The following is a 55,166-nucleotide window of genomic DNA, read 5'->3' on the forward strand; positions in this document are numbered from 1 at the left end:
TCAGCTGCCCTGAGTGTCCACTCCAAAATGTACACTATTTTACATATACACTACCGTTCAAAAGTTTGGGGTCACATACATTTCCTTGTTTTTCTTGAAAACATACATGAAATGAGTTTCAATAGGAAATATAGCAAAATGAATAGGAAATATCGTCATCAAAACGCTTTTTAATGATTTTTAATTTAAATAATAATTGTGTCTGTTAAACTTTGCTTTTATCGGTTCTGTTTTCATGGATAAGAAGGACTTTTCTAAGTGATCCCATTACTTGTTATAAAGTAGCTGTTTATGTATTAAAGTTCAATAGCATAGTGGCATGGCTGTGGACACATTTGTCAACTATTTCATCGCCATCCTGCCCCCGGTGTCCTCTTTTTTGAAAACCAAAATATGGTCACCCTCCTTAACCACTCCAGAGAAAAATAATGGGCAATGTTTTTGGGAAATCCCACGAGCTTCCCATTGACTTCTATGGGGTAAGGGCTTTCTTTGGTCTGCGTAAATCCTCTCTGATTATTTGGATGGCTCCGTTTCCTGCTCACCCCCAAAAATAAACAGTCTGACCCGTTACTATGGTATGTCACATACCGGAAAAACAGCTGGATATGTTAATGTGGTTGAAAGGAAAGATAGAAGGCGAAGTGCGAAACTTTCATTCAAATTCAGGGAAAATATCCAATAAGCTTCCAGGTACTTTAACATAATGGCATGGTTTGAATGAAAGACTATACAGTGCAAACGTTTCATCTCAATGGGAAAAAGAGGGATGAAAAAGGACAATAACAAAAGAACAACAGGGGGGATTGCAAACATTTTGACACAAGCTCTATACAGGATCAGGAGGGACATGTCCGAGTATTAATATTTCAAAAGCGACAAGAGCAGAAGCGGGCCAATAAATGGGTGGGATGACAATAAATAACAAAAAAAACGTGAGAGGATCAGAAGTTATACGCAATACTGTGATTGCATCAGCACCAATAATAATAAAACGAAATAAGAACAATGACATAAATACTACGCAGACTGCACATACACTCCACAACAGTCAATCCATGGCAAATAGTGCGGTAGACATAGATTGCACTGCCAAGAAACTGCCACCACAAAAAAACTCAACACACGAACGCACAAACACACAGGTACAGACACACACACAGACATACACATGTATGCACACACACACATACACGTACACACACACACACAGACACATATTCGCACACACACACACACACACACACACAAACACACGCGCGCGCACACACACACACACACACACACACACACACACACACACACACACACACACACACACACACACAAGCACTGCCAAAACCTAATCAACTCCCAATTCGAACTGTCGTTTAGGGATTTAATATAACTAAAAATATATTAATATATCAGGTGCAAATCAGAGCTGTCTCTTTTTTAAACGGGGCACACTGGCTCTGGAGCGCGCTGCCGCCTAATCTCTTCCTCGCCTCGTCTCCTCCGCATGGCGGCGAACAGCACGAGATGGAGTCACTTAAAGACTGGCCCGGCCCGTATGAGGTCTGGGACAGAGTGCTTCATTTCCTGCAGGACCCTCCAAACTGCCTAAACACACAAGCTCAGGCTCAAACCTCTCTCCCTCCCCTGCTCTCATTTTGATATTTGTACATCTTTGCTGCAGCCAAGACCTTACCAGTATACCAGCAAATGAGGCCTGAGTCTCCTGTAAAAAAAGAAAAAAAGAAAAAGGAAAAACATGAAATTTGAAGTTTTCTCCACAAATATATAACATGTCTGAGTAAATGAAGCACAGCTTTATGAAACATTTTGAAGAACTAAATAAACAAATGTTGTAAAATAAAAAAAAAACGCCTTAAAAAGTAGGAAGTTATTAAAACGTTTTAATACTAGTTTTCCACATAGGTGAAAGTGCGAAAGTATACTACTCAGTCTTTCTTTCTCTCTCTCTCAGACAAACACACACACACACACACACACACACACACACACACACACACACACACACACACACACACACACACACACACACACACACACACACACACACACACACACACACACACACACACACACACACACACACACACACACACACACACACACACACACACAGGTTGCTCCAGATGTGATCATCTGACAGGCTGTCCCTCCTCTTGTGAGGAGAGGAAACCTTGTCATGGTTTGCTCACCTCATTGCCAACCATTTCCAGACAGCATGAAGACTGGGCCTGTTCAAACTGGCCAATTTTCCAGCTTAAGGCAAATTCAGTGATCCCATGGAGTAACAACAAAGTGATGGGTGCAAGAAATTAATGGCCCACCCTATAAGAATTCAAAATGACCTACTTTACCTACACAGCCAGTCTTTCACAATCTGCCTCTACTTGATATATTTACTATATACTTATCATTCGTGAGTCATGTAAAGTATGCTTGGACCACAACAGAGTTTGCTTGTTGGAGGTAATAGTGATGAGTATATCATGGGTATGTGATTATAGATCTCTAAGGCTTCAAGTAGACCAAGGCAGGGGCCAAGTGAGTCTACCATCACAGGTTTGAAGGTGGCTGTGCCACCTACTTTCCACGTCACCACTGCAATGTTTAACCATGAGAGCAGGCCCTTTGGCTCATAAAAACAAAGACATGCCTCATTTCTCTTGATATACCTAATAATCATGCTCACATAAATGTCAGTGATGTCTGATACAGTGTCTCTTGCACATCAATTATGGTCCTTTGTTTAATTATTCTGAGCACTAAGAAGGAACACAGGTTTTGCAGGCTACTTTAAAAAAAAAAAAAAATGCTTGAAATCCTGGAACATTCCAAAAAAACAAAATCTTATGATGAAATCACAAAATGTCAGCATATGGAAACACCAGATGGATGAGACTTTTGAAACTCTCAAAGTTTAAGTTAGTATGGGTCTAAATTGTGAAATATTCTGCCTCTGGTCAAAATGTGTCATGTACATTTTTATAGAACAAGAGCCCTTCTAAGTGCATGTCCTCCGTGAGATACTGGTGGACAAAGCCAAACATGACTTAGACATTAAAAGAGTGCACTCCGAGATTTAAAACAGCAGTGGTTGTTTTATTGTTTCTGCTGGATAGTATATGACTGCTGCAGCCCATAACGGTAAATTAGGGTGCCGCTGGACTGTGGGGGAGGAGGGGTTTAAGTTAAGCCTGTATGCTAGCTGGGATTTGAGCCTGTCTGGGACAGGTCCAGTGTGAGTGTGTGTGTGCGTGTGTCTGAGCGACTATCTACACACCACAGCTTTTAGCCTACTTATTTCCCTGACTGCTGACTTTTCAGCATAAGGTGATTGCCCAGGATGCATAGCTGAATTATATTTTCACAATGGTTAATGGTGGAAGAAGAAGGAAGAGAGAAACAGAAAGAGGGAGAGAATGAAAAAAGTTGAATAGAAAAGTGGGAGCAGTGTGAAAAGCAGTTGAATGGTGTGGTTTCAAAACACCTCCACCGCACCATGTTTCCACAATCACTTCCAGCTGTTACACAGCCACTAATGGCAGCCAGTGAATGTGTTTGTGTGCGTGTGTGTGTATGTGTGTATATGTGTGTGTGTGTTTGTGTTAACATGGGCAAAATCTCACCCTTAGACTATTACTGCACTGCAATAAAGCTTTAAATGTGAAAGCCACAGAGGTTGCTGTCGAAGGATCATGGCGATAAACCAATGTCCTCATCTGTTCAAGCTGGCTTTCCAGGACAAAGTTGTAGGCCAAAAATTACCTAACTACAAAATGACATTTGTTTTAAGTCTACTCTCTGCTATTTTACCATGTAGTCTACAACATCCGCAAATACACACTGTTTGTTTATACTAAATGCACATTGACTCAGTCCTCGTGCAACCGAATCCCAGAAATACTTAACAGTGTCCATTTGTTGTGAAAATGTTTCAGACATATATTTGACTATGGTGTGTGGTTTGTATGGTGTATGGTTTGTGTGATCATACCATCTCACTAATGCCTGTGTCCCATGCTCTCTGCGCAAAAGATGCTGTGACAACTGCACTTCTGAGAGAAGCATCTCAGATCCAGCCTAGGCTGATAAATCAGGGGCTTGTGTCCCTGAAGTGAAGTAAATCCTGAGGGAATGCCCTCCCCTGTGGGCCCTGTAAGAGCACTTGAGCTCTTGTTTTACGTCTGTTTGTTTAAACGCCGTCTTATCTCGCACAGACACTCTCGGCGAGTCTCTATCAGTGGCATCATCAGCCTGCGACAGCTCTGGTCGATAACCTCTGACTTCTGAGTCCGTGGAGGTAAGAGGGCCTCACAGTGGGAGGAGAGATGTATGACCCCAAAACACATACATACATGAATGTATATATACACATACACACACACACACACACACACACACACACACACACACACACACACACACACACACATACAAACACACAGACATACAAGCATACACACACAGGCAGCCATACATGGACACACACACACACAGTACACACTCATATAAGCCCACACTCATTCATACATACACACACACACCCAGGCACATGTGAAGCCCCATAGCCATGACAAATTGCAAATATTAGGCCAAAGAAGACAAAAAACCTATGTCAACACAGCAGTGGGTGGCCACAATTAAAATTTCATTCAGTTTTCATGATTACTTACAATCTATAATGGCAGTGATCAATCAGACACTTTTGCCCACATCTACAGTATAATCACATACACATATTCTGTACACAAACACATGTGAGACGCAGTCTTAGTACATCTGGAATTACTGCAGAAATGAGAGATGTGGGGGTGGGGGGGGGGTGGGGTGAGAGCGTGAGTGAGTGAGTGAATTAATGCGAGTCAGGGACTGAGGTGAGTTATGGGCTGTAATCCTGTTCAAAATGGACTGAACGGAACAGTAGAGAGACAGCACCTCCAAGTGGAAGCTGTGGAGAAATTCAATTAAGAAATGTAACAGGCCTGCCAAGAGACACTTCCTCGCTCGTGCTGGGAGATTGCATAAAGAGAGACAGATGAAAAGAAGGACGGAGTTAAATTCAGGAAGTATAGAGACTTGTTGATAGTTGCTGAGAGCATTCGACCCCCGAGTGCCTCATGAGGTCCCCTGCTGCGGTCACAAACATGCCATCATCTACTGGCACTCATTTCACTCATGCGCTCACACACATGCTCGCCTCTGTCCTCGTCTGTTGGCTGCTTCAGCAGGAGGCTAGGATGATGAGGGACTGGCCCCTGTCAGGAAGACGTCTGGGAGACGAAGAGAGGTGCAGTGTGACACACCAAGCTGAATTCTAGCTTTAACACAACTGATGTTTAGGTAAACAGCACCCTCTTGAGGTAAACAGGAGTTGCAATGATTGATTCTGTTTACTGAGTATGGATGAGTTGGTTTTAGATGCGTCTTAAACCTATTCATCTCTCTGTCACGTACACAAACACAAAAATGCACACATTTTGAATCTATTAGCTGTAGGAGAACTTACACTAACTTTGGGGGAAAATACACAGATACATGTAGTTACACTTTTGCTTTGAGATCTCATAAGCATACATACACACACACACACACACACACACACACACACACACACACACACACACACACACACACACACACATACAGAAACATATACAAAAGTGCACACACAGGACAGACAACCAGTGATCAGTCAGTCAGGTCATTAATAACACATAATTTCATGTGACCTTGCTGTTATCGGTTTCTATTTAAACAAACGCAGCTCTATGAAATTTAAGATGGTACGTAATTAGCCTGTATTGTTTGTCTAAGCCTTATATATACAGTTTATAAATCCATCTTATGGGGCATTGCAAGTTAGAATGTCTAAATAGGCTATTTTTCTAAATTAAAAGGTACATTCTGACTCTCATTTACAAATGGAGCAGGTCCGGCTTTTCATACAATTCATTATAAACTGATTTCTGAAATAGAGAAGTAGAGAGTTCTTGGACGGTGATCTTGATTTGCCAGGAAATATTGCCTCCTTCGACAGAGGAAAAATATACACACTTTCGGTAGAAATCAGAGACAAGACACACACTTTCATACTCAAACACACACACTTTTGGATATACGTACAATCGAGTCCACTGCCCTGATTGGTGCTGGCAGGAAATGACACGCCTGGGCATCTCAGCATGGTGCTGACAAGACCAGAATGATCAGGCCAGAAACAACAGAAGCACACAGACCTCTATGTGTGTGTGTGTGTGTGTGTGTGTGTGTGCTGCAGAGAGAGACAGAAGAATCCTTAAGTGTGTGTGAGAGAGTGTATGTGTCATTGTTAAGTGAGAGAAGGCTTTGAGTGTGGGTGTACCCACACTAATTTTATGGGGAACACAATTCTGTAAGCAACAACAGTAACTGGGCCTCGTTTCCCGATAACGACGTATCTTAACGGCCTACGTGGATTTTGGCGACATCGTAGACTCAATAACACTTTCTACTTACGAGCGTTTCCCGAACATCATCTTAAAGTCAGGTGCACGAGCGCAACGTGCACGAGTTCTTAAGTATCTCTTAGGAGCTGTTTACGTCACGTTAACCTGTTTACGTTAATTGCTGTGAAATTAGCTAGCCTTTGCGTGCATCGAACGTGCACTGTGCACTGAATTCGGGGCGGGGATAGTAACGCCATCTCCAGCAGAGAATTTAAACTGTGTTCCCATTGTAAGGACATTTATTACGATCTGTCTGAGAGTGGGCTGTCAAAGCTAGCATCATCGAAGTCATACAGTACAGTAGGCTACATACATTCAATAAAATTAACCTACATTTGAGTCCAACTGCATGACCATTCTTACCCTACACTTACCCTTACAAGAAGTGATCCTATTTCAACCATAACTTAATTTTAAATAATTTCTTTCTTTATGACATTTAGTTTATAGTTTAGACAGCAACGTTGACATCTATATTCAACTGCATCCACTACATAATCTCAAACTTTATTTGTTGGTAACTCTCCAAAAAGGCTACCATTAACACATTTCTTAATGAAAAGGAAACATGCATCACAATAATACTTCAGTGTAACCTGTACCTATGTGGAGTGCAAATATGTCTTGCCATTACACTACCCAACAGCTCTACGTCTGCTAACACTACAGAATGCATAATTCCCACAGGCACTGCACTAGTTTTGTATAGCCTAATCTCTTTTCAAATACTCAATATTCTTTATTTCTATTTTGATGGGAATAGGCAGGTGAAACAATGACATTCTCATGATGTGCTATACACAGAAACATCGTTTGGATTTCTTCTATAATAGGCCGAACGACGCCCCTGGTGGATTGCATCGCTAAGTGTAAAGTTACTTCTGGTCCTGACCACACGTAGAATTCTTCTCAACGAAAGATAAACTTAAGCTAAGTGCCGCGTCGGGAAACCGGTCTGCAACGTAGGATTCCTCTTACGAACGATTTCAAGTCCTTTTTAGGCTAAGTGCGCGTTCGGGAAACGAGGCCCTGAATCACAGTGATAGGATAACTAATATGAGTACATTTCCAATTGTGTATGAAGTCAGGGTTAATGGAAAACACAGCATTTTGATAGCAGAAAATAATGCACGCCAATGTGGTAATGCTGCCCTGGTGAGAAGCTCAAATCTATATACAGTACCTCAAAGCTGTATAACATGCACATTAATAAGCCATTGCTGTCATTTGGTAGTCAATCATTCTGTCTACAAACGTTTGCTACAGTAGGATCGTGGAATTAGATCATCTCCTCTGACCAAATTACTTCTACTGAAAGTGCAGCCTGCTTTTAGTTGGTTGATAACCACAACATAGTGTTTCATATCCCTATGCCTCAAGTAGTTGGGCATATGTCATAGGTTCGGTTCCCAGAGGACACACCCGCTAATACAAATGTTCCCTATCTCTACTCTGCCAGAAATCAACCAAATAAATAATTGGGAATATTGAGCATAATCAGCTCAGTGCAGCTCCCCTGTGCTAGACAGCAATGGTGTTTATTATTCCCAACTGATTGAGCACTTGTTAATCTTAGACAGAAGGGGTATAAATACATTAGGTCTCTCAGAGTGTTGGATCCGGTTAAGAATCATACGATGATCCTTCCCGGCAAAAAGGCAAGTCAAATAAAAGGTATAATGAAAGGAAAAGAATAGAAAAGCAAAAAAGAATTCTGGCCTTGAGAATCCTCTGACAGCGTAATGAAAGAAAGATATTTTCGGGCCAAGTGTTTCAAAAATGGCCTTGTGCAAATGCCTCGTTCTCTCCCTCACTCTGACAGTGCAGTCCCTCTTGCCCCCGCTGAAACCCAAAGTGCTGACAGCTTGTTTTCTTTGTGGCGGTATTCAGTCAAGATTCCCTTTCTGCTGCCGTACTCTGCAGTGCTGATCGGTGCACAAACCTGACAATCTGACAGTGAGTTCTGTCCAGGCCATCCCTCAGCCTTACCCCGTGAGTGTGTGGACTGTTCTTCCACAGCTCGGCACCATACTCTGAGGAGAGGCCTGTGGAGAAAGGAGTGAGACAAAATGAAGGTGCTCAAAGAGATATTCGTGGGGTGTGTTTTGCTTTCAGAGATTTTCTCTTCAGATATCGTTTTAGCCTCTCATGAGCATCAGAAGTCATCTTTAACATGCCCACCAATCCATCATCACCATCTTATCATCTTTACTCTCTGTGGTCCAGTCCTGTATGCCTACTGGCTTTGACTGGATTTTGGGTGGCAGCTGCAGGCTCTCTGGATCAGATATGTAACCTTCTGAATGCCTTTGTTCTTCATCTTAACTACAATCCCCCTCTTCTCTCCTTTCTCTCAACTGTCCCCCTCACATTTCACCGTCCTCTCCTGTGGTGAGCGACTCTGGAGTGTAAGAGAAGGCGTTTTGTTCCTCGAGCACGGATAACAGACTCTGGGTAACTGAACACATTTCTCCTTGAAGTCTGAGCAGTGAGGTCTGAACACTGCTACTGAAAATTGGAGATCAAAGTTTACTGTGGATGGTAGCATCAGGACAACCAACATCCCATGCATCCTGAAGTCGGTATAAATGGCTGGGAACTGGCGTGAGGAATAGATTAAAACACTGTATATAGTCACCTTTGAGACACTCCAACAATGGCAATTCAGAACTTCAAATTACTAAAATCTGTATACTCAAGATTTTTCAAGAAACATGAACAGTGGAATTAAGTTTCTGCTTACTGCCAAAAGCCGGTACTCATAAACCTGCAGGTATTGTCCAATAGATGCCCCCCCCCCCCCCTTTAAAGATGTATAATTAGGGTGTCCAAAAGGATACAAGTAAAAAGGCATGCTGTGATCCAGTGGAACTGAGCACCCTGAAAAAGCTCTTCCTTTCTTTTTTATCTGGGTGTGTGTGTGTGTGATACGAGAACACACACACACACAGTATTAGCCTCCTACTTCAGATGGATTAGGGACTAATGAGCACCAGCAGCACAGACCACACACACACACACAGCCAAAGACTCAAGGAAATACAAAGATGAAACACACACACAAAGAATGCATGCATGTTTGCATAGTTTTTTCCAATACAGGATTACGAGTCTAATCATTTGAAAACAACAGTGGGGAAACTGGGTATTTTGTTACTACCCGGTGTTGCAGCTCATTAATTCACAAATACATCCCTGCCTTACCAGCAAAACAGAGTCATTCTTTCCCTGATTTTTACTACTGCTACATATTACAATGCTGCATAGGTAATTTACCCCACAGACATGAGTCTTACATAAGGCAAGATCATTTAGGATTGTTAATGAACAAAACTTAATTTTATTCTTCTTCATTCTGGTAAAAATGATGCCTTCCACCATTCCATAGTACAAATTATGTTGTGAAAAGCATATGGCGAGTGCATTAAGGTATATTTCAAACAGGTTTTTTTGGCATTTTGCAATGTAATTTCCTTATTTACCATTGTCAACTATATATTTTTTGGAGGCGGGGGGGGGAGATGAGAAATTGTCAAAAGCAAACATCTTAATCTGAGTGCAAAATCATATACTTCAAGTTTGAAATGATAGCCTTGCGAGAGACCTTAAGTAAATCGACTGGTATGCACAATGTGTAAGCAAATCTGTCAAAAAATGTAAACACAGGAAAAGTCTCCACAAAACCTGTACTAATGGTGTATATCTCCTTTCTTGATTAGTGGCTTTCCAGAAGATGAATAAGCATCAGTTAAAGTAGCTCTTTCTATATATCATATTACATCACCTTTTAAAACAACAATGCTTAGGCTAAATGTTTAGAATCTTAATTGTTTAAGAGAAAAGACGCCAGCAGTTGGCCAAACATCTCCCCTCCAGCCCGTAGCGCTGAAATGCGTCAGCTCCTGCAGTGAAGCAAAACCTACAGCATTTTCAACACTCAGCCCCACTATTCTTGGGTCTAGACAGTTCTTTCTTACACAGAGCCTAATCCTGATAAATGTGCCATCTAGGAGACTTCTGCCTAGGAAGTGGTGTATGTACTGTATGTACATATGTGTCAGAGAGAGAGAGAGAGAGAGAGAGAAGGAAGTGTGTATTTGTAGAGAATATGTTTTAGTTTTGAGAACCATTTTTTTTTTTGTTACTCCTTCCTACTCATTTCCCTTTTTCAAAAATCTGAGTGCTTGGCAGCATTGGGCATCATTGTATCCTGATAACCATCCCCAATTAAGAGGGAAAACATTTAATGAACATACGGGGACGAATCCAGGTGTTCACATAACTTCACAACTTGTGTACTGTGAGTTTCCCAGGTTTTATAACATAACATCTGACATGGTGTCAAGGGTATGTGTGAGAATCTACCCTAGAGGATGGATGCGCAAACAAGTGACCAGATCGGCTAATCAGTATTGTTTAGACATGTTGCATACCAAAGGATATGTTTCTAAAGGACTTTATAAATCTCCACATTTATATATTATAGCGGCAACTGTATGCATCAATCTCATAGTAAGGCTGACTATGGGTGGAAGAGGAGAATTCATGTCTAAAAACATACCTGAAAACTACTTGCAGGATAGAACACCCTCCCCTTTTAAAGATCAAGAGTACTGGACATAACAAAGGACTAAGAAAGTGTCCAAGTCAAGCGCACCCTTTAGATTTATTTTATTCCTCAACCTTAGCTTTACACACGCACACAACCAAAAACTGAGTCATTTTGTTAACATTCATTATTTTTGATTGGTGCCTGACATTCAAGAATGAATCATAAATCATTGATGAATTCTGTCAATATGCAGGATCAATAAATGTAAAAGAAGCCGGAGGGGCTATGACTTTTTTCCTTTTCCATGTTGGCATGCAGCTGTAACACTAAGTATCATTATGTGCTGCAAAACATAAACATACATTCAAATGGATAGGCAATGCTGATGTTGGTACTCTGAGAATGTATGGAATGCATGCATTAGTCCATCTTTATGTCTGCACGACAAGGTGTGCGATAGGTGTGTGTAAGGAAAACAGCAGTGAATATAAAAGCTCAGCACGAAGGGACTGGCTGTGTTATTTTCATTCTTTGCCAGAATCCACAGTAGCCTACAAACCTCAGCAACATGCTTAGCTGTGCTGACGGCCAGCTAATCTCTGCCGGTATGTTTCCACTTCCCACTTAATATCTTCCTTGTGCACTGAAAGCCTTGCAACGGAAGGCACAAAGAGATGCGTTCCTTCACCTACTTTAATTCCCAAGTGTGCCACATACTTGAGGTGTACAATAAAAGCTTTAAACATTTTTCACTCTTTTTTTCTCTCTCATTCCAGAAAAAAAATTGAGAGAGTTAGGGTTTCATGATATTCCTCTAGCGTCACCTGGCCTTGACCCAATGGCACATACATTTACAATGACGTTGTGATTAAGCCACACAGCTCTGCTAATCTGATAATAACGTAATAACAGCAGCAGCTAGGAGGTCTAATTTAAAGAAAATGTTTATCCAGACTGGCCACTGTAAGGGGTAATGTAACTCCCTGAGTAATCTCCTGTAGCCTTTTTCAGAGTGAGATTTTCAAGTGGTAGTCATTAACATCCCGTGTGCAAGGCGTCGGCAGGTCAGGGTAGAGCACAATGAGCTTGAAAGCCAGGGAGCAGGCTAGGGTCAGGCGAGGCCGAGAGATGAGGGTTTGCGATTTTATCCAAGCCAGTAAGGTCAGTAAAACAGTTGAGGTTCATAAGTGCACAGCTCACTGGGTCTACTTCAGCTACGAGCACAGAGGGTAATGAAATCCATTCCAACATATGTTACATATTTTTAAAGTAACTCTTTGTTATTATTCTTTATGTAACTTTTATGTATGATAATGTGAGTCATACGAAACAAGGCAGAGATTTGTAAATTTGCATTTATATACTTGTTTATTACAGGGCTCTGTGGTACACACAGTTCTGAACATGTGATTGAGGCTTAACTGCTGAACTGAATAAATGAATGCATTACATGCATTTTTTTTTCTGTCTGGTAGATAGCCCTGAAGTGTAACGTACATCCAGCTGGTCATGACCCAAAGTGATACAAGAGGCTTCTGCTTCATGTCTGGGTCCTGATCATTCCATTTAAGTTTAATAATGACCTGCTGGCACTACATACAGTACTGTGCAAAAGTTTTAGGCAGGTGTGAAAAAATGCTGTAAACTAAGAATGCTTTCAAAAATGGAAGTGTTAACAGTTTATTTTCATCAATTCTTCATAAATTAACAAAATGCAGTGAAGGAACAGAAGAAAATTCTAAATTAAATCAATACTTGGTGTGACCACCCTTTGCCTTCAAAATAGCATCAATTCTTCCAGATACACTTGCGCAGTTTTTGAAGGAACTCGGCTGGTAAATTGTTCCAAAAATCTTGGAGAACTAACCACAGATCTTCTGTGGATGTAGGCTTCCTAAAATTCTTCTGTCTCTTCATGTAAACCCAGACAGACTCGATGATGTAGAGATCAGGGCTCTGTGGGGGTCATACCATCACTTGCAGGACTTTCTGTTCTTCTTTAAGCTGAAGATAGTTGTTAATGACATTGGCTGTATGTTTGGGGTTATGTTCCTGCTGCAGAATACATTTGGTGCCAATCATACGCCTCCCTGATGGTATTTCATGATGGATTAGTATCTGCCTGTATTTCTCAGCATTGAGGACACCATTCATCCTGACCAAATTTCCAACTCCACTTGCAGAAATGCAGCCCCAAACTGGAAAGGAACCTCCACCATGCTTCACTGTTGCCTGCAGACTCTCATTATTGTACCTCTCTCCAGCCCTTCGGCGAACAAACTGCCTTCTTCTACAGCCAAATATTTCTAATTTTGACTCATCAGTCCAGAGCACCTTCTGCCATGTTTCTGCACCCCAGTTTCTATGTTTTCGTGCTTAGTTCAGTCACTTGGCCCTCTTTCCTTGTCGGGGTAGAGCTTTTTGGCTGAGACTCTTCCATGAAGACCACTTCTGGCCCGACTTCCCTGGACAGTAAATGTCTGTACCTGGGTACCACTGGTTTCTGCCAGTTCTGAGCTGATGCAACTGCTTGAAATCTTCCGATTTCGAAGGTAAATAAGCTTGATGTGTTTTTCATCAGCTGCTTTAAGTTTCCTTGGCTGACCACTAGCATTTTTTCACACCTGCCTAAAACTTTTGCACAGTACTGTATATGTGGGGTAACATCTGCCATGGGGGCCAAAAAATACATTCCCAAATTCCAAAACTCTACTCCAGGTTTCATCTGTTGTAGGTTGCCATCTAGTGGAGAAATTTAAGAAACTACAGAATGAGCTGAAATGATAATTTATGCGGCAGAGATCATTAAGACGATAGATTGAGGGGAGATGAGCACAATGACTGTACCACTGAACAACAGCCTGGAGTGTTGGAATTGCTTTCACCTTCATAGAAATGTGTAAAAAACAGGAAGATGTTTTAAAATGTATTTTCCTGTTCAGACCAGGGCACAATGCTACTGTTATGACCCCTGTGCCCCTGCACACCCCGTCTGCAGTCCCTGTACTGGCCATACGGAGGCAGCAGGTTGTGGGCCTGCGGCCGGGAAACTAATTAACGGTGAATACTACCACCTGGCGCCGGTGTGGGTTTAAAAGTCCCCTAGACTTTGACCTGTTGTCTGCCTCCACCTTTTTATTTTGCGATCTCAGGACCCAGTCGTAACATAAAATTACGGACTCGTCCGACATAGTTTGCTTCCCCCCCCCCTCCCAATACAGTTATGCGTGGATTGCGTGATTATTTAATTCGTTGTAACGGTGTCCTTTACCTCAGAGCACTTTTTTTTCGTGATTGTGTTTTATTTTTTGGTCGTGGAAACAATCCTAGGCGGGAGTTGTAAAACTTTTGTCAGGGGTACGTGAGTACAACTGCACTCAACTTGAGAGCAGTACACCCCTAGCCCGGCACGTTTCCAAAGCAGCATGTGTAGGACAGCTTTGCTTGCGGCAAGAGTTGAAGAAGGTTGAACTTTTCGAGAGGCAATGCATGTGTCAGCCAATCATATTGCCTTTCATGCATAACTGACAGCACAGGCGCTAGCCAATCATATCCCGTATGCTCACGTCTACAGGGCGGCAAACTCAAAAAAAAAAAGATGGCTGCCAAACTCCGTAGATTGTCGTATTTGTACCTACAAGTTGGTTGTTTGACTTTTTTTTGGTTAGATTTTTTAAAAGTTACAGAGAAATAGACACTGTACAATGTAAAAACCCCTTTATTGTAACTGAAAAATACGTATCATAGGATTTGCGAGGTCTCTGAGCACCCTGTCTAATGATAGCATGCTACTACTGAAAGGGGAAAAGCTTGCTAGTGACTTGATTGGTTTGATGACCTGTCAATCTCACTATAACGTCTCCGGTATCAACAGAACCACATGCGCCAGACTCCTCCTCTGCCTTCCGTTGGATCAACGCATTCCAACGCAACAATGTGAGTCGGGCGTTACTCGAAGCTTCGAATGCACTCTAGTCAGGTAAGAACTAGGACACGATCTGCAGCGTCTCGCCTGGGCGAGTCGCCTCACCTGGTGAAATGAGACGCGCTCAAGGCGCATTGCATCACTTAGTGGCAGGGAGCGGTCGCACATAGCCTACTATAAACGTTGTTGAGACTCTTATTAAAGATCACATCATTCTCACAGAGACAAAACAAATAGCTACACGGGTCAAGCAATGTAATTTATTTCTTTAAAGTTGTTGAAAGAAATATAAATAGAAAATACACACTCACAAAATAGAAATAGAAAATACACATCTTACTCGTTGAAAGAAATAGAAATATGAAATAAAATAGAAATAGAAAAACGTATCTTAACTTCACTTAAATTGTTTAAGAACAACTATGACACATGCCATTAATGACAATCCTTGATTATAAAAAATGTAATAATTGAAAGTACAAACCCAAAAACAAGCAACGATAACAATATCAACAAACAAACAAACAAATCCAGGTTTACTCATTGTCCTGAAAATAGAAAAAGGAAAGAAAAAACGGGGAGAAATAGTTAATATTGTTTTTGTTGTACGAAAACTTGCACATGGATGAAAGCAGTTGGAACTTCTCACAAACAATAAGTAAATTTAACATCCCAAGCCAACTTTGCAGGTATCCTGCAAAATGCAAGACATAACTTACAGGCAGATTTTTGGCCTATTTATTTGTTAACATCCTTGTCCTGATGATACAATACTACAGGATTGTCTTAGGCCTATCCAACAAATCAGGATAGGCCTAAGAACAGACACATCGAATTACAAGTGTTTTACTACCTTTATTCTCTCTAGCATAATGGCTTTGTGAATCTTTACAAACATGGATTATAATGTAAATCAATTATACTTTTTACTTATTTACTCCCAAAGATTTACCTTAAAGGGAATTCAGTTCCTTTGAATTTCTTATTAGAACATTGTATTTGTGTCTGACAAACTGTCACTATGGCAGACACAGCTTGTCTGGGAAGTCCCGCCCCTCTTCTTCCGGCCAATTTGATTTAGCCTCAGAAGTGGGTCTGGCAAACTTGCTATAGAAGTTCATTTTAGCATTGTCGCTGCCAAATGTGAGTCCCTGCCTGATGTGAGTCCGCATGAGCAAACACAAACTGTTCACGCATAATGTGGGTTTATTCACTGGTATATGTAATTGTGTTGTAAACGGTGACAAGCGCATTTTTTTACGTTTGAAATCCACCAAGGTTTATGATGTTACGCTTCAAGTTTATTGAATTATTAGTTAAGCAGTGCAGTCATTACTAGTAACAGTAATACAACATAGCCCCATATGTTGACGTTGAGCCTTATGCTGTTAACCGTTTACAACACAATTAAATATAACATTAAATGTAACGGTATTATGCATTAAAACCAGCCCCATATGTTGACGGTGAGCCTTAGCTGGTCACCGTTTACAACACAATTACATATACCAGTAAATAAACCCACATTATGCGTGAACCGTTTGTGTTTGCAAATGCGGACTCACATCAGGCAGCGGACTCACATTTGGCAGCGACAAGCATTGTAAAGATCCTTGGGGCCAATCACAAACTGGCTATTGGCTACCTTGCACGCCATTGGCGGATTTAAACTAACCACGACTACGTAACAAAAGCTGTGGCACGGACAGTTTTTAAACATTGGACATGGTGGCCACCGAAGCACCGCAAAACTTCGATAAGGCAAGTTTTCTTTGAAAACAGAACAGAAACTTGCCCTGGAACAATTCATACAGAGAAATATGTGTTTGCTTTATTACCGATCGTTGTATCGTTGTATAGTATCGTTGGTCTGATTGGTTAAAGGCGTGTCCAATTTCGCTCTGTCCTCACGGTCTCCATGGGGACAATCTGTCCTGCTGGGACAGAACTTCATTGATTTTGTCTTCTCCCAGCAACACATATGGGCTCTCAAACAATAGGCAACTCATTTTGATGTTTTTACAGTAATGTTTGCAAAATTACATATTAGCACAGGTGTGAATATGTATGAGAAAGCTAGATTACGAAAAGATTTTCTGCAGAATGATCAGTTTCACACAGAGCAGCCTATGAGTCTGAATAACTCTCTCACTCCCGTTCACACTTCTTTCAATTACTCTGTCCATCAATTCCTACTCTTTTTTCTACTTTTTTGTCAGCCTTCTTTGCCTTTACAGTCCTCTATCCTCCCTCACACTCCATCTCTCTGCTTTACTCCATTTTCTGTCCTTTTTTCAGTATTTTCCCTCTTCACTCTCTCTTTACTGTCTTTACCCATAGCCACTCTTTTTCACTCTTCTTTCCTTTTCTTCTTCTTTTCTTAATGTTTACATTTCATGCACTGGTATTTCCTTCAGGAAATTCATATTCTGGTTTAGAATTCACAACATACTACCATAAATAAAAACAAAATAAATACTATTTCCAGGACAGAAAATAGTTAGTAAGTAAGTAAGACTTTAATTATATAGCACATTTCGTACAAGAGTTGCAGTTCAAAGTGTTTTACATAAAATCAATAAAAGCAAGCAGCAAGAGCAATACATGGAGTAAAATAATGATCAACATTGTATCAGAACCTGATGTTCCGATAGGCTTCTTGGATAACTAAAATGATAAAAGGTATAAAAGTAATAAAACCCTTCTGCCTGATCTTTAGCTCAGTCAGAACCATAGTGCTGCTTCATAGATTCCGCCTTACCCTGTTCAATATTTTCCCTAGTTATGTTTCGGTGTAGCTTCAGTAGGGACACAAGCTCTCCTTTACAGGCTTAAGGAAGGTGACTGTAAAACTGTTTTAAAGAGAAATAGTAAAAATAGTGCAAGTATAATAATAATAATAATAGAAATAAATAGTGCCAGATGAAATTAATAAAATGCTTTGGTAAAAAGATCAAAAGGTTTTAAGCTGCCTTTTGTCTAGCTAAATAGTATATCTTGCACTTATAAAATCATCAAGCACAGCGATGCATCATGGTTCAGGTTGAACAGGATTTAACTGATGTTTGTGTTCTATGTTTAGTGTTAGTTCAGGCTGTTGTGTCGTGATTGACAGGCAGATATGGCTCATTGGGTTCAGAGTTGTAGTCTCTCATGGTCTTTGTGTTTTACGTAAGGGTGTCAGAGGCCTGGAGTACTGTAGTGTTACCTCGGCCTGCATGCTCCTATGTCCGGCTGTGTGTCGGGTGTTTTGGAGTTGGGTGTGCTGAGTGGACCAGAGAGACAAACTGGAATCAGCGGGGCAGGAGTGGGGGTGAGAGGAAGGGCAGTGTCCTTACTTGGGGCAGATAAAGGACAGAAGAATGTCAATTTCGTTTTTAATGATAATTGGGGCAGGATGGATGTTCTCTTTGTTGTAGTGACAGGCGGTCATCTGCCACACGTCCAGGATGTAAACTCCCACGCCACGGAACGCTTCTCGCAGGATTTGATCCAGCTGCATGGCAAGCCAATCACTGCCACTGATATCCTGCAAAATACACACACACACACACACATTATAAGAGGAGCCCAGAGGCTCTTAGGCCCGTGCACATGGAGTCTAGTTTGCCTGAACCAGGATTCATTTTTCACACGGATCCAATCTTTAATCGCGTGCACACGAAGCCTGGTCAAGAGAAATTTGCGTGCACACGAACCCAGCAGATCGGATTTAATCCGCTGTAGTACATCCCCCACGCCTGTTGGTGGCACTTTTACGGTGCTAGAGACAACTGAAGAAAACGGAGAAGATAACAGGTGCATGCATATAAAGTGACAGAAGACATTAGTCAAGATCCAACTAGCAACGATTAGCCTAGCCGCATAGCCTACAATTAATCTGCACTGTAACACATTATCAGAGGTGTAAAAAGTACTGAAATATTGTACTCAAGTAAAAGTACCGTTACTTTGATGAAATTTGACTTAAGTAAAAGTAAAAGTACCCATCTAAAAATCTACTCAAGTAAAAGTAAAAAGTACTTAATTTAAAATGTACTTTAAGTAAAAGTTACTTAGTTACTTCCGAAAACTTGATGCGAGCCGCTCCTTTACGGTGCAAATAAGGACAAGGGGTCATAAATCCAATCCAAAAACAGTAATTTTTTATTAAAGTACAATACAAACATATATTATATTATTATTGTATTTATAAATATATAATCCTAATATTTACAAATATAATTGCAATGACATTAAACGTGTCAAACATTAAACATTTAACATGTGAACACAACATTTAAGAACTTTTGGCATTTAAGAACTATGTGAACATCTAAAGCTAAAATAAAAAGTAAAAATGCCGCTGTCCCACTGTATATTTACACTTTTGGTTTAACTTTGGTCCACCTTTAGACCACTAATCTAGAAACTTCTTATTAAGTCTGAGCAGCAGCTGATACTCAAGGTGAGCAGAGCTCATCCGAGCTCGCTTTGCCATGAACCGCAACGAAGCACAGCTGAAGAGTCGCTCGCAGGCAGCCGAGGCAGGTAGGCCAGTATTTAGTTTCAGGGAAAGTTTTTTTATATTTTGAAAGGAGTTCAGAAGATCCCTGAGACACAGGCTAGGTCCCCTTCTAATTCCCTTGTACCTTCTGACCTTCTGGACTTCATGGAGGAGAAGAAATCATCTTCATCGGATGAATCAACTTGCTCCACCCCAGCCTCTACCATCCGTCAAGGTTTTTTCTGACATAGACTAGACCTGTTCAATGACAAACCACATTTCAGACAAATAAGTATTGAGCTGCCATCAAGAGTGCATCATAACACAGACATAGCTATAAATAGCTACTTGAGATGACAGACCTACAGTATACAAAGAATTATAGCATTTATAACATTGTATTAGCTGAAAACAAATGGCGAGAACTACTGTAAACAATTGGTTGCAGTATGATATTAAACAATGAAAACATACCTGCTTCTATGATATCAGTCCTCTCAGTCCATCCAGTCTTGAACTTTGGTAGAAGGATTGCTGCTGCCAGTGGCGGCTGGTGACATTTTTTGAGGGGGGGCGCAGTTTGGCGGCGTGGTTTAAATTAGCACTCCACAATGAGAAGAAAACAGGTTTTGAGTAGAATATTTGTTACTGAGGTTAAAGCAAGCGTGCAGATAGCAAGCGTGCAGATTCCTACGTAAGGCGACAAGCATCCGTTAATAACTGCACAGCTGATTAGGTGATGCTAGCGTGTGTAACGTTGTAAGTAAGACTTTAGCCACACAAACACTGTTGTAAATACAATTAGTATTATGCTCATTTTAAGTCTTTTAGAGCTGGTGTTTGTGCTTTTAGGCTTGGAGTTATCCTGGCTGTCATGGAGATGACATAAGTAGCCCCGTTCGTTTGGCTGCTTAAAGGTGCAATAAGGATCAATTGTTATTCGCTAAAGGTATGCTAGCAGCTAAAACTAACGAAATCTCTTGAAATGTGCTGACTTTGACATTATGACAAACTAGTTACTCAACGACTGTCCTTACACAGTCAAACATCAAGCAAGTGCAACACAAGACTAAGCAAGACGGCAAATAAGCTACTTACTAGATCGGCAGAAGGTAAACAAGTCAGGTCGGCGGGCTGCGGCAGGCGAAACTACAGAACGCAGTTATATGCCTATCGACCCTGCTATGCCAATGGCACCGACGCGATTCTCCATATTAAATGTCATTGTAACGCCCCAATTTTTTTTAAGCTGTTATTTTAAGGTTAAACTGCTTATCCTAACCCTAATCCTGAAGCATAATTGTTGCATAATGTACCTTTAAAATGTAAATGTTTGGCTCGCTCCCTTTCATTAAAACTTTTTAACTGTTAGCTTGCTTTTCACAGATGAGGTAACGTTACCTACAAGCTAGCCTAGCTAACGTTAGGTAGATAAATGTCCAAAATTGAGACCGTTATGATCTGGTAAAATAAGCAAGCTGGCGCTGTAGTCATCATTGAGATTATCCCATTTAAAATGTTAGCCGTAGTCACTTGCTTATAATCGACCAGCAAGCTATCCATGGTGGTAGTTGTAAAGACTAATCTTATAATTTCTAATAACTTATGTCAAATAAGTTGACTAGCTAGCTAGTTACGCTAAAATCACCATGTTACACACAACACTAACATTGTAAACAATGTTAATATGTTATCTAGATTAGATAGTGAGGTAATAATAATACACAAGTATACTAATATTGTTTTTTCTTACTATAATGCACCCGGCCGGCAGAGTTAGTTTAGGTTCAGTTAATTAACTTTTGTTTTGTTAAGCACCTTCATAACCCCTACACACACACACAATCACACATCCAGCATGCAACACTACTGATACCACTGATGTTCACACCCCATCGTATGTTTTATTCTGTTCATTTCTACAATATATATACATATAATATATATATATACAATAGTTTATACTAATTCTACCCTCTGATTCCAGTTTCTTTATTGTGCGGACATTCATGCCTTAAGGTTCTGTAGTTATACATATAACCATCTGATACTAGCCAAGGTTAAGCATATTCATTTAGCAAACTGTATCTACCTTGGAGTGTTACAATATCAATTTATTCCATGTGTTCATCCTGGCAAATTGGTGGATCCAAATGTTATATATATATAAAAAAATGTATGATGTAATTTCTTTGTAATCATGCAAAATAATGTTAAGTGTATGGGTACATACATGCGATGAATTGAGTGGGCAGCGCGCCTTGTATTGAGTGGGCCGGTCTACAGTAACTCCCGGGCCACTTTTTCCCGCCCCTGCACACACTCACATGTGAGTCTAAACTGCCAGTTCCAGTGCATGTGGTAAGAGAAGGCTGCTCCCTGTGCTCACCTTGGGCCCTGTGTTTGCGGACTTGATGATGACCTTGGTCTCCGGCGCCCTCCTCAGCAGCGCCACGACTGCGCGGCGGACGTGCGACACCCGGTTGGCGTAGTAGGGTAGCGGGAAGTTGGTGAAGTGCGCATTCATGTTAAAGATGACGACAGTGTGCGGGCCCCCGGCCATCTCAAAGATCTCGTTGCTCATGTAGTGCAGTGACGCCACCGGGGCCTTGCGGCAGCGCAGAGGAAGTCCGTGCGAGCGGTAGTGCAGGTCGATGTTGTTCTGCACGTCCACGGCCATCAGGGGGCCCACCTGGTACTCGGAGTGGAGGTTCATAAGCTTCAGAGCTGTGAGAAACAATAGTGTGATAACCACGCCTTTGTTTGATGGGCAAACAGATAGTGGTGTTTATAAATATATATTAGTCAGTAAATACATGCATCCTAAATCTCTGACCCACTTACTATGTGAGTTCTATGTAAGTGGATCAGAGATTTAAGATGCATGTATTTACTGATTCCAAAATATAATTCAGACAGTGATATGATCATCTGATGATGATAATAATATTTATATATATGAAGGTAAAAATAATATAAAACAGGTTTGTCCCTCACTCCCATACCCAGTGCATTCTCTTCAATCTCATACTGTTTCAGGTGTTTTTTTGGTATTCATTTAACCAGTTCAGTCCCTGAAATGTAAACATCTTTAAAGAGAGAACTCCTTCTCCTGTGAGCAGCACCGTGTGATATTTGTGTGTCTTACTAGGCACGGCCTTGATGAGGAAGTCAAACCACTGTCTATTGGTGGAGTCTCCCATAATGTAGATGTGCTTGTCCTTCAGACACTGGGTTGTGTCATTCTCTGCAAAATGACGGGCGGCACACACAAACGACGTCCAGACGTTGTTCATGTAGAACCCTGATGGTACTGGTGTGGGCAGCCCAGGTTTACACGACTCTCTTACCCCTAAAGGAGAGACAGTATGGGAGCATGACGTGAGGGTTTTCATATGTGTGTGTTTGTGTGTGTATATGTGTATGCGTCCGTGTGTGTCTGTTTTGCGCCAGGGTTGCTCTGCAGTCAGTTCCAAAGAAAGTGGAAAAACATACCAATGGTTGTATTGGAGGCCATGACTGTAATCAGGCGTGAATCCCCCTTGAGCCAACGGTTGACATGTTGACTGTGGAGAGACAAAGCGCTCAGCATCCTGCAGCTTAACTTTCACAGCACCAAGGTCATAGGTTCAATACATAGGATGCATACCTGTGAGCATGCATACCTGTGAACATGCATACCTGTGAGCCCGCATACCTGTGAACATGCATACCTTTGAGCCTGCATACCTGTGAACATGCATACCTGTGAGCATGCATACCTGTGAGCACGCATACCTGTGAACATGCATACCTATGAGCCTGCATTCCTGTGAGCCTGCATACCTGTGCCTACTGAATGAATGAATTGAAATTGAAATGTTTAACTCTAACAAAATAATCAACAGAAGCAAAGCATGCATAACAATCTCTGCCTTTACCTCTACCAACCTGGCAACATCAAGTTGAGCATCAGAAACAACAGTTATAAAATATGTACATGATAACATGAATAACTGTATACCTAAATGATGCATAGCATCTCAATAAATACCAAACCCCTCTTGCTCACCTGTCCAGGAGTACCTTCTCCAGGGCTGTTAAGTGAACGGCGTTGCCACCCATGGAGTGGTACACCAGGGCGCTGCATGCCAGAATTTGGGGTTTGAGGCACTGCCACGTCAGCCCGATGTTGGCATCCTGGTACTCACAGCAGCAGTCCTTCTGGGCGGACCTCAGCACCACCCCCTCCCACTTGATGTTGCACACCACCGTCTCCTGCACACGAGCTCCCTGGGGGTCATTGCCCACGTAGAAGCCATGGAAGTAGACACGGTTGGAATCTGTGCTCCGGTGCCACCTGAGGACCTGCACGGCCTCGCTGGAGTGAATCAGGCGGACCGCCACCGACGCCTGGCCGGCCCACGGCAGGGTGAACCGGGCCGAGTAGGTACCGTTCTGGTGGTCCAGCACCTCTCCAAACACACTGGCCTAACATCCAGGGGGGGGAAAAGAAAGCATAAATACACTCATCAGAATGGAGTGACCTTTTGTACAGTAGAGACAAAGATGTTTTTCAATAACTGTGCTCCCTGTGGCGTAACTCATGGTGGGGGCGATGGGAAGATTTCCCATGGAGGACTCAGGGACGAAGCTGCTATATGGAAATATGGAGTGTCGCGAACTGATTCCCTGGTCATGCTGCTTATTAGGGTACTCACAGCAGAGCTGAGTGATTGGCAGTTGATCTCATTCAGACAATGTCAATGTCAAAAGCAAAGAAAGCGTTTCCATCATCATCTGTATGGACGAGATAATATCACAGCAGGGACAGATCCCAAGCCCCTCAGCGAGTCTCTCCTTAAGGCTCCCAAGTTCCTGCAGAGCTTGCTACTGGCATTCCAGAATTACAACCTAAGAGTTAACTACAAACTAAGACCAGAAATGTTGGCGAATGACACACTGAGCAGGGTTGTCACTTCAAGCACCCTCCCCGACCCCTTCACAGGCAGAGCACACAGTCTGTGGTATGGGGGGCGAACAGCTGGCGATTGAGCCCATTAATATGACTTATGATCTCAGACAGGAGACTGCTGCAGATACAGCAACACACAGATAACGGCAGTCAGTTGCAAGCCGTCAAGGCTACTATCCTGCAGGGTTGGCCTGTTGAAAAGTGTGAAACAGTTAGCTACAGAGAGTAGGCCACTGACCTATACTATTACATGCAGTTTTTCCAATGTTTTTGCAGGAAGGAAGGGTATGGCCCTAGCTTGTATATAATGGACCAAATGAGTGCTCAAGTGATTCTTGAATATATAGGCCTGGTGCTCCTCATGCTGTTATCAACCCATGAACAGATCTGTGGAAATTAAATAAAACTAAATAATGGAATAGGCTAAACTGCATGAATGGGATTTTTTTTAACAAAATTACCTGTAATTTGTCTGAATAAACCTTTGCCTGGAAGAAATCCCCTCCGTAGCTTTTTGGAGTTTTGGTAAAGTCCATGGCAATGATTGTGACGTGGAGCTCCTCCCCCACGAAGTAACTGCCCTTGAGGTCATTAATAATGAAGGCTGAGTGGCCTGGACTGGTGCTTATGCTTGCGGTGGTAATCTTGCGGTCCGGTCCGCCCCAGTGGACCAGCTTCAGCATCCGGCCCCACTCATCCGCACTGAAGCCCAGGTCATTTTTGGCGGATGCTGGAGAGACCTTTGGGTTGTTGAGCTTTGGTGTTTGGTCAGTGAGTCCGTCGGACCTTGGCATGTGCAGCTGCAGGAGGGGCCTGGGAAGAGGGCGGGCTTTCCTGTCTCCATAAGTGTATGACCACATCACCTAAACAGACATAAACAAACAAACAAAAAAACAGTAATTTCTCGCCCCAACATGCCCTGCATCATCCAGCAAAACCATGTCTGCTATTCTGCAGCAGAGAAATATCTAGGTGGACACCATACTTTGGGCCAGTTGTTGCACAATTAACATCATCAAATATACTCATTATCACCAGATACAGAAAAACTCTGACAATTATAGCAGCCTAGAGTTGTCAGGGTGCACAGGGCTACAATCTGAAACCCAACATTGCCAAACAGGTCCATGTTTACTACATGATTGCATAGCTGATGACAAATTAAACATCATAATACAACAACAAAGGTAACAGACAATGATTCAACTCTGTGTTAACTCTGAACTGGCATATTAACATTACGGACAAAAACAACAATTTTATTATTATTTACTATTTTAATATTTTCATGGTGATTTTGTGTTTTTCTATGTTTTGTTTCTGTTAATTTATTCTTCAGAGTTTGTGAATGCTACAGTTCTTCATTTCAAATGATGAAAGTGGTTTATCATAATTAAACAAGCACTAAGTGCATGCATCCTGTCAAATTGGTCTCTGTGCTTCAACACTATTCAAATAAAACAAAATAAAACATTATTTTAACAAACCAATATCAACCTACCCAGGAAAACAGAAGTCCGAGTAACACAATCAGAAAGCCATGCTGCAGGATCTGACCACACCCTAGTGCTAAAACAAGAAAGTTGAGTCAGTTAATCTTCATCAAAACTACAGTTATAACTCAATTTGTCTTCATCAAAACTACTATGGAATCAGATCAATGCCATAAATATTTTGTAATCTGTAATATAGATTTTGTATCTGTAATATAGATTTTGTATCTGTGAAACCATCTACACTTTCAAAACCTATCTACAGATACGGATTTCAAATACGAAATGTATCTACACTTTCAAAAACTATCTACACTTTCAAAAACTATCTTCAGATACGGATTTCAGTTACGGAATCTATATTACAGATACAAAATCTATATTACAGATTACAAAATATTTATGGCATTGATCTGATTTCATAAACTACACTACACACTGAGTTTGAAAACTATAATTGTACGTTAGTTTGTCTTCATACAAAAAAAATACAAGTGTAATTCAGGAAAGAAAGCTGTGAATAGGATTATTTAACACATGCTAAATCAGAGCTGTGTCCTCTTAGAGTACGGAGCCAACTTAATGACGCATTTAACTGGTTACATTTAGTCTACTGCAGAATTAATAACTTGACCACAACTACTCACGCCTGCGAACTTTGGGTATCCGTGTGTGGGTCTTTGATTGCATTCCACTTCTGATTGCTTTGCTAACCCTAACCCTCAAACTTCTCTTCAGTGTTTGTTGTGTCTTAGTGCCTTGAGAAGTGCTGGATGGACTGTGTTTTGTGGCAAAAACGTGTGTCTGTCCTTCATTTTCTATCGTAAGAATTCATAAACATCATTCTATCTGAGGTCATTGAAATGACAATATTCATTTACAGTTCCAAAACAAGGTCAGACGATAGTCTGGCGCCGAGCAAAACAGTCCCAGTCCCTGCTTCCTTTACTGCCATGAAACCCTAACATGTACAAGAGAATTTCAGTAAATCCATTTAAGGCATTTTGCACAGGTGAAAATATGTAATGGTTGATTGGACAGTAGTCTTTCACAAATACGTTTTTGTCACGTCTGCATCCACGGCATCTCTTAATGGTAGGACATATTTGGGGAGATAGTGGTTCAGGAGTTAGAGGAGTAATTTAGCGATCGGAAGGTTGGTAGTTTGATCCCGACTCCTCCTCACAAAGTGTTGATGTGTCCTTGAGGAAGACACTTAACCCCCAACCGCTCCCGATGTGCAGGTTGGCACCTTAGATTGTGTAATGAAGTAAAACATTTAAAATCTGTAAGGTAAGACAGGCATTTGACTAATGTTACATAGCACCATCTTACGGACACTTTTAGTTAATCTTTTGTGTAGTCTTATGCCATGATTCTGCAACATAAAAATACATAAAACCCTTTTTTATGATTAGGAGGCCACACACATTGTTTACATTTATGATATTGTTTACAATTATGGTATGAGCCCCATAGATTATTCTATGTAACAAGTACAATTCACTTCTTTTCACTGTGCAGGACGTGAGCTGAAGCTCAATAAATGATAGAAAATTGCAGATGAACTCAAAGAAGAATGGAAAGGTGTCTGAGGAACATTTGTTCACCACATGGTTACCCACTGTGTTATGGGAGTTTGTTTGTTGATTGGAATTATTTTTTTTAATGCTTATTAGAAAAGAAAAACAAAACAAAAAGTTCACTGCAAGTTGAAACTAGAGACAGACATTTAGAATATCAAAAGTGTGTTTCTTTTATTAAGGTAAAACTCAACACAAAAGCAAGACCATAATAGCTCCAGTAAAGATCTTGTAAAGAGATGACGGTTACATAAAGTGCAGATTAAAGTCAAACGTCAGCCAATAGCGGGCAAGATAAAACTCCTGTGAAACTTGTAAAGGACCAGGGTATGTGCAACAATGGCCAGTTCCCAAAAAAATGGAAAGGTCAGCAAATCTTTAGGCGACAGGCAAAGCTTGCTCTCGTCTGACTTTGCAAAATTAACACCAGCCTCTATTTCCTGATTTCCTGAGCCCAATTTTGTATCAGTGTGTAAAAGAATATATAATTATGTTCTCAAGACGTGTTCAGAATCAGATTGGTTTGTGAGGATGAATTTTTCAAACTTATTAGGCAGCAGACACTAAAGAGTTGAACACTCTCCAACCCAGGTAAAGAGAATTTCCTCCACAACACTTATTTTCAATAATGGTGACTATAATCCATGCCACTTCTGAATATTTCCATTTAACATTTACACTAAGGGTCATTATATAGCTTAGTTAAGTGGCATAACACATAGAATTATGTTGGCAAATGTCCTGTAATGTATTTTCTGCTTGTAACGTAGAATGGGCCTAAAATTGCCCACCCTCCTTCATCATCTAATTAATGGCAAATATACTCAATGTAAGCATAGGCCATAGCTGGTACCCTGATTGAAAACGCCATAACATCGTTGTTGGGCAGGAAACTAATAAACGATTAGAGCTGGGGTATCCAATAATTTAACTCTAACATTTTAGTGTGTTGATTGCAAGGCATGCAGGAACAGGACAAACATGCTATTCGATTACAAAATCACTATAAGCTAGAAGAACTAACCCACCTCCTTTTACTGAAGCTGTCAGGTGTGCTGAATAAATATCACGACCCTCATCAGAAAAAATATTTCGCACCTGTTCCTCATGCCACTCTAAGTGCTACCTGAAGTCAGTTAAGCACTTATCTTTAAAACAGCCGAGACTGAGGAGATAACTTGTAGAACTAACATAATGTGGCCTATGTAAAGTGCTTATGCACAATTACGCCGTCGTCGAAATCCAGTTCTTCCCAAGTCTATCCGAAAATGTTTTGGCACAGTTTTGAAAACTTTGCTCTGGCAACAAAGGCTAGTAGACTTCGTATAGGGATAGTATGCCTATATTTAATGCAAGCCAATCTTAATAGGCTATCTGAATAAATAACATTTACTAACTTTAAACTTCGAAAAATAAAACACATGCACTAGGTGTCACGTGCGCCTAGAGTGGCTCCGGCAATAGCTTCTTAAAGGCAAATTAGAAACACCTGTCGCTTTTGCCACGCGAGAGGAAACCTCATGGTCCCTTTCGTTGATGCGGAAAGTTAGCAGAGTTTTACCTAACGCTTTGCACATTTAGTATGTCTTCGTGACAACATTACAATGAAGAACACCCTGAAGAAATATTTTGCAAACATGGACGAATATTTCGCCAGAAATGGTCTTTACCGAAAAATGGTGGCTCGAGACGGATCTTGTCTATTTCGAGCCGTCTCTGAACAGGTATTACTATATGCTAGTGCCACCTTTTGTCACTGACGTTGTTTTGAAATAGAGTACGACATTTAACATTTTGTTGACAAAATAAATGATTCATTTTTAGTCGTTGAATGGAAACATGTTTATGTTTGGTTTGGTTAGTCGGCTAAGTTGCTACTGCGCCAAAGATGGATTCAAACTCGATTCTTCTTCTCTCATTAGCCTACCCGCCCGTTTATGACAAGTATTTAGTTTGGGTTTTTAGGTTGTAACATAACTTTTCTATCTGTAATTTGCTCCAAGCTATACTACACTCAGTTCTACCACCAGAAAGTAAGGACGGACTGTGTTCACTTCATGAGAAAAAACAGGAGCATCTTTGAGACGGTAGGTTAAATGGTGCACACAACTATCTCAATACTAGGCTACTTTTAAGTTACAAGGCTATACAACAATATAAATATAAATGCAAAATATTTCTCTTAATGTTCTTTAGTATGTCGAAGGGTCTTTCGAGAAGTATCTGGAGCGCTTGGAGGACCCAATGGTGTGTAAAATGTGGGATGCTTAGTTCGCCTGTGGTAGAGATTTTCGCAGTCAAGATCATTTGTGCATTTCAATGTTCACACTGTAGGTCTGTATTCATGACACTTCACATTTGTTTTTTAGGAAACCGCAGGGCAAGTGGAGATCAAGGCATTGTCCTTGCTTCATAGGTATGCCTCCTGCTATTTGGGGAGTCACTCTAGATATGCTGGTGCCATACATAACACAACACTGCAAAGTCTTGAATATTCCTCTGAAACCACATCAAACATCCCATTAAAGGCACCCAGTACAACTTTCGAGGCTTAAAAATTCTAGTCACGTAGTAAGATTCACGTAGTTTTTACACGTAGTAAGTTTCAATAACTCCATACCCTTACATATCGACATTCAAGGAGCAAAGATGAGACGTCGTTGTGTGGTGAGAACTGATAGAAAATCGTAAACAACAATCGCCGCCATTCCCCCCCCCCCCCCCCCCCCCCCCCCAAATCTTTATTTATTGGTGCCACCAGTCAATGGAAAAATGGCCTCCCTACCGGCGTTTGTTGTTGTGTACGATTTTCTATCCGTTCTCACCACACAACGACGTCTCATCTTTGCTCCTTGAATGTCGATATGAAATGGTATGGAGTTATTGAAACTTACTATGTGTAAAAAAGACTTTTTCGAGTCTCAAGCCTATAATGTTGCACTGGGTGCCTTTAATGTGTATTAATGTAGTAGCTTTCATTTGTGATACGGGGTTAGCAGTGGTTTAGTGGTCCCTGGAGAAGTGGGTATACTCCTATTTTTTTAAGCAGACCATACAGCACAGTATAAACGCCCTGTTTTTAGAAGTGGGTATACGCAATGCTGACTGAAATAAGTGTGTATACTCCGTATGCCTGCGTATACCCTGGACTACACCACTGGGGGTTAGAGTTGTGACTGTGATGTTCTTAGGCGTGACTAATGTTCTTTGTGGCACAGGCGGTGCTTTGTCATATACAGGTACCCCGGCGGTCCTCCGACGGAAATATCACCAGATGACTTTGTGGAGAAGGTGAAGAGCCCGTATTATTAATGGAGCGTAATTGCATATGCATGACTAACTGTACACGTGCACTTATGACGCATCCAAATACCAGTTTGAAAGCCTACTCTCTTGCTCTTGTATGAAACCACATGAATACACTGCAGTACAGCCAAACCTATATAACCATGAAAGCCTTTCTTAGACAGTTGTTTACCTGCTTTTCAGATTTTGCTGTGTTATTCAAACACCAAGCACTATGACATTGTTTACCCGAAGACCTATGTTCCTTCGGCCCGAATATGTCAAAGTGAGCATTGTCCCCTCAACACATGGAAATACTCTCCCCTGCCCTCATTAAACAATCGTTAAGTTACATTCTATAAGTAGAAAGAATACTGGAGCACTGTTAAATAGTTCATTCAACTATATTTATATATAACTTGTATATAACTATTATAAAGCTTGTTATTAGCGTGCAGAATGATCAAAAATTAGCATGCCCCAAAATGACACTGTCATGTGAATGTGTAAAATATTTCCACCATTCCGCTGCGTTGTCGCTAATGTATTATGGTATGTTGTTGCTCCCCAGCGCTGCTGTACGACTTGCTGTACACACAGGTCCTGGGCGTGGACCCCCGGGACCTGCAGATGGCTATGGAGGTGTGGCACAGCCGGCGCCACAGGAACAGCCACTCGATGTGCAGCGACGAAGGGGGCTATGACACCCCTGATGAGAGGAGGTCAGAGGTCATGTACTCACGTTCAGCCAATCCCTGTGTTTGCCGGCGTGCCAGTCAAAGAGGCAGTTTGTGATTCTTATCCAGGACACTTTTTGTCAAATTCAGCGAGTTGCGCCTCACGATCCTCTAGCTGTCTGTTCAGTGTGTGCATTCCCAAACTCTGGCGTCGGTACTCAGTCCTGGCTCTGTAAATGGGGGGAAAAAACAGTGCTTTGGGCCAAGCCGTAAACCGTATCGGCCAATAAACACAGAGCTTCGGGAGCACGGAAGGAAGGGGTGTCATTTGATTGGCTGTTGAGCTCTTATCAACAACATTTCACCAGAATAATGGACTGCATCTTTTAACTGAAATATTTTGTGTGTGCGCAACTTACAGTTGGTACAAAGATTACCCTGAACAAATAAATGTCTTGAGGGCAGTTATTGCTGAAACACAGTCAAAGACCATACCTTTACCAGCATATGTAGCCACTGTTATTAGTTTATGTTTTGAGGTGGGAAAGTTCCAGGAAGTGACATCAGCTGAGTTGAATGTACAGTGCCTGCAGTATTTTCTAACCACTGAATACTTCTTACTCTGCTGCATTACCCAGTCATAGCATACTAATTTGATTGTTATAGTAAAAAAAAATCAGAATTAAATAAAAAAATTACTCGGTTGATAAGCAGTCAACCATCTTCTTTGACAGTGTACATTCTGTTGATTGCAATGAAATAACAACGTAAAATGTAAAGTTCTAACCCTGACCACATTGTTTGAAAAAAAAAAATACAAAGAGTTCTGTATTTTGACTTAAGGGAGGATTGGGACCTGGACGGCAATTATGCCATTGAAGACGAGGCAAGGCTGGATTTGGATGAATCCAAGGTATGTGTCTTTGTGTCTGTGGTGTTTTCCATTGTGTGAGTACTTAAAATAATGTCATATTGTTTTGCATTGCTTTTACACACTTTCTAGAGCACGGAGGAGCCAGCCACCTTCACTTTATCCTACCAAGTTGTCAAATCTCTGGATCCCAATGTGTATCGCAATGTAGAGTTCGATGTCTGGCACTTCACACGCAGAGGTATACATCAAATGAGCAATTAAGTCTTCTTATAAGATTTCTGATCATGTCACTTGGGACGTATGCCAAAACTGTTATAAAACAAACCTTGCCAAGCAGTTTGGTATTATTATGTGGCTTTGGCAAACTGTAGCCATACTACATGGATCCATAATGTGATTGAAAGAAGTATGGGTCGCTAGCTTTCTAATCATGTTGTATGTTGGGTTTCTGTGTTGCCTTCTCAATTGCTGTGAAACTGTATTCAGTTTGTGGTGAAATTTCATGTCGTCTTAATTTTTCTGCCGCAGAACTAAGGAAGACTGATTTCATAGTAATCGCAGGTAGACAATACTTCTTGGGAGATAAATGCCAGGTAAGGTGTGAGCCCCTGTGTACACCCTTATTTTTTATTTGGACCTTAAAACACATGACTAATAACAGACGCTGGTGATCATTCTTGTATTGTTTGGCCTACTGCAGTTTTTTGTTAACGTGATTATGAAGATGGTCACCACGTTTTCTTTTTTTACTGAGAAAGTTTAGTGTTTCCAACCTTTACAATCAGATTCCTAAACATGTGTCTAAATACTCACTCACTGATGGTACTGAAGAGATCAGGAATTAAGCTTTAGTTTATTAAATATACAGCCACGGAAAAAATTAAGAGACCACTTCAAAATTATCAGTTTCTCTGGTTTTACTCTTTATTGGTATGTGTTAAAGTAAAATGTACATTTTTGTTTTATTCTATAACCTACTGGCAACATTCCTACCAAATTTCAAATAAAAATATTGTCATTTAGATCATTTATTTGCAGAAAAATGACAATTGGTCAAAATAGCAAAAAAGATGCTGTGTCTTCAGATCTCGAATAATGCCAAGAAAACAAGCTCATATTCATTTTTAAACTACACAATGCTAATGCTTTAACTTAGGAAGAGTTCAGAAATCAATATTTGGTGGAATAACCTTGATTTAAAATCACAACTTTCATGTGTCTTGGCATGCTCTCCACCAGTCTTTCACATTGCCGTTGGGTGACTTTATGCTATTCCTGGCGCAAGAATTCAAGCAGCTCGGCTTCTTTTCATGGCTAGTGACTATCCATCTTCCTCTTGATCACATTTCAGAGGTTTTTTATGGGATTCAGGTCTCGAAATTGGGCTGGCCATGACAGGGTCCTGATCTGGTGGTACTCCATCCAAATAGTAAAACCAGAGAAACTGATCATTTTGAAGTGGTCTCAATTTTTTCCGCGGCTGTATTTCATAGTCAATAATTCAATATATCTCATTCCTAGTGGTAATGTTATTGTTATTTGGAGAACGTGGTAAAAGTATAAAACTTCTCACGTGTATTCTGAACCTGGCTTACATGAGGGGTGTGAGAGCTCTCATGCTTCCTCCCAGACCAGAGACATACTCACCCTCATGCATAGATCTTGAGTCTTTGATCATGGGTGGGTTTCTGACTCCCCTGTGGTTTTCTGTCGGCAAATGGGTCCTAGACCCGGCGACTCCCAGGAAGAGAGAGGAGCCATTGGGTGACAACCCAATACTCCCTCTCCCCCCCCCTCCCCCAGAAACATGCCTGGTTGTGATGCCTAGGAGAACCAGAATGTGTACTTTTGTTTTAAGGTGCGCCTTGACCCCAAGGGGAGGTATTACAATGCCTTTATCCAAGAAGTGGGCACCAAGACCAGTGTGGTGACTGTGTTCATTGAAGAACTTGGAGAGAGGCAAGTTAATATTCATTGATGGCGCCGGGGTACCTGTATATGTAAACTGCTCATGATGAGGAAGGGTGTGTGTGTGTGTGTGTGTGTGTGTGTGTGTGTGTTTTGCTGGAAAGACCAGTGTAGTGACTTGTGTTAATTGGAGAGAGACGACTTCATATTCATTGATGGTGCTTATGCACATAACACTTTGCTGTATTATCGTGTAAGGTATGCATCTATGGGTGTCTGGGGGGTGTCTGGTACTGCCATATTTCCCTGTGATAAGGATGCCTCCCAACAGTCACATCGAGAGGTTATGGGAGGACATTTGCAGTCGGGCCAAATTCAGTATTTGCCACCTATGTGGATAAGGATTTCTTTGTATTTATTAACTAGTTATTCGTATACTATCATTATTTGACACAAACGAATAAGCAACAAAGTTGTCATTCAATCCTTATTTGTGAAATATGAAGATATTTTGTTGATAATATATGGCCAAGATCAGGTTTTATTGAGTAAAGCCCTATCACTGATTTGACCTGATGAGACTAAAATAGAGCTTTTTTGGCCAGTCCTCGAAGCATTATATGTGAACATTCTAGAATAGCTCTAGTCCATGACTTATCTCCATCAACTTACTTTTAACACAATGTGTTCAATTCTATCAAAATGTGGTAGAACAATGAACAAAGCTGCTACTGTTTTCTTTTAGTTAACAAATAACTTATAGTGAGCCTTAAGAAATAAACTACAGCATAAGTGTTCACAATGACCATACTAATTATGGAAATAGGAGTGAGTATCTTTTGTAAAAAAGTTAATGATGATTACTTATCCAAGCCACTGCATAAATCTGATAAAACTGAAGTTGGCTAATGTAGTTATAGTAATGTGAGTTTACTACAGCTAACTGTAACCCTTTCCCCTCCTGCCTGTGTAGGATCCAGGTGGCCTTGGCCAACTTAAAGCCAGTGAATCCTGTTCCTGCATGTCAAGTCCCTCCTATGAGCCAATGTGGCTCTTCAGATCAATACTCCACAGAACAGGGTAGGTCTACTTAAAGACGACCTATTATGCTTTCATTCTGAATAATCTGAAAAGAAACGGAAGACTACACACACACACACACACACACACACACACACGGTAGGCGGTCAGGCGGTCAGGCCTGAGAACTGGGTCACAGATGTTTAAAGTTTAAACTTTTCCTGAAATGTTTTTCCTTTGAGGATTTGATTGCGTACAGTACTTCCCTTCTACATCATGATGGTGCTACTCCCTATAGAGAGCTGTAGAAGAGGTCCTGTGTGTGGCGTGGAGGTACAATTGTTCATTGCTGAATTTCTGTTCCTCCAGATTATGAGGTTCGTGGGAGGCGCCGCTTCTATCGAAAGCCCCGCGCTGTGGCCATGCCCATCCCCTGCTCCCGCGCCCAGCCTGGCATGGGCCCCCGCTTCCAGCCAACACCTGGCAACATGCCCTCCGGCCGGCCAACCGGCTTCCACGGCCCCCCGATGCCACCCAGGGGGATGGAGTGTGATCACTACCGCCCCCACCCAAGCCCCCGGGCCCACCGAGGCTCCGGCTCCCCCAGGTCTGCCCCCCCCCCCCCCCACCATCAGACGTGTGCCCTCTCTGTTTAGTGGAGCTGCTGATGGGGAAGTTGGTTGTGTGCGCAGTGGTGAAACTTGGTGATGCATGTTCTCCTTGATTCTTGAGCAGACGCTCATCTGCGTCGTCACTAGAATAGAAGCATTCACACAGACTGGTAGCATCAGTATGGGCACAGTGTTTCCCACAGAAGTTTTGGAGACTATGGGGGGGGGCTGCGTGGCGCGAACATGTCCGGGGGGGTGGGGGAAGCGCAGCGGGCGCATGTTTACCGGTTTACCACTTTGGGGGGGGGGTGGGGGATGTTTTTTCGGCCTAAAATTCCTGATTTCGCAGGAGCTTCCAACTTTTGGGGGGGGGATAAGCCCCTACATAAAACCTATTATTTTTCCTGTGACCCAGCAAAACTAGGGGGGTCTGGGGGCATGCTCCCCCATAAGATTTTTTTTTGGAAATAACCTTTTAAATAGTGTCCTCTAGTGGGTTTTAGGAAGATAAATTAACAAATTGAGATTTAAAATATGGCACAAATATAAACATATTGAAGACATCTGCTGAGATTTTGTTTGGGATTTGTGTGAAGCAAGAGCACCCTGACCCGGGAGAGAAAGCTTAGGAACAGCTACTACACTTTGCCTCCACATATTAATGTGAGGCCTCCTTCTCTGCAATGACTGATCAAAACAAAGCAGAGAAACAGACTGTGCCTGGAGAAGAGCTTGGTATCAGCAGTTGACTCCCTTTGTTTTAGGAAGAGAAATTAACAAATGTAGATTTAAAATATTGCACAAAAATAAACATATTGAAGACTATAATGGTCTAAAGGTGCTCATTATACTTAATGTCAGATATCCTCTGTTCAATTTTCAAACTCTCCCTCACTATATTACTTTTTTGATCAAGCAATATTCAATGACACCTGATACGATGCCAACGTGACCGTTTCAGAATACTTAGCCGAGTCTGTTTCTCTGACTGATGTATCAAAGAATGTACCTTGTGCTTGCCCAGCTCTGCTTTTAGGAACTCCTGGGCTATGTTAGCATCCAAGTTCAAGGCTTTAAAATGCGACCGTGACGTCTGCATATTAAGCAAAGGGGTTTTCCATTTCACTCCGCAAATAATTCCTCCCATTCAGGCAAGAACGCCCGGTGTTCATATTCATACATTCGTTTAGCTCTACGCTTTGCTGGATCCATGGCATTCTTTCAGTAGCTACCGCTAGTCTGGCTAGCCCTTATACAATGGTAGGGGAAACACTAACATATCTCAACAGTGTTTTGTTTTTGGCACAGTCGCAGGCAGACGGCCGAACTTCGTGCTTTTATGCAATCCTAATGAGAGCGACACGAACTTCGTCTGACCAAAAAAAAAAGTGCACACAGAGACTATGGCGGCCGAAATTAGACTATGGCGGTGCGCCATAGTCTCGTCAATGTGTGGGAAACACTGGGGCACCAAATGTGTGATTTATCATGGTGACTAGAGGTGCAGTTAGTTCAGATGCTGATGAGAGGTTGGGGAGCAGGCTGGGTTGGGGGGCAGGCTATGCTGTGCCGAGAGTTGGTGATGTATTTTTGTTTCCATGTATGTTCTCCCTGATCCTGAGCAGACGCTCCTCGCGCTTTGTGAACCGCCACCACCTCATTGGGCCAGAAGTGTCCTTCTATCACAACGCTGGCAAGCGCTGTTACCAGAGCTTTGAAAACTACTCCTTCAGACCTCGGTAAACATTCACTACGTCCCACTGTTTTTGAAAGTAACTTGTTTATGTTTATTTGTGCTAGTATTGCTTTAGCCTACCACAAAGCTGTGAAGGTTTGGTCAGAAAACTCTGATAAAAGGCACTGACTCTCAAAAGAAACTTCTTTTCGGAGATTAACACCACTGTCCTTTTTCGATCACTTTCGCTGCCACATGCTGGTCTGACCGGCCCTTAAAAAAGCGCTTTGAAGTCTTGACTGTGGGATTTCCACTGGATGTTTGCCTTAGTTTGAAGTAAAATTAACTAATCATCATTAGTCAGTAGAACAGAAAAACTGACTTGGTTTTGTTGTTTTATGTTATGAGTTGTTTATCCTGAATGATGCCATTTAATAATGATGATCCCTGTCATAGAGTCCGGCGCCACATGCAAACCATTGCCAAGGAGTGCCAGTTCAGCTTGGTCCCCAGTGGGGCTGAGGAGGTACAAGATATGGGCGGCCCGGTGACCTTCTATGACATTGACAAAGGGAGCCAGAATGCCTTTCCCCCTCTGCAGGTAGGTGGTGGCAATGCTCAGTTGTCCATGCTGGTAACACAGGCCAAGAACTTGGGTCTGTTTTGGGCCTTTTATGCCAAGATATTTTGCATGTGATATTTTGCATGTGACATATTTTGCATGTCCCATAAATCAGCGTTTCTCAAACTATGGGCCGCGGACCGCGACGCCTTGCCTGGGGGTCCGCGAAAAAGTCTGGCTTCCAAAGGCTTAAAAAAAAAAAGTTTTTTTTTTTTTTTTGTATGTATTGCGATACAGTATACAAAACATATAGGCTACTGTTACACGATGTACCGGTACTAGAAAGGTACCGCGGAAACCTAACGTAAAAAACGATACGATTTTGCATATTTTCAGTGTAGGTAGTAGCACGCAATCAGAGCGCCCTCTCTGTTCCGCTCCCTCAGGGCTGCCTGCACGTCTTGCCTGCAAGGGCTGCCCAGCTCTCACACATGCAACTCACAACGAGTCATCTCAGGGGAGACATGGCCTCATGTGCAGGAGCTCTTACCGACGTCCTCTGCTTTTTTGAAAACAAAAAAAAAGTGAGATCTGGAAGTACTTCGGATAGGAAGCAGACTGAAGGAAAGTCTATCGACACACGGAGACCCGTCTGTAAAACATCCTTCAAAGCCACTCAGGCAAAGGGAGGTAACACGTAAAATATGGCTAAGCACGTCTCAAACAGACGTATGAACTTTTCAGAGAGTTCTCAGAACGACAGGTTAGCAAATGTGATTATAAACATGAACACCCCCAAGGTCACCCATATACAGCCTAACAGGAGTTGCCTTAGTTTAACGACAAGCGATTTTACCCATCACAGAATGTTGACGATGCGTATTACGATGCGTATTACAATGGCTAACATAACTAAAGCGGATTTTCACGCTAGTAATGTTAACTGGCAAGTGATGCATTTATTCTTCCATCAATACGGGTCGTGTTTATCGTTGCAGAAAGCCCTTTTTTAAAGATAGGTTAGCAGAAGGCATATCGGATGGCCATATTGCATGTATTCTCGTTTAAGACGTTGATCCAGCTTTCAGTTTGGCTGCAAGAACGTAGCCCTGTTCACCGTCAAAATTAAACTCTAGAAAGAAAAGGCTATAGCCTACGTGTATAATCAATTCTATGATGTCACCATGTAGTTTTCATTAATATCTTGCTGGATGCTAATACTAACCATACCACCACAGATAAGAGTTAATCATATTTTTTGTAAACAGATTTGTACGGAGATGGAGTCGGGGATACACGTTTTTGATAACATTTGGTGGATATTTCCTATTTGTTAATGTCTTTGTTAAATATAAATCATCTCCGTTGGAAAACCCTACAATCTGAGTTGTATTGGAAAACCCTACAATCTGCTTTGATAAAAAGAAAATGTTTCCATAAATATGTTTTATGTAAGGTAAACATTATTTAGCACATTTTACAAAAAGATAATTTAAAAATCTATCCTACATACTATCAAGTAATGCCAAATGTAATAAAATGACTATCTAAAACTCTTCTGATATTAGTATACGATTTTAGAGTAAGAGTCCAAAAGCATATAACATTACAAATAGCTATAAGCCTATATGGTTTAATTTGGGATGCTATTATGAGGGGGTCCTCGGAATATTTTCTGCCCTTTTAAAGGGTCCCTGGCCCCATAAAGTTTGAGAACCCCTGCCATAAATTACCTTTGGTGCTTAATTTGAAGATGCCTGCATTATGGTCTGATAAACCCACAGATTATAAATCTCTGATGTCTCAATGTTCCCTCTGTTCATCATGATTTAATGATAATTATGATGATGATGATGACTATGTTAACATAATGCAGAGTGAAACTATGATTACCCTGGTTGTGTGCGTAACCCCCTGTGCCCCACCTGTGCAGGGACAACCAGTTGGGCGCCCCATGGTGGCAGCCGCTGCCTCTTACTGGGTCCCGAGAGGGTGCAGCCCCTCCCCCACACCCAGGGACCAGGCTGTTACCTCTTCAGAGGAGGACAATGATGAGAGAAGCACTGGAGGAGAGCAAGGTAGGACTTTCAAGGACTAATCAGATCTTATAGGAGCACTGGAGGAGAGCAAAGTAGGGCTTTCAAGGACTAATCAGATCTTATTTACCTCACTGGTGTCTGAGGCCTTCGTTTTATCATTCAGCAGTGAGTTTGATGTGGAAGCTATAGTCACTGCAACCTCTTTGGCACGGAACTACCAGTTAGTCTTGTGCACCGTAAAATGAGTAGGGGGCAAGACCGTGGGGTGGAGATAAGCAATTTAATAATGACGATCCCGGTCATAGAGTCCGGCATCACATGCAAACCATTGCCAAAGGAGTGCCAGTTCAGCTTGGTCCTCAGTGGTACTGAGGAGGTACAATATATGGAGATTATGGGGTGGAGACTATCCTGTTAAAGGTCTCACACTCTCGAGTCTTGGTTTTCTGCGGACTTAGAAATAACATTCGCCTCCTGTGTTGCCTCTGGCTTGTTTCTTCCAGTTGGTCAAATTCAGTATGAAAGGAAGCAGTTTCTTCAAAGATATTTAAAGTAATAGGTTAAAGTTAAGAGCCATTTAGGAAGGTACTTCGGACCAGCTTGCTGGTTGAACAGCTGGAATTACTAATTACAGCTGAGATGGGATACATTTGAGAGTCAACCCATACAGAGGATACACAGCGTTAACAACAATGCTTTAACTTTTTCTGTCTTTATTTATTTATTTGGATGCCATTTTCAATAGCTTGAACGGCTAGCTAACTGACTGGGATATTGGCATATTGATTTATTCAGGGCCCCATGAAAAACGACTGATAAATCATCATAGTTAATTTTATTACACATCTGATGCTTCGTGACATTGTATAAAACGCCCATGAAAAGGGCTGTTGTTGAATGGGCCCAATGATTAGGTTGTGTTATTTGTGTTATTTTTTTCTCTGCTGGATCTTAATGTAGCTTTTGGGATTTCAACCCTTGACTACCATGTATAATGCCGTCTCTCTCTCCTCCTACAGGGGAATACCCAGGCGAGTATGTTTACTCTGCAGGAGGTGAGTAAATGAACAGGGTGCTATGGCCTACAATGAGGTGCGTTAGTGATTAGTTCTCCATTTCTCGATTATTTGGTGATCTGAGTTATGTCTTAATGGCTGTCGTAGCCACTAAAATGTTTACAAAATGCATTTAAGTGATTTATTGATCAAAGTAACTTTTTTTTAAATTTATTTCAACTATTTGTGTACATTTGACGATATATTTTGGCCATGCTTCCTGTGCAGATGCAGGATTTGAGAGCCCATCAGTTTACACTGCAGCAGAGTCTACTGCCAACTTGGTAATTCTGTTACTTCACTATCATTTAGTCGTGTACACTAAAAACGTCCTCATTCTGTAAAGTTATGCGGTCTAAGGTTTGGCATGCTACAGTATGGTACATCTATTGCTCTGTGGTGTTTTTACATTATTATTTTTTAATTATGTAAATTTAAATGATTTTACGTTTTTTTATTGTCTGTGTTCAATGAGTTGCTTGCATTCTGGTTCCAAACTGCAGACCATTCAGGAAGGAGGGTCGTGCTCTGGTTCAACACAAGAGGGCGCCGCCACATACAGCTATTCCCAGCAGGTTGTAATGTTTGTAAAATTGGTTTATTGAATTGGATAAACTTGCAATGTTGAAATAGTCAACATCATATAGTAGTATATGATGTATGCATGTCATTGCAAGTGAATGGTTTAATACTTGATATCAAAGTTCAAAGTACTTTATTTGTCATTGCCACAAAGACAACGAGACAGTAGAAGCAGCAACAGACTTCTTACACAGCTAAATAATAATAAATAACAATTAATAAATAGATTCATGAATATCATACATAAAATAATAATAAAAAATAAAGTAATATATCTCCATAATACAGTGGTTGTGCCTAACAACATGTGCATAATACAGTGGTTGTGCTTAACAACACGTGCATAATACAGTGGTTGTGCTTAACAACACGTGCATAATACAGTGGTTGTGCTTAACAACACGTGCATGATATTGCCCCATGCCTTCAGGTGGTGGTGAAATCTGCTGTGATGTCATCCTCTCAGCCAGTCACCCATCCCTCAGCTGACATCTTCACAGCCAACTCCTCCTCCACCTCCTCCTCCAGGAGCTCAGACACACCGCCTGACTCCCAGCCCTCCTACATCGCCCACCATGGGCAGCCCCCAGCTCCTAGGCCAGGTACACACACACGAGAACATATATATATATATATATATATACACACACATACACAAACATACTTTCACAGATGAGTGTGTACTTTTTGTGATGTCTTTTTAGTGTATGTATCTTGTATATGTGCTCTGTCACTACAGGTTTATTCATGACTTACCCGTGGCATGTTAATGAGATGGCAGAGGCTGTGGGAGTGGCCCCACCACCACCCTTCTCCTGTGACCCCAATGGCAATGATCTTCCTGAAGGTATGCATTTGGTCATCCCTAATCTGTCAAGAACTTCGCTTGGACTCCCTCTGGATTTCTGGAGGTTTCCATTATTTATTTCCCCTTCCTCCTCTCTCCTCAGACTATAAAGTTATTCAGTACTATTTCAATCTCGGAGTGCAGGTGAGTACCTCTTTAAATTAAGTGGATTAAATGTAGGAAGTAAAGAGGAGGTTGAGTATTTTAGTTGACTTCAAAATCAGTACAAAGCAAGGTTCAGTGATTTTGCCAATCCAATGCCGGCCATTTAAACCATGTAGTGAGTATTTAGTTGAAGTGGCCATGCACATGTTGGTCAGTGCCGTTTAAATGCCAGGTTTCTCAAACCAGCATCCCATGTGTTTTCATCTTTCTACAATCAGTGCTACCAGTCCTACTTGCACTCATTGGTGCACTCTCATCAGGCGTACCAGCAGCAGGGCACAGACGGGCAGTACCAGTCCTATCACAGCAATGCCCTCGACCACACTGTGCCCGAGCCCTACTGCGAGCCTGGCACCGTGGGGCATAATGCACTGCCAGAGGCGCCAGCGCACGGTCAGTTCTGCCATCTTTATCGATTGTTTGTTTCCATTGTGTCACTTCTCACCAATGCAACCAGGAGCAGGTCTATTGTTATTAAGCAGTCAGTTAAAGATCGAGTCAGCTGGTTCTGGTGAAAGGTTGTAGATATTCGAGTTTAACAGCAAGTCAAATGACACCCCTCCCTTATTGGTGCTCCTGAAGCAGCGTGCTGATTGGCTGGAATTGTTTATTGTCCCGTTTCAGCGCCAAGACAAACACCAACGTTTTTTTTGATTGCACACACTGAATGGACTGCTAGAGGGCCGTGAGGATCAATTGGCTGAAAAAATGCCAAAAGTGTACTGGATTAGAATCGTGGACGCCACCTTTTAGCGAGAATAGTATTTCAGTCATTCATAGGAGCAGACACTTCTTTGGGTGCCCTTTACAGTTGGGCCTAGTTGATGTTTCATCACAAGGCTTCAGCCTGCACTCTGCTGCTATAATCACTTTCATTTTTGTTTTACTTTTTTCACATCTCTTCCTCCTTCTCTCCATCTCACCCACCCACTCTGCTACACCCCCTCACTCACAGGCCCCCCCCTGAGCTTGGACCCCCCCCCGGCTGCCCCCTCTGGTCCGGTCTTCTACCCCCTGGTGCAGGAGCCGCGGAGCCAGTCCTTCCTGCCCCACATTTATGAGCCCTACGTGCCGCCGCTGCCTCCACCCGCCACCTACCACTACGTCACCACTTGGATCCCGGGGGCACCTGGCCAGCCCTGGGTACACGCCCACCCAATAGACTACAGCACCGCACACCCCCCACATCATGCCCGCCCACCTCACAACACCCACCTCGTGCACCACCTGCCACCCAGTGTGTAGCATACCGGGTGCAGTGCACCGCCACCTTGTTTTTGAGATGTGATTTTGGGCCTCGCCCAAGTCTCATGTTAGCATCTCTGCTATGTTTCTTCACGGTTTGCTGTTACAGGGTTAATAGTCACACAGTCGCGAGCACAGGGTTACCTCCGGTCTGAGTGTGTGATTGGTGGACGGCTTCTGTCCACTCTGCACAAGTGGGATCACCTCTGATTTCACTTCCTCCAGGCCACTCTTCTGTTTTGTCCCAGGGTTGTCTAGGGAATGTTTATAATTGTCAAGGTTTTGTTTAATAGTAATTTTTCACATGGCATTAAAGAGCTTTTGCAACCACATTTATGATTGTTTATTTTCTATGTATATGGGGGCTGGTTCTTTTCTTGGTTGGTTGTAATGCAGTTTGTATCTTTGCTGTTAAGATCAGTTTGAAAATGTGAAGAGAGAATCATGTCAACACTGGTCTGTCATTCAGAGCCTTCAAGAGTAACCTATTGGATATCTGGGGCCGTATTCACAAAGCCTTTTATCTTACCACTAGGAGTGCTTCTAACTCGCGCTAAAACCTTTTACGTAGGAGTAATTTCTTAAAGTGATTCACAACGGCTCTGAGACCTACTCATACTAAGGATAATACCAACTCCTAAGCTTAAGATAAAAACTCCGTTGCTATGGATGACGTCGATTCTCATGCACGAGTTTAGAAGGGGTGAGGACGGTGATTGGTTGTTGCCAGGCTCTCATTAAAAACTCATTCTAACAATCCCACTATATCAACTGAAAATAAGAGAATAACCTAGGCTTCAAATTAAGTCATATTAAATAGTTATGGACAGTGCAGTTAGCAGAATGCACACGCATGATGAAAAGTTTGTGCATCCAACGGGAATGACACTTTGCACGATAAGATAAATAGAAAGCGATCAATATATAATATGGCAATTGCATGTAATCAAGGCAGTAATAATTAAAGCACCCAGCAAACTGTTAGGATATATTTCCAGCCCTTGACCACTTCAAATATCAGCACATACGACCCTTCAAGCCCTCCAATCTTAATTGATCAAAGCGAAACGAACGTGAACCGTAGCCTAGGCGAAAGCCTACTGGTCCCAGGACCAATAGCCACTGTCACCCCAGCGGCATCCAGCTGGTAAGTTCTCAAAAACCTGCGACCGCTCTCCGTTGAAATGCACGAGTCATCGGTACATCCAGGCCACGGTGGACGAATAATTGTAATGTGTGTCCCGTCACTGGACATTCCTGCGATCGCCATGGAATTTACTTTGATCTTGTGTAATTGGCGATTGTCCAAAGGCAACTGGATAAACTGTTGGATGATGTGGGGTCTACAGTGCGTTGATAGTTTGATGAATTAAACGGCTGACTGATGATTCCCAGTGTCGTCATTTGCGTTTTCCGCGAAGCCAAATAGGTTATCTTTGTTTCAAAACATTTTACTTCGGGACACATCGTTGTTTAAAAGCGTCATTGCATCCCGCGCTAATTCTACGACAATATTAATACCTTCACGGTTTAAGCAATGTCTTTTATCAATTCCAAGTCGGCTGCAGCCATCTTACGATATTTTGTGAATAGGTCTTAGTGATTTAGGAGTCCTCATGAGTTTTAAGCTGTCCTAGATTTAAGTGCTACTTTTAGGGATAAAATATTTTGTGAATTGCTCTTAGTAAAAAAAAATTAGGAGTCCTACATTTAAGACTGACACGCCCATTATTTTTAGGAGTTTCTCCTAAATTCGCCACTTATGAGCTACTTTTAGCCCTAAGATTCTTTGTGAATACGGCCCCTGGACACATAGAGTAAATTTGGTCAAAGAAGACTTGAATGAATGTTGCATGGTCCTTGCCTATGAAGCACTCTGCAACAGAGCTGTATACTAACTCGGGAGAAGAAAAGTCCATCTATTCCTCATTCTAGTATGTGTTCGCCTGACAGGAAAGCTACAATGATTCTTCATAGAACTGAGAATATTCATGAATTCAAGAATTCACAAGTTTTAAACACTACTGCTAGGCAACAAAGAACCCGCATTCCAAGAAGTCTCAACAACATTGATTGTGCACTGTGATATGATGAAACTAAACAAATCAGAAAATAGTTTGCTTCCATATCATGCGTCGTGCATGGAGAAATTACACTTACAACCAAAATTCAGCTGTCTCTCAAAGATTAGTTGAAGTATGGGACCTCAAGACCTCCTAACTGCACACAGTTTGTGGGGGGAGGGGTTGAGAGTGAGCCCCACCGCTGGTGTTAGCCCCAGATCGTCCTCAGAGACACCAGGAGGAGGAGTGAAAGTGAAGTGTTGGAGAAGAGTGGTGACGAAGAGAAAGTGTTCCATCCTGGCCAGACCTTCTCCCAGACACACCCTGCGCCCTAGGGGGGGGAGGAGGGACACACAAAAAGACCCAATCCCAATCACCCAATGGACTGAAACTGTTACCCTCAAAGATATATATTGAGTTTACAAACTCAAACTCATCATCAGAAGAAGAATCCAACGACGAACACAAACACAACAAGAACAGAATCACGACCAAGATGGCAAACACAAAAAATCTTTCGATTTGGAGCGATGACGAGATGGGACTCTTGTTGCAAGTCAGCCTTCATTACCAATGTAATAAATTAAAGGAGGGTATCGACTGGAAGACCTGTACATCCAAATATGTGGATATAACCGGCTTGTTTGAGGATCAATATCCACTGGGCTCAACCGAGAAGGATTTCCCTCACAACAAAGACTCTTTGCTTTACTTTATATCTAAAGGGCAGGTCAAAACGAAGCTTAAAAACGTCAAAAGTAATTATAGGAGGGCTGTGTACGCTGGGTGTCGAAGTGGCAGCCATGCGCACATAGCAGGCATATATTTCGAGCTATGCGAGCAGCTTTGGGGTGGCGCGCCTGCTACACAGTGCATTGACACCGGCATCGAGACAGGTGACCTGGAGCACTCCTATGCGAAGTCATCAGAGATCGCCGAGTCTGAACATGAACGTTCAGATCTTCCACCTGGAGTTGTAAAGCAGCGCTCAGATTTGCTCCAGGTAGGTTCATGATTTCAAGCTTAGCGACCTCGCTATATGTTTTGTCGTTTACCGTTTGATATTCACACAGTTTTTAATCCGATGCTTGTTTTGTGAAGGTGCACTCGTACACAGTTTATAACATAGCTTTGGACTTAAACGTCTGCGTAATAATGTGATTTGTTATGCTTTATCCAAGGTAAAGTTGAAAAGCCACAGAGGGGACAGGCGTAAGAGGAAGGTTTCGGGTGAGGAGGAGGATCGTGACATGAAGAGGCGGATGTTGGCCTTAACGGAGGTCAACATGATGGCCACCAGATGCAACTCAGAAAAGTTGGCCCAAATGAATACCAGGATGGATGAAATAACCGATACTATTAAGGATCGCTTCTCCCTATTTATTCATGTCTATCGCCAGGCACTCGCTAATGCAAGTAGGCCTAACTTTCCACACCCCCACAGCCGCAGCACACTTTATAGTTAATTCCTGTGTGTGTGATAATAGGACAGTTTTTGCATTTGCACAATAAAACAAAAGTACTAGAAGCTGTTGCTGTCATTTGTTTATTTTCACTTGCTGTCGTTTGCATATACCACATCTGAAATAGGCCCAAAGTCATAGCACCAGGCCAGAGCCATCAGACTGGTCTCCTGGGCTTTGGTCTATGTTGAGAGACATCAGACATGTGCATCAAACGTGTGTCTTGGAGCTAGTGCTATTAGACTGATTGTTGGATGGTGATTGCATTGTGAAGGAGGCTGCAATGTCCACCGGCCTCGGCAGTGCAGCAAATCTGTCCTTGAGATGTCTACAAGGAGGCAGAGTGACCATGCACTGCACTTTACACTGGTTATTTGTTTTAGTTAATTCATTTGTGATTTGATACTTGTTTCTTTAATTACCAATTCTCTGTCCTAAGGACAGTTATTCTGCGATTGTATTTGTACATCCAATAAAAAAAGGTACTAGCAGCTGTTGCAGTCATTTGTTTATTTTCAGGGGACACACGTTTTACACAACACGTCTAAAAAGGCAGAAGCAATAAACTTCAAGTGACTTTTGAAGAGTGCACAAAATGAAAAACCATAAACTGAAAACAGTCTTTCCTAAGGGTCAAGGTACTTTGTGAGCACTCTCCTCACTCTCTTACCCTCCATCTTATTACACTCAGTGAGATAGTTGTTGCTTCGTGACTAGTTTTAATATAGATGTACTTTATGTCAAAAATGATTGAAGACCTGTCAAAAATATCAAACATGATTGATAACCTGTCAATAGGCAGAGAAATATTTGATTGATTGATGTCTCTTGTCATTTTTAGTGATTTAGGGTTAGTGTATTTCAATCAACCAAGCTGTCATTAGTGGCAGGCCCCCAGTCACAGCTAAGGTTTGACAGGTTGGGGAATGTATATGGCTAACATGTGTTTAAACACAACACATGACTTTTAAACTGTTACAGATAACTGGTTTGGAACAAGTCCTTTAGACTTTATTTTAACCTTAGGGCCAGTAAGTAGACACATACTGTATGTTTCACTGTGAGGGTAAAAGTTGTCAAAGTGGGTGGTTTTACGCCCCTGACATACTTCAGCGTATGTCTCCACATGACCAATAACCCCCATACATCCATTTCACAAACAGGTGCATAAACACATGCGTTTCACACACACACACACACACACACACACACACACACACACACACACACACACACACACACACACACACACACACACACACACACACACACACACATATCACAGTCTTATCAGCATGGGTACACACACACACACACACAAACACACACACTTTCACAGATGACTGTGTACTTTTTGAGATGTCTTTTAAGTGTATGTATCCTGTATATGAGAAGTACTGTATATCCTCAACTTATTGTCAAGATTTAATTGATTTACAATGATGATGTACAAATTTGACTGATTTATAACCATTTATGACACTTTCTCTCTGGCCTCAAGGCCCCCACCATGTCATTTCACAGAGCAAGTTAAGTCCTGTTATGTTATGGGTTAGTAAGGGTGTGGGAGCTTTGATTTTGACCCCTTTTGTTTTAAGACACTTGTATAAACAATGCAAGCCAATAACTCCCCCTCGACCCATAATAAGTCCCCTAACCCCCAACCCCATCCATCTGTCTGACATTTATTGCAGATACAAAAAACTGACTGATGTAGGTGTGGTGTTCCATTAGTAAGGTTTTACTTATTGTATAAAACTGTCTTGTTTGATATAAAAGCTAGGGTTTGACACATACAGTAATGATGAGAGTGGTGCGGTTACCCACCAGTGATGTTACAGTCTATGTCCCCCAAGTGTCAAAATACTAACATGAACACACACCAACACACACAGTAATAGATGAGTAAAGTGTCAAATCCACTTTGTTAAGCAACTGTGTATACACAACATATTCTGTGGCCACCGGAATAACTTCGAAAGAACAACAGCAACAAAAAAGTCATCCCATTAGTTGATGGTAAAAAATGGACAGAACCATTTGGGCGCCTTTTAAAAAACGGGACGCTAGCAAAGGCATTGATTCCTATGGCACGGCGCCTTGCGTGTGCGACTTTTCTCCGCCACGCGTTGCGTCTTTGAAGCGTTTTTTAGGTGCGCTTAAAAGTTCAACTTTCCAGCGCAAGGCAGGGAGGCGCACCGCTCATCAACGTCACACTCGGCCCAGGCAGCCAATCAGACCAAGCAACAGGCGGGCTTAACTACTTTTAGGTTTTGCTGCTGGTAGATGTGGTATGAACGGTATTTTACAAACGAAAACGGCGATGGCAAATATAGATGAAACCTTCATTTAGGCGGCATTTAACTACGATGAACTATACAATTCGAAACCAAAAATGATCCAAACACCAATAGTTTGTATTACGTTTGATCGCCCGGTTGCGCACGCAGCCCCGCTTCACAGGCGCACCAGGCTGTTTTGGCCGCCGCACTTTGCCAAGGCGTTTTTGAAGCGTCTGCGCCTGTATACAGGCGCCCTGGTGTGTTCGGGCTCTAAGCTGAAGCGTCAGGTACCGCACCTGACTGAGCAACACTGCGAGGCCCATAGGGAGGACTTGGGAATTGATGACGCATGGGAAAATGTCCCTTTAATGAAAGAGGTAGAAACGCTACTCCGGACAGAATACTCCATGTTTTGCAGATCTACCCTTAGGAAAAATTGCACCATGTCAATTAAATAGGCCTTTAATTATTCTTAAGCACTGCATTAGCATTTTTCTTTCAAGGAAGTTCCACCTAACTTTTGTACCTGCTGAGAAATAACTAAACTCCTTGGATACTATATATATAATTTTCAGTCATGACCAGTGAACCAGTCATAACCTCCCTAAACCTTATTGAAGTTCAACCAAAGATCATTTAAGTTCAACTAAACTAACTGACACCAGCATCAAAATGTTCCCAAAGTCCAGCCATTATAAAGGATATTGAATAAATATCAACCTTGTACAGTGTACAAGGTTGATATTTATTCTACGCGTAATGATGCATTTGCTGACATTTCTTTGAATCCCCTATGGCTAACGCAGGCTCGTGGTCTTTTTCGGCCGGTCGCGTGGTTGCAAACTGCTCACAGTGCTGCCATGTGCGCTCAGAAAAAAAAGAAATTAGAGGGAACATTGGTTAAGAGTGAGCCCCACAGCTGGTGTGAGGTCCAGATCGTCCTCAGAGACACCAGGAGGAGGAGTGAAACTGAACTGTTGGAGAAGAGTGGTGAAGAAGAGGAAGAGTTCCATCCCGGCCAGACCCTCGCCCAAACACGCCCTGCGCCGAGGGGGGGAGGAGGGAAACACAAAAAAAGACCCAATCATAAACATAGGCTTCCCTTGGTGGACTGAAACTGTTACCCTCAAAGGTATATATTGAGTATTCAAACTCAAACTCCGCAGCAGAAGAAGAATACGACGACGAAGAACAAGAAAAGAAACACGATCGAGATGGCGAACACAAAACATCTGTTGATTTGGAGCGATGACGAGGTGCGACTCTTGTTGCAAGTCAGCCTGGATTACCAATGTAATACATTTAAGCAGGGTATCGACTGGAATACCTGCAAATCCAAATATGTGGATATAACCGGCTTGTTTGAGGAGCAATATCCACTGGGCTCAACCGAGAAGGATTTCCCTCACAACAAAGACTCTTTGCTTTACTTTATAGCTAAAGGGCAGGTCATAGCGAAGTTTAAAAACGTCGAAAGTAATTATAGGAGGGCTGTGTACGCTGGGTGTCGAAGTGGCAATGGGCACATAGTAGGCATATACTTCGAGCTATGCGAGCAGCTTTGGGGTGGCGCGTCTGCTACGCAGTGCATTGACACCGGCATCGATACAGGTGACCAGGAAGACTCCTCTGCGGAGTCATCAGAGACCGCCGAGTCTGAACATGAACGTTCAGATCTTCCACCTGGAGTTGTAAAGCAGCGCCGGGATTTGCTTCAGGTAGGCTCATGATTTCAAGCTTAGCGACCTACCTATATGCTTTGTCGCTTACCGTCTGATGTGCAAACCGTTTTGAATCTGATGCTTGTATTGTGAAGGTGCTCTCATACACACTTTATAACATAGCTTTGGACTTAAACGTCTGCGTAACAATGTGATTTGTTATGCTTTATCCAAGGCAAAGGTGAACAGCCACAGAGGGGACAGGCGTAAGAGGAAGCTTTCGGGTGAGGAGGAGGAGGATCGTGACATAAAGAGGCGGATGTTGGACTTGATGGAGGCCAACATGGTGGCCACTAGATGCAACTCAGAAAACTTGGCCCTAATGTATACCAGGATAAATGAAATAAACAGGACTATTAAGAATTGCTTATCCCTGATTGTCCAGGTATTTAGCGAACTTAATGAAAGTAACTTTGCAACCTCCAGGTGCAGCACACTTTATAGTTAATTCCTGTGTGTGTGATCCTGGGACAGTTTTTGTTCAGTTTAAGTTAATTCATTTGTGATTTGATACTTGATTCTTTAATTACCAATTCTCTGTCCTAAGGACAGTTATTCTGCAATTGCATTTGTACATCCAATAAAAAAAAGGTACTAGCAGCTGTTGCAGTCATTTGTTTACTTGTTTATTTTCAGGGAACACACGTTTTACACAACACATTTAAAAAGGCAGGAGCAATAATCCTCAATTCACTTTTGAAGAGTGCACAAAATGGAAAAACCATAAAATGAAAACAGTCTTTCAAGGGTCAAGGTACTTTGTGAGCACTCTACTCACTCTCTTACCCTCCATCTTATTACACTCAGTGAGATAGTTGTTGCTTTGTGAAAAGTGTTAGTTTAGATTTACTTTATGTCAAAAATGACTGATGACATGTCAAAAATGATTGATGACCTGTCAGTATGCAGATACATATTTGATTGATTGATATCTTTTGTCATTTTGAGTGATTTAGGGTTAGTGTCTATCAATCAACCAAGCTGTCATTAATGGCAGGCCCCCAGTCACAGCTAAGGTTTGACAGACTGGGGAATGTCCATGTTTAACATGTGTTTAAACACAACACATGTGTTTTAAACTGTTACAGATAACTGTTTTGGAACAAATCCTTTAGACTATATTTTAACCTTAGGGCCAGTAAGTAGACAAATATGTTTCACTGTGAGGGTAAAAGTTGTTAAAGGGGTTTTCCAACCCTGACATATTTCAGTGTATGTCTCCACAGCTGCCATTACCCTCCCCCAATGACCCACAACCCCTATACATCCATTTCACCCCTATACACACACACACACACCTATACACACACACACACACACACACACACGCATGCACGCATATCACAGTCTTATCAGCATGTGTACACACACACACACACACACACACATATATACACACACACACACACACACACACACATATACTGTATACACACACACACACACACACACTCACACACACACGCACGCCTATCACACACACACACACACACACACACACACATATATACACACACACACGAACACACACACACACTCACACACACACGCACGCATATCTCACACACACACACACACACACACACACATATATATACACACACACACACACACACGCACACACATATCACAGTCTTATCAGCATGGGTACACACACACACATAATACTTTATGTCAAAAATGACCGATGACCTGTCAAACATGATTGGTGACCTGTCAAAATGATTGATGACCTGTCAACATGATTGATGGCCTACCAACATGATTGATGGCCTGTCCACATGATTGATGGCCTATCAACATGATTGATGGCCTGTCCAAATGATTGGTGGCCTGTCAACATGATTGATGACCTGTCAACATGATTGATGTCTCCACAGCTGCCAATTCCCTCCCACAATGACCCACAACCCCCATACATCCATTTCACAAACAGGTGCATATACACATAGGTTTCACACACACACACACACACACACACACACACACACACACACACACACACACACACACACACACACACACACACACACACACACACACACACACACACACACACACATACACACACACACACACACACACATCAAAGTCCTATAAGCATGGGTACACACACACACTTTTTCAGATGAGTGTACTTTTTGAGATGTCTTTTAAATGTATGTATCCTGTATATGAGTAGTATATCCTCAACTTAATGTCAACATTTAACTGATTTATGACCCCTGTTATTAGACATTTACAAATTTGACTGATTTATGACCTCTTGTCATTTATGATTGACTACCTTATATAATTTGACAGGGGTCATAATTCAACCCTAGTTTCTCTCTTGCCCTGAAGTGCCCTTGAGCAAGGCACCTAACCCCGATCACTGCTCCCCGGGCGCCGTCAAAGGCAGCTTACTGCTCCGAGTTATTATCCATAACTTCACTGTGTGTGTTCACTGGGTGCTATGTGTGTCCCTACCCTGCATGGGTCAAATGTCAAGTGTGTGTCTACACCACCTCTGCCTTAAAGTCACTTTCACTCTCTCTCTCTCCTTCTGGCCTCAAGGCCCCCGCCATGTCATTTCACGGAGCCAGTTAAGTCCTGGTATGTTATGGGTTAGTAAGGGTGTGGGAGCTTTGATTGTTACCCCTGTTGTTTTAAAACACTTGTATAAACAATGCAAGACAATAACTCCCCCTCAACCCATAATAAGACCCCTAACCCCTTTACCCCATCTGTCTTTGACATGAGATTTATTGCAGTAACAAAAAACTGACTGATGTAGGTGTGGTGTTCCATTGGTCAGGTTTTTCTAATGGTATAAAACTGTCTTGTTTGATATAAAAGCTAGGGCTTGACACATATGGTAATAATGATAAAATACCCACATGAACACACACAAACACACACAGTAAGAAATGAGTAAAGTGTCAAATCCACTTTGTTAAGCAACTGTGTATACACAACACATTCTGGGGCCACCGGAATAACTTTGAAAGAACAACAACAAACAGTCATCCCATTAGTTGATGGTAAAAAATGGACAGAACACACTTGGGCGCCTTTTTAAAAACGGGACGCTAGCAAATGCATTGATTCCTATGGTACGGCGCGCCTTGCGTGTGCGCCTTTTCTCCGCCACGCGTTGCGTCTTTGTAGCGTTTTTTTTTAGGTGCGCTTAAAAGTTGAACTATTCTCAACTTTCCAGCGCAAGGCAGGGAGGCGCACCGCTCATCAATGTCACACTTGGCCCAGGCAGCAAATCAGACCAAGGAACAGGCGGGCTTAACTACTTTACCACTTTTTCCGGTTTTGATGCTGGTAGATGTGATATGAACGGTATTTTACAAACAAAAACGGCGATGGCAAATATAGATGAAACCTTCATTTAAGCGGCATTTAACTACGATGAACTATACAATTCGAAACCAACTATTATCCAAACACCAATAGTTTGTATTACGTTTGATCGCCCGGTTGCGCAAGCAGCCCCGCTTCACAGGCGCACCAGGCTGTTTTGTCCGCAGCACTTTGCCAAGGCGTTTTTGAAGCGTCTGCGCTTGTAGAAAGGCGCCCTGGTGTGTTAGGGCCCTAAGCTGAAACGTCAG

The 55,166-nt window shown here is 42.0% G+C and overlaps 2 protein-coding genes across 2 annotated transcripts; one reads left to right on the forward strand and one right to left on the reverse strand.

Annotated features, from left to right (window-relative positions):
• Positions 1–18,311: 18,311 nt before the first annotated feature.
• LOC308367001 (NXPE family member 3-like) lies at positions 18,312–26,600 on the reverse strand (the record flags this gene model as incomplete). The annotated part of the gene is made up of 8 exons (XM_080840823.1): positions 18,312–18,506; positions 21,853–22,190; positions 22,612–22,815; positions 22,959–23,029; positions 23,515–23,933; positions 24,879–25,280; positions 25,919–25,986; positions 26,558–26,600. The coding sequence occupies 8 exons, from the start codon at positions 26,598–26,600 to the stop codon at positions 18,312–18,314; spliced, it is 1,740 nt and encodes a 579-aa protein (XP_080696949.1).
• Positions 26,601–29,097: 2,497 nt separating this feature from the next.
• On the forward strand, positions 29,098–44,038 carry alg13 (ALG13 UDP-N-acetylglucosaminyltransferase subunit; the record flags this gene model as incomplete). The annotated part of the gene is made up of 24 exons (XM_080841321.1): positions 29,098–29,217; positions 29,497–29,580; positions 29,690–29,740; positions 29,863–29,909; positions 30,712–30,784; positions 30,983–31,064; positions 31,350–31,500; positions 32,299–32,368; positions 32,459–32,567; positions 32,858–32,922; positions 34,188–34,288; positions 35,211–35,317; positions 35,627–35,864; positions 37,494–37,607; positions 38,000–38,144; positions 40,039–40,183; positions 41,164–41,199; positions 41,428–41,483; positions 41,703–41,774; positions 42,212–42,383; positions 42,521–42,628; positions 42,732–42,772; positions 43,012–43,186; positions 43,749–44,038. 24 exons carry the CDS (start codon positions 29,098–29,100, stop codon positions 44,036–44,038), a joined length of 2,652 nt encoding a protein of 883 aa, XP_080697447.1.
• Between the last annotated feature and the right edge of the window lie 11,128 nt (positions 44,039–55,166).

Source organism: Sprattus sprattus (assembly GCF_963457725.1).
Source record: "Sprattus sprattus genome assembly, chromosome: 6".
NCBI lineage: Eukaryota > Metazoa > Chordata > Actinopteri > Clupeiformes > Clupeidae > Sprattus > Sprattus sprattus.